General features: G+C 44.2%; 1 protein-coding gene across 4 annotated transcripts; it reads left to right on the forward strand.

Annotated features, from left to right (window-relative positions):
* Positions 1–1,292: 1,292 nt before the first annotated feature.
* GCNT4 (glucosaminyl (N-acetyl) transferase 4) lies at positions 1,293–39,160 on the forward strand. 4 transcript variants are annotated; one of them, XM_075591533.1, is made up of 3 exons: positions 1,293–1,538; positions 8,984–9,139; positions 30,408–39,160. In XM_075591533.1, exons 2-3 carry the CDS (start codon positions 9,099–9,101, stop codon positions 31,732–31,734), a joined length of 1,368 nt encoding a protein of 455 aa, XP_075447648.1. In that variant the 5' UTR covers positions 1,293–1,538; positions 8,984–9,098; the 3' UTR covers positions 31,735–39,160. The 4 variants fall into 4 exon arrangements, with proteins under 4 accessions (XP_075447648.1, XP_075447657.1, XP_075447667.1 ...); XM_075591542.1 differs by having other exon boundaries at positions 9,038–9,139; XM_075591562.1 differs by lacking the exon at positions 1,293–1,538 and adding an exon at positions 14,097–16,356 and having other exon boundaries at positions 8,990–9,139.
* Positions 39,161–72,089: the final 32,929 nt, after the last annotated feature.

Consider the following 72,089-nt stretch of genomic DNA (forward strand, 5'->3'; position numbering starts at 1 on the left):
TGTCCTCGGCTGAAGCGGTTAGAGTGGCACCTCACTACGGACCAGATCCCCGCTAAAGACGGAGCTAATTCCCCCTAATGACGTGAGTGGAAGAAGGGGGAATCTCCAGGCAGAGAGACACATTGACGGAGGGCTAAGTCTGAAGGACACCACTTCTACTTCCGGTGCCCGGTCCTTGAGAGAAGACCCACACCACAGATCGAGCATGTGGGAGATCGTGAGGGTACAAGCGAACGAGGCAGTGTTTGAGTATTGCACTCATAAATGCATCATATTTCCAGTTTATGAGTTGAACTATTGGGGATGTTCAAGCAGTATTTCACTGGGAGATTCTTATTTGGGATTTGTTTTTCCCGACGGAGAAGGCAGCCCGTTTCCTCCTAAGGACTGATTGTGGTTTACATCAATACAGCTTGGACTTTTATGCTATTTAAGTATCTGTTCCTTATATCTTCTAGTCTTAAGGTGTTATTTCACTTAATTATTCTAGGTATTATTCTAGCTTCTAACATCAGATGTGATTTAATAGGATTATTTCGTGTCATTGAGCGCTGTACTTTACATTTTTTATATGTATGTATATATATATATATATATATATATATATATATTTAATAGATATATAGAACGATAGATAGATCAAAAAAGTAGGCACACTAAATGGTACAATAAATATGTCTTTACTAGCTCAACGGTTCGGCTTCCCAATGGGGCCTTTTTCAAGAGCTCCATTGGGAAACTGTAACGAGCCCCAATGTTGGTCTGTTGGTCTGTTCTATGGTATCACAATCTACAATACATCTTCATTTCTTCAGGACCAATATGGCTAATACTTTGAACAGAGGCTGATTTTATTTATATATATACACACATACATACATACACACACACAGTATATATAATATATATATATATATATATATATATATGCATGTCACACATATTTAAGCAATTTGGTTTACGTAAACAAAGAAAGAAGAGAGGCTTTCTAAAATAGATCCCGTTTTCTTTCAAATGGAAGTGAACTACAGGTACTGTATATACAACAAAAAAAGTGTTGGTGCTCTGTGTTTGGAGGTAAATAAGTAGCATTTGATGGCTGCTAGTATCACCACACCTTGACCACTGCTACTAAGAGTCCATTGGCCTATTGGCCGTAGCCCTGTAGCCCCGAAGTGGTTCTGGCACTGAAGGGGTTAACATCACATGCATATCTAAGTTTGTCATAGTTTCGGATTGAGCTGCAGCTTCCTTCTCTGTGCATGAGGAGGAGCCCTTCCTCCTTCCAGCACGTCACACACAGCCCTCTCCCTTTCTAAAAACACCTCTTTCAGTGCAGCCAGACTTCTCCCTGCCCTGTCAGAGACAGCGTGAGAGGCAGAGCAGCGAGGGAGGATCTCAGCAGGCACAACGGGAGAGCCTCAGGACCCAGCTCTGGGACTTGGAATCTTGTCCTGGTGACAGACACAGCAGCACCAAGGGTGTCCCAGCATCTCCCACGCCCCCTGTCCAAAGCCATCTCACTCTGCTGCACTTTCGTAAGTAACTCCTTATTGCTACTTTGTGTGCAATCCTCTTACATGAGCCACTGCTAACTTGGTGCCACTGCCAAGACAAGAGGCACTCAGGAGCTGGGTGGGCATCAGTTACTACCACCCCATTGAGTATGCATGTGCCTTATTGCTAAATGAAAAAGGGTCTTTATTCGGGTAAACTGGATCAACGAAGTAAAATCATGTGTGCTCAAGATTTCAATGAAGAATTACTCCATCAAATCTTCCCGTGATCCCCTGATTAGTAACGTAACCCTGTTGCTGGCAGAGGAACTCGCAGACTTTGCCATGTCTCCGATTTCTAATTTGACACCCCACTGTCTCTGATTCCTATGTGACCCCATTACATGGCAGAGAGTCTGTCTGTGCCACATTACAGTGTCTCTGATTCCTGTTATACCCCTTCCCAGGCAGAGGTTAGCAACGCTTTGCCAAGTCCATGATTCGTCTTGCAAACCCCCTTTGCTAACTTGGGGTTTAAATGGGAAAGCACAAAGGTTCGTGAGATGAATCTTCCCCTTCTCATTGCATCCTCTCATTTCCAAGTTCCCCGTTGTGCTGTCAGTTCTTGCTTACATTGTTTCTCAACTCGCACTGCTACGGGCGACCTGCCACTGGTCAGGAAACTCACCCACAGTATACATTCCCCTCGCACTCCTGTCACCATGTGTGTACCTGTCATTACCACGCTGCTGTTTGTTTAGAGAGCAAAGAGCCCAAACAGTTAGTTGTGCGCTGGCAAGTTTCCACATCCATGTGTCTATGCCACCTCTGATTAATAATAAGAAAGCAGATATACAACTATATAACTTAAGTCTCTCTCATAACTTTTTTTTTTGCTGTCTTTGGCTCTCTGCAACTGCCTGATAGCTGGTAGGAAGCCATATCCTATTATTATAATTGAGCAACCTCTTTTGAACCAGTATCCTGTTTACGTTTTAAATCATGAACTCATCTCATGCTAAGAGGCCCGGAAATTGAAATGCACTGCGGAGCAAAGAAATGCAGGCGCTTCTGGCAGTGAAGGCGTTAACCCATTTCCCAATAAGTTCTTATTGTCATATGAACTTTTTGAATGTCAAGGTTTATTGGATAGACGCTTTAGGATTCCTGAAGCTGTAACGGCCGCAATAACTGTAATTCAAGTCAATGGCAGTTACCGTCGGAGCAGGGTGCGATAACTCGCTTCGCGGCTTAGTGCATCCCAGCCTTAGGCCGTGATTATACCAAAAAACGCGCTGCATCGCCAGAGCGACACCGCGCAGCGCCAAAACAAGTAGTATGCAGACCCACAAAGCGCTTCTACGTCCCGCGACTGTAGTGCCGCGTGCTACTGCAATGCAGGCGACAGCTGAAGCGTTTTCCAAATTTGTTTTCTGGTTCCGACGAGCGCGTCCCGTGACGCAGCCGTCCAATCAAAGAACAGATTTCAGCCTTGTCTCCCCTGCAGTCGCGTGCGCAGAAGAATGTGCTTGTGCACATGTCGCTCTGCGACATCGCAAATGTGATGCCACAGATGCGTGCGCGCGCATTGCAGTGCATCTGTATAATTGGAGCCCTAGAGCAGGGGTGCACAAACTTCTCGAGCTGCGACCCCCTTGCCGGGAGCCTCAGCGTTCGCGCCCCCCTCTCCTAAGACTCGGTGTCAAATGACGCCGCGGGTCATGTGACGTCACGTGACCCCGTCGTGTCCTTTGACACGCATTACCATGGCGACGCGTGACGTCCCACGACACCGCGGCGTCAAATGCCATGGCGATGCGTCGCCTAAGACCGGGCAGAGTTCAGGTAAGAGAGTTACAGAGCCCTCACGCCTCCCCCAGCATATAAATGAAATGCAGTGGGGAAGAGCGCGGGACCTCTGTAACCGCCGCGCCCCCCCTACAAATTTTCCACCCCCCCTGGGGGGCGTGCCCCCCACATTGCACACCGCTGCCTTAGAGCTATATAAGGTTGTGAAAGCTTTTAATAAAGTAGCATGAGAGTTCTTCATACAGTGATAAAAGTACAGTGTACAGTATATAGAGCTGCTTTAATAGTGTACGTGAGAGGAAGGGGACTGTTTTGTAAACTCTATGCACTGCAATCTCATCTACAAAGAACTCCCCTAACAAGTTACTGTATCACTACTACCTGCAACAAATCTGCACCTCTCCAGAATCCATACAGCTACTAGAACTTTGTACAGCTATACAGTACATCTTTGGGCAGACATGCCACTTAACGCATATATAAAGAGCATATGTGGTTCCAAAAACTCTGTGCAGAATTATCTGGATTGTAATTATAATAAAGTGTCTACTTATAATGTAATGAGTACATTTCTAAAGATGATCACAGCTTTGTACGCCTGACACTTTTTTTTTGCTTTGCACCCATAGATCTATATATAGTTTTGCTTTTGATAGTGATATTTTTGTTTGCACCGTTCGACAATAGTGTTTTTATAGATGTTTTTCTGTGATGTTCACCATCATTGAGAAAGGGATTTATCTGCAAATTGATTTAAATAGTGTTCAATAAAATGTGTAGAAAGTACTAATATTCAATCCAAAAAAGGGTTCTCAATAAAAAATATGTATTTTATAATCACATGTTGTTTAAATTGTTTTAAGATTTTCTATGATACATATTGCCTTCAAATATATTTGCACAAAGGGTGGATTTTTGTGATGTTTTTTTCCCCACTGCGCCTGTGTCACTTGACCAGGGTTTTTCAACCAAGGTTCCCCGCAATTTTCAGGTCATTTGAAAATTGTACCAAATACAGAAGAATATGCCCCGGACATACTGGAAAATGAGAGGTAACTCTCAATGTATTACTTCCTGGTAAAACATTGTATAAATAAATAAATACATTTACAATGCATCTGATCTCAGATGCGCTATTAGAGAGGTTTGAGGTTCCTTACAATGCATCTGTAAGAGGGAGGTGCAGACGTACACTCAAGGAAACAGTTTTGGGGAAATTTTTAAAAATGGCTTTATTGTGCCTGTCCCTTTTAAACAATGCAGAGCATACAAAAACAAAATAAACAAACAGCCTATCCCTGTGTAAGGACTAACTCACTTACCAGTCCCTCTCTACAAGACTCGGAGGAAAAGCCCCTAACCAGCCTATCACCCCAAAGTCTCAAACGGTACCTTAAGCAGGTGGCCCTTCACGTCAGTGGTATCTGGGTGTCTTGACCTCAGCACAGCCTTTGTGCTCAGACATTGTCTCTCTCCTGTGTTAGCACCCTTGTGTGCTACAGAAATCTCTCTCTGCAGTTTTCCACAGGAGGCTTTTTTTACCGCTCTGATTAGCCAGATGAAGACTGGTTAATTGAGTGGCTGCAATTAACCAGCTCCCTGCTGGATTCAGAGCTCCGAGGCAGCTTTATTTAAACAGTGATAAGTCCCTGTTACAGCATCTGATCTCAGACGCGCTATTAGAGAGGGTTGGGGTTTCTTACAATGCATATGATCTCAGATGCGCTATTAGAGAGGGTTGGGGTTTCTTACAATGCATATGATCTCAGATGCGCTATTAGAGAGGGTTGGGGGTTCTGCAGGATTTCACAATATAATTATAGGGTTCCTTAACCAAAAAAAGGCTGGAAAACACTGACTTGCCAGGTCCTTGTGATAAGTGATTGTTCATGGGGTTCGTCAAATGTTACATGCCATTATACTGTTCAGAGTTTGGCTTTCAGGACAAAATGTGAAAGCTCATAATTATTTCTTGTGCTTTGAAATATGTTTTGAAAACAGCTAAGAAGGTGATGAATGGGAAGTGTGAGAAGGCATCAAGTGTGGGCTTAATGTGTACCATTAAGTGGTTTGAGAAGACACCTGAAAGGGCACATTTGGCATTTGCTGACTCCTAAAATCACTGGGTTTAAAATTGCAATTGCGCTAAAAAAAATAGTTTTGAAAAATAGTGCAATTCAAATGACTGTGAAAAGCAAGTCAGCAGCATATGTTAATTTTTTTTAAATTGCATTTCTTCTGATTACACACAGTGAATCAAATGCATTCTTTCTTGTGGAAGAAAATAAGGAAATGTTGTTCTGTCCCTAAATATAAGAATTTTTAGCAGGTGTCTCTGAGTTGGCCTATAAGTATTGAGTCTATAGCTTAAGAGGTCCATGCCAGAAGAATACTGCAATGTTAATTTTGTATGGGGGTGCACACTTCTATAAATTGATGATGTATATTGAAGATTAGGCTGAATGTTCTCACCTACAGCTGCCTAAAGATTAGACAAGCATCAGCTTAGATCAATTTTCATTATTTTATAGAACCACTATTAGTATCTTTATACTGGTATTGTGAGCCTACTTTGGATAGGATACCTTATATTTTTTTTAATCTATAACAAGAAGTAAACAGCTGCTGTTTGAGAGTGTGCAAAACTATATCTAGGCTGGAAGAAAATAATTTCAGACCCTGTGATTTGTTGAATAATATTGTATTTACAATGATATAGCACTGACAATATACACCGCACTGTACACAGAATTTTGCAGCCATAAGTCCCTGCCGTAAGGAATTTACAATCTCATTTTGGGAGTGACTTGCCCACAGTCACATGAACTTACACTGGAATTCAAACGGTTTCACCTACGGTACCAATAAACTACTCCCTCAGCCGTTTTGCGCATTACAATCCACATTCATGCACTACATTTTTGCCTTTGTTCTAAGTAGATGATACATTTATAAAAATATATATTATTTAGGAATAGTCAGGGGACTTAGCTCCTGGACACGGTTATCCTATTCCCTGCTTTAAAATGGTCACACAATTGCTGGTTTGGTAATTTTCCATTACAGAAAGCCTCTTTTTAGTTGTTGTTTATTCACGGTCAGTTCATTTGCCTGTGAGAAAGCATGCCTGTGATATCTATGTCTACCCAAGTCTAGAAGATAAAGTGCAAAGTGGGACTGAAACTTACAATGGGCATAAGCTTATAGGGGTCTATGTCAAAATGGACAAGAAGCAAAAAGTGTGACACTGAATGCTCATTTGCATTTCATTACCCAGAATCTCATTGGAAGCGTTGTATGCTAAAAGATAATGGTGGGAAAAATGCAGGGTTGCAGACTTGTCTGTAAATGTGCTCATAAGTGGTATTTTTTATTTTATTAGAACACATTTACAATATTAGAAAAGGAAGATGCTTCCAATTTCACTTAGTGAAATTGCTATAAAATGAGATACGCTGATCTTGAAGGGTCAGCTAGAAAAGAACATCTCAAGGTAGCTGATGTCTCTGTTCTTGTTAAGGGGATGTGGCAATGATGTGTCTACCAGATTGAGGGGAAGGAAGGTGTAGAAAGGGAACGAGGTTCACATAATACTAGTCCCTGTTAGATGAAGTATTTAGGGCACTATTCAATATTTTACAATACAGAATTAGGTGAGCTCAGACCTACCCCATACAACAGAATGCATTAGTAGCATTAGAACTTTCAATACCTTTATGGAGTGTGCTGCGGGGGAAAGAGAATTGGACATTCTACTCATACAGGAGAAGGTGTTGAGTGCCTGTGACGGACAAACAGAGAAGTGTATGTGTGTATATATGTGTATGTGTGCGTGTACCCTGTAGGCACTTTCACATATTTCATGATGATGTTTAATCCACAAGACAATAAGAAATATGCATTAATACAGGTAGCTGCTAAAATGGAGTTTACCTTGGGTTGGCCGTTGTAGCAGGGTACCCTCCCTTGCCTCCTCCCGGGTAGTGGTCCTGTCGCGTGGGAGGGTTTGAGTGAGCTGTCGGCCATGTTGTGGTTGGCGCAGCCACATACATATGGACTGTGTGTAAGGCAGCAGCCGTATTGAGGTTGGCGCAGCAGGAAGAGGAGGTCCTGTTGTTCAGGATTTCCTCCGGGGACTGGAGGCGGCGTGCTCGTCCTGACTGGGCCGGCGATGGGAGAGGTAGTGTCCGGGGAGCTAGTAAAAAAACCCTGTACTAGTCCAGACCGTTCCCCGTAGGCCCCAGCTATTTTCCCCTACACCAAAGTGGAGTACTGTAGGACTGGCCAATAGTAAGGGACTTGCCCTTTAGTGTGCAGAAGATCCAGCGGAGCAGACGGAACCGCAGCGGAGCATTCACCAGGCCTGGTAGAACGTCCACGTGGTATTCCCGGACGTAAGGCGAGAAAGGGATTGTGTCAGAGGCCCTGCATCGTGGGATCCCCCTGGTGTACCCGAGTACCCAGGAAGGTACCCACGTGCACCAGCACCAAACGGAGTGGGCAGCGCTGCCCTCACGTATCTCTGGGTGGGATTGTTTTGTCGGACACCGGGTTCTAGGTGCCCAGGGCATCCTCAGTACTTTGGGGGACAATTGGATTGTTGTTACCTACTGGAGATTGTTTATTGTGTGTATATTGTATTGCGGGGAGTACTATGGGACCATAGTAAAGTGTGTTGCATATACATTGTTTGGATTGTGGTTATTTGAGGTGTACCCTATAACTATACCTGTTCCCATGAGGGGGTATCCCGCCAACGCTGGGATCCTCACGGGTGGAGGCACTGCACCAGTTACCCCAGGCTCCCCAAGCGCGGAGGCTCAGGCCCCTTGTAAGTCTTAACAGGTTAGCACCATGACACCTTTATCAGCCAAATCTCCCTGAGGGCGAGGGAAGGGGTGTTACACCGGCTTGAATAATTTTTTGTTCAAAAGATGCAACAAAATGGCTCTTTTGTTATAAGAGTTAGGATCAAAATGTAGAATTTCACTAATAAATTGCCAGCCAATTTTGGAGGAGCTCAGGCTTTATGTATGTTTCTCTCCTAGTTAGTGAAACATCGACTCGAGTGGGGCATGACATTTTAGGATCTGCACCACTGCAACACAGTTTGGTTAAGTATCAGGAAAGAGACAACTTCTGGTCCTGTCAGCGGGCCTGTTACCCTGACTCATTTCACAGCAGGACTTTGAGGCTGATGCTCTTTATTGCATCTATGCAGTTGGAATGTTTTTATCCTGGATATCACATGATTCCTTTACACAACTACTCCCACTTTAACATTACCCTATGCCTACTGTTTAATAGGACAGTCAGACAGAATCCATGTATTGATTCACCCTGGACTGGTCAATGGTCCTGTACAGTTATCAGAGCATTGATGTTTCATTGTTTTATATTATTGGTGACATTGAGTTAAACCTTGGACCCCGCATCCCTTCTTTCACTGCATCCCTATGGGGGGGATTTTTTCTTTTATCTGCCATTATGCCGTTTGGGGCACTATCATTTAGAAACACCCATTAAAATCAATGGGAGTTACCATGTGATAATTCCAGATCTGCACTACTGCAGTTGAAAGATTAACACCCTAAATCTTTAAGTCACAAATTACTCTAAACTTTTGCTAACCTAAAATATTTTGGATATTAACGTAAACACATTGTTCCTTCAATTAGATGACTTAAGAACATTGACACGCAGTGGTGGACTGACCATTTAACCACCCATAGGCTCGGGGGCGTAGTGACGTCATGACAGCATGTGAGCGTCGTCATGTGATGCTGCGTCACCATGACAAGAGACGCTGTAGGAGTGGGGCCACTCCAGAGAAGGTAAGACCCCCCTCTCAACACACACACATAAATTGTCGCCCCCCCCCCAAAAAAATTGCCGCTATAGCCTATAGTCAGCCTTGTGGGAAATCCGCCACTGATGACACATTATTAGTTGTTATTCTAGCAGAAACTTGGCCAAATTCTAAAATCTTTGACCAAATAATCTCTGTATATTGGATTTTTCAGTCTACTTTTTTCTTTACATTTTATTGTGGGGAAGTATTGGCCCATCACAGACTTTACTTAGATTTTGTTACTCAATTGGGGCCATGTGACGTGACGTCACACACGTCAAATGACGCCACGGTAATGTGGGGGAGGGGGGGGGGGCGCGAGACCGGGACAAGGAAGACAGGGGGGCACAGCAGGAAAAGTTTGTGCTCCCCTGGTCTAAAGTATATGTGATTTTAATATATTATTTACTGGTTTAATGCACTGTTAAATGTAAAGAAATAGTGTAATCACTGTAAACTGGTATTTTGTGGTCTTGTTGAAATGTAATATGTTTTGTTATGGAAAACGTAATAAAAAATTAAAACGATAAACAATTGCTTTGTAATTATTCTGTGTTGCTGCTAATCCCCCCTCCTCCTCACACTCAATCCCCCCCCCCTTCTCCTCACACTCAACCCCCCCCCCCTTCTCCTCTCACTTAATTCCCCCCTCTTTTCTAAGTATTTTACCTTGGGGCGTACAGGGAGGCCTCAGATCCCACGACAGAGAGGATATGGGGCCCCGTGGGCGGATGCGGGAGTTGGGCCCTACTCCTGGGCAGTCCCAACGTCTGGCAACGGCGAATGAGGGGCGGCGGGCTATTCCAAATGCGGGCTCCCGGGTTGGCCACCGCTGGATTAGAGGTTTACTGGCAGAGCAATGCATTGCACGCTCCTCTGGCAGTGAACGAGTTAAAATTCGACATGGCTTTAGTCATATGAACAAAAGAGAAAGTATTTTATTCTAAGAAAAAAAATCCGATTAAGAGCTGATGACTTTGTTGTTATTCAATGTTCAAACCTTTACTAAATGAGTATATTGAAAGAAACTAACGTCTCTCATGTTACAGTATTGTATCTGTTGAATAGCAGAGGCAGGCTCTTTATGTATCCACTTGTCAGCACACAAAGACTAAGGTTTTAGATTTTAGAAGGGCTGACGACCTTTTTTTGAGACTGGAAAATATTTAAGGCATTTTTGGCAGGGTGAAGGTATGTGAGTGGAGTGTTAAGAGCAGTGGGAAAAATGAACATATGCAATGCTTAAAGCAACAGACATCTCTGTCAGGCGAGGGGGGGGGAAAGACGATAGTGTTCTCAAAGTAGGTAACGGGTATTGTACAGTTAGAAAACACAGGACATTCAGGCTCTGAAACTTAGAAGGAAGATAGAGAACTAGGGAATAGATCCTGAGAAGGTCGGTAAATGAGGGCAAATAACATTACTTTACCTAATTAGGTAACAGACATTATTTTTCCTTTATTTAACGGGGATCGTCGTTAGCCAAACTATCATTACGTTACCTGTAGGAACAGGGATAATCGTGGTGCCGAGACTCGTTTTCCAATACACTGCACATTGCTCAAACTTTAAGGCATATTATTAAGGCAGCATTATTAACAGAGATTTTCCTGTGCATTAATTACCAAAAACTAATGCACATCTTGCTATAGTATTGAGGGTCCATGTTAAAATGGATTTGAAGCAAAAGGTGGCACTGTATGCTAATTTGCATGGGATTTCACAGAATCCCTAGCTGCAGTGGAAACATTGTATGCTAAAAGATAATGATGAAAAGCAAGGTTGCAGACCTGTCTGAGACATGTGAATGTGCTCACAAGTGGTATTTATTTGCAATAATATTGTATCATTTTTACACTTATTACATTTTTACTTAATTATATGGTATATAAAGTAAGAATGACTGTATAAAGTATGGATGTACAATAATGTTTATTAATTCATATTTCATTTATATTAATGTACAATTAAAAAAATGAAAAGACATCCATCAATTACTTTAATTGCACATTAATAAACATCTAATATTAATTAATATTATTGAGGTATGTGTGGAGACACATTAATTTACATCCATACTTAATACAGTCATTATTACATTATATACCATATTAATTCAAACAAATATATCACTTTAATCACTAAAAACCATAATATAATGTATGATGTGTTTCAGACATTCATATGATCCATAGTATATAGATTTTTGTGTGACATGTAACTTTTTATAATGAAAGGGTTAAGTGCTATACTCATTACATTGCTGTTTGGCTATTCCAAGAAATAACACACTGATGATCCGGGTCGGGATGTGAGTAAGGGAAGGTTTTGGAAGGTTCTAAATATTGTAGCGTTACTATCATGCACTAACATGAACAGAAGTCTGAGGATCTCCGGTGTTAGGTAAACTGCTCATTACCATAGGATTTGCATGTACGTAAGCCTATATTCCTTTCAAATGTATCGATCCATTGTTTTTAAGGAAAATTCCCGGACATTGTATCGCAAAGCATCTTTGAGGATATGCGTTGCGGATATGGATATGTTAAATTACGTTAATGTCAATGTTAAAAAATGAGTGACCTTCTGAGGATCTTCCCCCAAATCAGGTTTGGAAGAAGGCTAAGCAAGTAGTGAAATGTGCAAAGGCCGAAGCAGAGGAGAAAGTAGTCCAGCCCGTAAAGAAGAGTCCTAATGGAACTTTCAAAACTGAAAGTGGATAAGTCAATGGGGCCAGATAGGATACATCCAAGGATATTAAAAGTGCTTTAGGGGTGGGGGGTGGGCGAGGTGCTGGAAACCCCATTAATAGAACTATTTAACCAGTCACTATTAATATGTGTAATTTCTGATGACTAGAACAGAGTAAGTGTAGTCCTTTTTACCAAAATTGTAAGTAGGGAAAAAGCTGGTAACTACAGGGAGACTGATCTCAATAGTGAGGAAATTAATGGAAACACTGCTGAAGGAAAGAATTGTTGAATATCTAAAACAAATTAGATCCACAACAGCCTTTAATCTGCTGGAAGGAGATCATGTCAACTAAATCTGCGCAATAGATAAGGGTGGAGCAAGAGATGTAGGTTACATAGATATTAGTTAGGCCATTGACACTGTCCCACATACTGTAGAAGATTGTAATCCGATCCCAAGAATGATCAAAGTGGCTGATTGGATCAGACATTTGCTGAAGAATAGGAAGCAGCTAGTTGAGTTAAATGGAATACATTTCAGAGGAAGAAAATGTATTGGTTTTAGGATTAGTCCTGTCTCTATATTCCTTGGGCAGTCCAGGCCTGTGATTCTTTTTATTAGTCTTTTAATTTTTCTCCAGAATATTGCTATCTTTGGGCAGGTCTACCATATATGTTTGAATGTGCCAATTTGGCCACAGTTGCGCCAACATAGAGGGGAGGTGGCTGGAAAGAACGTGTGGAGTCTGGCTGGGGTGTAATGCCACCTATCTTGAGATTGATTTCTCGGACTGCCGAGCTCCTATATGATCTAGCTGATCTCTCATATATTTCCGTCCACTCGTCTCTCTCCAGCGCTCGCCCAATATCATTTTCCCAGGCCAGATTGTTTTTACTTGCTAGCTCAGTTTTCTGTGTAGTCAGTCTGGTATAGTTGTGCTATGGTTCCCTTATGATATACCCTAGCTGAGTATAGTTTCTCGAAACTAGTTAGTGGTCTAAAAAACATCCTGTGCGGGTTGTATTGAAGTGATATGATGTCTTATCTGAAAATATTGGTACAGATGCATGTCTGCTAGGTCAAACTCCTCCTTTATTTCCTGGAACATGAAGGGCCACGCTACCTTATCGAAGGGCTTCTCTGTGTCTAGTCCCAGAATCAGGGTCAGGCTTTGGCTCCTGCTGCTTTTGTGAATTATATTTATGATTCTACGGATATTGTCCGAGGCCTGACGCTCCGTGTGGAACCCCACCTGATCCGGGTGTATCAGTGTGTTCAGCGCTTTATTTAGGCGTGTTGCTAGTAATTATCGTATCGGTGTTGATCAGCAATATGGGCCTATAGCTTGGGCACAGCATAAGGGCTTTACCCTTCTTGAGGATTATAATTATCGCAGCTTCTAACATTTCCTCCAGTAGATTTTCTCCTGTTAGGATTGTGTTGAATAGTCTGGTTAAATATGCGTTCAGTGTGGCTTCAAATTTTTTATAATATAAGTTTGAGAACCTGCTGGGCTTGAGGCTTTAGAGTTTTTTAGGGATTTTATAGCTTCTGTTATCTCTTTGGTTGTTATCTTGGTGCCTAGCTGATTTGTTGTTTGGTTGTCCAGCTTGGGGAGTGCACAGGTATGTAAATATTGGTTGATGCTTCCCTTTTGTCACGGCCTCGTTTGACTTGCTGCGTTTAAATTAAATAGGCTGCTATAATATTTTAAAAATTTACTATTGATTTCAGACGTATTATATAGGTTGTTTTAGCTTGGTCCGTTTTTAGACTATATATATTTAAGATGGTAATTTTGTTCTTTAGTTTTGCTGCAAGATATTTATCAGCTTTATTCCCTTTCCCGAGATAAAGCGTTATGTTTTTAATTTCCCTCCTATCTTTGTCTATTTTTTCCTTGATGTCATTTGTCGGTCTCTGTTAGTATGACAAAAAACGAAAGGGAGTACCATCATTCAATTTCGCAAGTCTCTTGTTTTTTTCCTTTTTTCTGTGTGATGCTATACTAATAATTTTACCCCTAATGGTTGCCTTATTGGCCACCTGTAGGATAGATTTGCTGACCTGTCCATTGTCATTTTATAAATAAGTTTCATAAAGCTCCCCCTATAGCATCCCTGGACTCAGGGATCCCATTAATAGATTGTTTAGTCTCCATTTCCCCTTAGCGCAGCCTTGTTTTATATCTTTTAGTGTTAACATGACTGGGGCATGGTCTGACCCAGTAATATTGTCCATTTCAGCACTAATCATATTATCTGGCTGACGATGGTTGAACGCCTTGACCAAGGCTGGAGCATGAAGATCCACTCCTCTCCTCAGGACCATACTCCTTCAAGTCCACTAGATACTGAATTGATCCCCTGGAGATACGAGAATCGAGTACCTCATATTCGATTTGACCCTGAACGGTTTCCAGATAAGGAGCGGGAGGGTCCTTTGAAAAGTGATTCCTCACCACAGGTTTCAGGACGGACATGTGGAACGTGGTGGGAATTTTTAATGAGGCGGAAAGTTCCAGCTCAAAAGTGATCTCATTGATCTTCCGAATGATGCTGTTGGGACCAGTGAATCGTGGTCCAAGTTTATCCGAAGGTTGGCGTAAGCGGATGTTCCACGTCGAGAGCCATACTTTATCCCCAATGGAATATTGGAATATGGGTGTGATGGCCTCTGATGTTTATCCACAGACTTCTTTTGTCTCTCATTAGAGAGGTCTTGCAGATTCTGTGCCCTGGTATCAGCTGCTGGGACACCTGTTGCTGGAGAATGAAGGGGAAGGGTACGAGGATGGTAACCCCATGCTACAAAAAAATGGAGAACAGCCCGAGAGTCGTGGGATAGACTGTTGCGGATAAATTCAGCCAGTGGAAGGAGTTCTGCCCAGTCATTCTGGTGTTCATTAATAAAGCATCTGAGGTATTGCACCAAGGATTGATTGGTGCGCTTGGTTTTCCCATTGGATTGTGGGTGATAGGCAGATGAAAAGTGAAGATCAATCCCCAATTGCCTGTAAAATGCCTTCCAAAATTTCGAGATGAACTGGGATCCCCGGTCTGAGACAATCTGTAAAGGCAGTCCATGCAGACGAAATACCTCCTTGGTAATGATGTCTGCCAGTTCAAAAGAAGATGAAAGCTTCTTTAGGGGTACAAAATGAGCCTGTTTTGTAAAAGGATCCACAATAACCAAAATCATAGTCATGCCTTGAGAGGGGGGAAGTTCCACAATAAAGTCCATGGAAAGGTGCGTCCAAGGACTGGAGGGTATAGGCAGCTGCTGCAGAAGCCCACAAGGAAGTGTTCAAGGAACCTTAGTTCAGGCACACACACTACAGGCCGAGATGAAGTCCTGTACCTTTATTTATAATTCTGGCTACCAAAAGGTTCTCTCCAGGAGCTCACATGTTTTCCGAACCCCCAGGTGGCCTGCAAGCTTGGATTCATTTCCCCATCGAAGAAAAAGAGAGCAAAAACAGTGCACTGCCAGTGAGCCAGGTGGTAAGAAAATAAAATTCTATTTATTCAGCATCACTCAGTAAACATAACCCCAGGGGGTAAGACAAAAGCTCCTACGCGTTTCGGACCGTAGGGGTCCTTTATCAAGGCATGTCTTCAATGAGGTTTCTTCAGGTTGCTTACCTGCATCCTTGATTGTTTCCTTCAGGAGATTGGTGCTTTGGTCACTCACATATCACACTTTACTGCTATACCCACTCCCTTATACATTTTGTCCTCTAGTCCTGGTACATCATTATGGACTTTGAGCTTTAAGTCCCACCATCTCTGGAGCACCCAATTCTCCATATACCCCATCGAAGAACCTCCTGCCGAGGAGAGGGGGAAAGAAGAGTTTGGATGGGGGAATGGTTATTCGAGCGGGAGCCTTGGTCTGGGCTTTTTGAATACATTGAAGAATCGAAATAGCAGACACAATCTTAGATGAGGGAATGATTGGGCCCTTGTCCGTCGAATCAGTGTCATCCGTGGAGAACTGGCCTGATAGGGCATCATATAGGACATTCTTGGAACCTGGGCGGTAGGAGATCACGTAATTAAAGTGACTAATAAAAAAGAGTGCCCATCTAGCCTGGCGAGTGTTTAACCTGTGTGCACCCTTGAAGTATTCCAAGTTTTTATGGTCCGTAAAAATCGTAACTGGTTCGGCGGTTTCCCTCAAGAAGGTGTCTCCACTCCTCCAGAGCCATTTTGATGGCTAGAAGTTCACGATTGCCCACATCGTAGCTTTGTTCTGCAAGAAGGAACACGGATGTAACCAACCCTGAAACTCACTTCTCTGTTACAGTGCTGCACCTGCTCCAACGTCAGAGGCATCCGCTTCGATGATAAAAGGATGATGAGGATCGGGGTGTTTCAGGATGGGTGCAGAAGGAAAAAAGTTTCTTGAGCTTCAGAAAAAAGATACGGACCCGCAGGGCAGAGGTAGAGAGTAATACACCGATTTTGGCCTGGGATCACAGGCCTGGGATGCAAGGGTAATCAGGTACGTTCCGGTTTCGAGGCAGAGGACGGGCAAAGAGTAGTCAGGTCCGTTCCGAGGTCGAGGCAGGCAAAGTGTAGTCAGGTCCGGTTCCAAGGTCAAGGCAGGCAGCAGACAAGGGGTAGTCAGATTCAGTTCCAAGGTCAAATCAGGCAGCAGGCAAAACAAAGGCAAGGGGGAGCTCAGACAGGACAAGGTAACCAGTACTTTGCACGAGCAAGGTTGGATAGCAACTGCCTGCTACTTAAAGGCCAGAGGCAGCTGCTGGCAATGAGGTCCAAAGTGAGGCTTACTTCCTGTGAGGGCAGGGATTGCCAGGAGACAAGATGGCAGTGGTAGCTTCGGAGAAGGTGATGTCTCTTCCTGCAGTCATCCTGGGTATTCTGACAGATCCCTTATAATGAGGAAACGGCTGAATATAAGCCGCTTTGTTATTTTTGCCAGACAGGGAATTACTTGTTGCCAGTAACAGATGGTAACACAGTATTCGGAAGGAAGCAGAGGTTCAGTAAAATAGATTCTATTTTATCTACTATAATTTACACACAAACTATATAACCCTTTGGCTGCCAGGCAGGTCGCAAAGAGGTTTAGGAATATATACAGTATTGGATCAAATGAAAGCCCTCAGTCACAAGACACAATTCTATATTATTATACGGCACAATAACATCATAGAATGATGATTTATGTTACAGTAAGTGATACCTCAGGCATGCCTAACTGAGGAAAGAATGCAGCAAAATATTCCAAAGTTGCAGTGATCAGTGCTTATTATTAATTAATCAGATTTGAGATAATCATGGTAGTAGGATAATTTAGCAGTGAAGCATTAAATCAGTATCAAAAAGGGAAAATAAAGGCAATATGGAGAAAATGTATATTAAAAAAGCGGAACTGCACATTTAACATAACATCAGTGTGCTTTGAATCAAACCTTAATTCACTTTGCCAAAGATGGTTCCTGCTTTGGAAATCTGCTGTGACTGCCGAATGCTAAAAAGCTTCATTCTGAGCATATAAAGATGGGAACAGAAGTGTATGGGACCTCTAAGGTGCGCTAAGGCCTTGGTATGAACATATGCAAATCATGCCCACTTAGCATGAGCAGAATATGGTTTCATAATGGTTGCATACTTGAAAGATATGTTGTACAGATAAGTGGAAAATAATAAAATCCATTAGCACTAGCCAGACAGACATACGGTAACATGAAATGTGCAATTTAACTATACTAATACAGCCCAACTCCGTTATAGCGCGGTCCTCGGGGGATACCCGATCCAACCGCGCTGTTACCGGGGTCGCGCTAATTAAAATAAAAAAAAATGGCCGCTGCGCGCCCGATCGGGAGGAGGGAGGGAAGAGGTGGCCCTACACGTCCCCCAGAAGCCACCGTAACTTCCCCTACCAGCCCCACTCCAAGCAACCCCCCCCAGCCAGCCCCGCTCCAAGCAACCCCCCCAGCCAGCCCTGCTCCGACCCGCCAGCTCCGCTCCGCCCCCCCGCCATCTCCGCTCTGACCCCCCCCCGCAAGACCCGCTCAGAGCAACCCCCCCAGCCAGCTCCGCTCCGACACCCCCCTCCCGATGCCAGCTCCGCTCCGACACCCCCCCCCCTCCCGGAGCCAGCCCTGCTCCGAACTCAGCAGCCGACACCAAAGGTAGGGGAGGGGGAGTGGGAGGGGTGTGTGTGTGGTGTGAGTGTGGTGTGTGCAGTGTCCTGTGCAGTGTCCTGTGAGAGTGTGCTGTGAGTGTGTGCAGTGTCCTGTGTGTGCAGTGTTCTGTGAGAGTGTGCTGTGAGTGTGTGCAGTGGGCTGTGAGTGTGTGCAGTGTGCTGTGATTGTGTGCAGTGTGCTGTGAGTGTGTGCAGTGTGTGTAGTGTGCTGTGAGTGTGTGCAGTTTGCAGTTTGCAGTGTGCAGTGTGCAGTGTGCAGTGTGCAGTGTGCAGTGTGCAGTGTGCAAAAAAAAAATTCTAAATAAAAATTACATTTTTTTATTTATTTTAAATTCGGGGTCCATGCTCAAACCGCGTTATAAGCGGATCCGCGTTATAACGGGGTTGAGCTGTATGCAAGTCTATTCAAAGAGCATCTCTGTATGAAGAGATTCAAAATATGTATGAAGAAGCTAAAATACAGAGGTAGCAAAGGCTATGTCTCCCACTGGTGATATATTCTGTATTATTCTTCATTATTACTGCCACTGTATTATAAGGAAACTCTGTGATATTCTACGTTATAAAAAATTGTTGTGTTATCGACGCTTGAGCAATTACGTTTCTGTACGTGGCACCACTCAGCTTCATACTTTTGGTATTTTTTTCAGTACTCCCCTAAGTCTCATCCTAAACAATGAACTACAGTTCCACTTTTTTGATAGATTCAAGTTTAATCTCTGAGCAAGTAGTCTGGATTTTATTATCACTGGGGTCAAAGTAACAGCATCACTGACATAAAATGAAAATTAAAAAAAAAAAACAAGATGTCACATAGTAAAACATCACCCCTGTTAGTACACTTTGATCTTATATGGACTGCACCTTTAAAATCTAATTTTGATTGACATAGTTCAATAAATATTTTTATTTAAAAAAATGTCTTCTAGCTTCCTGTTTTCACCTCTACCGTATATTCTACGGTCATATCCAAATGTCTTTCCCTTTGCCACACCCCTATACCTGGCAACACACAGGGCGGCAGAGTAGGTATCATACTGTCACGCTGTGCATCTCTTTTCTCCCCTCTCCCTCCGTGTGGCTGTAATCTATCGTCCCCCTGGGCCAACCTCTTGATAACTTTGCTCTCCTGGCTTCCTCACTTCTTAGAAAATGTCTTACAACTTAGTCCAAACCACTTTGGAACCAATGTTTATGCAGGATCAATACAAATAAATCAAATAAAAGCAAGTTGTTCTGTGCATTCCTTGTCCTTGTTCTCTTTAGGGTTACATTTGATAATGTATACATAGTGTATATATCTTAAACTACCAGAGAACATTTCAGAATGTCAGACAAAGCGTTGTAGGGCTGAGTACATTATTTTTATTTCTTGCAAAACCAACATATGTTTCTAAGGGAATCTGGTATTTTAACCCAATGCTGCCACATTGATCTGCAAAGTGCCTAAATAGTGAAATGCCTGCAACTTTTATTTAGAGTATGATGTGCAGTTCTGAAATACAAGAGCCAGCACAGACACACCCACAACAAGTAATGTGCCAATGTTGGATCTTAAGATCTATTTATCTGAAGCTTGTCTTTACATCCACTTTTTAATAAGGATGGGCACGTTCGGAGGTTTGGAATCCAAAGCCAGCAAACAGGGCGAGTGTACAGAAATCCAGAACCCGGGCGCCGGGTTCAAATAGAAAACTAAACCTAATTTCTGCTAACTGCTTTCATCAGATCTGTTCTCATGGCATTTGCCCCTCTATATAACCATACCCCCCACTTCACCTTCGGCAATGTTGCTTGGGCGGAGGAAGGGTGCGGATGTGCTTGGAACCAGGGTGTAGGCTCTTCACTTTAATTTTTTAATGATAAAGCGAAAGAAGAAATAAAAATCAAGTAAGACAAAGCATGCAGAGAGAATGTGCCGCAAACAAAAAAACAACAGAGAAGTACAGAAAGAAAGTAGAGGAAAGGGTTAGCGATAAACAGAAAGACAAAGTGTGAAAGGGGCAGAGACACACACTTGTCAGATGATACTGCAGAAGGGCAGAGAGGCACAGCAGTTACACAGTCTCGAATCTCTTCTCTAATTTATAAATATAATTATGTGTATATATATTTGTGTGTGTGTGTGTGTGTGTGTGTGTGTGTGTGTGTGTGTGTGTGTGTGTGTGTGTGTGTGTGTGTGTGTGTGTGTGTGTGTGTGTGTGTGTGTGTGTGTGTGTGTGTGTATATATATGTAGAGGTATCAGTACCGTGTTAGCCGAGCTTCAATAATCAAAAAATAAATAGATGATACCGTTCTGTGGCTAACGAAATGCTTTTATATATATATACATATATATATATATATATATATATACATACAGCTCAACCCCCTTATAACGCGGTGCTTGGGGTCCAAACAATCACATCGCGCTATAAGCGGATCACGTTAGAAATAATGTACAATTGTATGTATTGTATAATAAAGTATTTAAGATACCAATAATCGTGTTGTAAAGTATTCATAAATACAAAAATTGGGAGCCACGCTTGCATCGCGTTATAAGCGGATTCGCGTTGTATCGGATCGCGCTATAACGGGGTTGAGCTGTATATATATATATATATATATATATATATATATATATATATATATATACACATATATACACACACACATACAGTATATATTTATTTACATGATGTATATATTAAATAAATATAATATCAATTTACTTATATTTTTATTAATATTATTGGTCACATATACAAAACACCATCTGATCTGACCTCTCTACTTCATTTCTACTTTCTGCTAGTATACCAGCCAATTGGTTTAACATCATTACATCACAGCATCTTTGGGTAAAGTGGTTGGTGTAAACATAGCTGATGGAGAAGGAGCACTCACATTTAATGCAGATGAACCTGCCACAGGTGCAAATGCCTCTGAAAAAAGCCAAACCAGGTCATATGAAGAGAAAAACAGGCAGCACTCTCATGGTCTTTTTGAGTGGGTTTATTTGTGCATCAATGTTTCAGTCCTACACCGGGACCTTTCTCAAGACAAAAGAGGTCCGCCTGGGGTAGAACTGAAACATTGATGCACAAATTAACCCACGTAAAAGGACCATGAGAGTGCTGCATGTTTTCCAGTTCCAATAATTTCCAGGTGTCTTAACACCATTACATTACACTGGTGTAGGGGAAAGTGTTTGGCATACAGAAAGCCCCATCTGTTCTCTGCAAGCATACTAGCCAATCATTTCCAATAGGTTTAATATCATTACACCAGTGTTGGGTATGGGGGTTGGCATACAGATAGCACCATCTGAGCTTTCTGTACTCTCTGAAAATATACTAGTCAATCACTGCCAGTTGGTTTCACTAAAAACACAGTCAGTAACATTACATTTACGTTTGTGGCATTCATGCTTTTTTAAACATTTTTTAATTTTACGACAAAAGTTGTATTGTTATTCTCCAGCAAATTAAAATACCACTTGTGGGTACATTTGCATGTCTCAGACAGGTCTGCAACCCTGTTTTTCCCCACTATTGATTAACATATAATGCTTCCACTTAATGTCGAAAGATACTGTTGTGTATTTGTTGGTAGTCAGGCTTAGGCGGATTCAGACCCTCTTCCTACATCATGTAGCTCCCCTCCAATTACTTCTGACAAGGGCAATACCCCTAACACCAGTGTAATGCAGCAGTTGACCACGACACCACCTGTGGATGTAGTGTAGATGGCAAGAATCACAGTGATAGTGATGATTACATCATTCTTGGAATTGTAACCTCCGAATTAGAGAACGAAGAGCAATGGAATGTACTTGTTTCTGCTGCTGGTTTTCAAAAAGTGGTAGTAGTACTAAACCTGTGGAAAGTCCAGCCATGATAAGAGAAGTTTCCGTCACTGCAAAGTGTGACACTACCTACTCTGCCCCTCCGGAGCTAGAAAGAAACACCAATATTATTGAGGTAAATCAAAGTTATCTGGATAGTAGTGCTAAATTTATTGATTTATAAATGTTTTACCAGGAAGTAAAACATTGAGAGTTACTGCTCATTTTCAAGTATGTCCTGGGCACAGAGCTATGAAATATACGTGGCTACATTAAATGAACAGAGGTTATACAGTCAATTCACAGAAATTTCACGGACAGTTAGAGTTGGAAAATTGGGTACAGGGGAAAAAGGGGCTGGTGAGTTTCAGATTTAAATAGAGCAGCTTTAACATCACCGAATAATCAGCGAAGGCTCACACCCATTGGCTGCCCTTCGGCTGTGCCAAACACTGTCCGCCTTTGGGGCGATGCAGATGTAGACTGAGGGGTTCAGATTGAATGCAGCTGTGGTTTCAAAATCCTTTGTCCTCCTGGGTCATTACCATTCCAGAGGGTGGGGCTGACAAAACACATTAGTAAGCAAACGCAGTTATTAACCCTAAGCACGCTTTTTCTGGTCAGAGGGGAGCAGCTCTTGGGGAACCCCATCAGGCATCTGCCTTTTGAGCAACACAGATGTAGACTGGAGGGGTTCAGATTGAATGCAGCTGTGGTTTCAAAATCCTTAGTCCTCCAGGGTAATTAACATTCCAAAGGATGGGGCTGACAAAACACAGCATTAAGTAAACGCAGATATTAACCCTTAGCATGCTGGTTCTGTGCTGAGGGGAGCAGCTCTTGGGGAACCTCATCAGACGTCTGCCTTTGGGGCAACGCAGATGTAGACTAAAGCATGCTGGACACCACCAGTCAAGCATCAAAATAAGAAAACCTCTTCTGCCCACTGGAAAATATTCTACCCTGACCCAGATAACAAATGTATTTCTACATGCAGCATATGCAAGCACAAAGTAAGCACAGGTAACTAACTCAATCACCTAGAATGCTATGCCACATGCAGAGCTGTCATCCCCTTGATAGCCTGTCAGACCAAAAAAGTGTCAGGAAGGGATAGAGTCGGTGTGATTTCAACATACTTTAGACCATCGTCATACAGTGAATTCTGTACTGGAGCCAGATCCTCAACTTCTTTAGATGATGCTGTACATTTGCAGAATTCCTGTTCCTGTTCTTTGGCATACTGTCCTTCTGATGCAGAAGCATTCACGCATGCGTTTAGTGGTTACTGAAGGGATGTCCACCGACCGCTCCTGCAAACCTGGTGGCAGTGTCATCTAGAACCGTCCAAGCCATATGCGGAGGGTCGCAGCAGGAGACGGCGGGCCCCAGCATCTAGGAGACGCTCTACTGTTACTATGCACTCTTACCTATGGTGTTTGTGAATAGATTGGGAGTGTTTGATACATTGTATTAAATCTCTTTGAAATTGTTACACTATGAAGGTTTCCTTTTGAGTTTTTTTATATATATTTTTTTTAAATATGGTTTTTGAACTAGTGTGATCAACTGATCCTCCAGAACTGAATTAGACTTTCGGAGAGCAACCTACCAACACAAATGGTTCATATAGGACAATAATAAAAAAAAAAAAATAGCCTAACAAAGAGGCCAGGGGCTCAGAAACATTGCTGGTATTACTAGCAGTATGTGTAAACTAATGTAAGCTGTTGAAATAAACAGAATGCTGTTATTTTGAACAAAAGAACAAAGAGGCAAGTGAGTTCTTGGAACAAAGTATGAAAGTAATGCCAATGAGTGGATTTCCACATGCGATACAGGGAACCACCCTGTCTGTGGATAAAATTGAGTTTTTACCCTTATCTCCTGGACAAGTAAAACTACATTAACTATTTAGCCAAATATAGTGCATAGTGTAGTTTTTTTTTTTTGCCTGTAAACAATTTTGTGAATGAGCACTGCTGGTCCTTCTGTCAGCAAAACGGTGAAGCTACTCTGAGCAGGAACCTTGTCACCTCCTGTATCAATATGATGTGCTATAATAATTGCACACCTCTGCGTATTTCATGCAGAAAGAGGTAAGCTGTATTTTAGCATGGACTTGGTCAGACGAGTTCTGAATTTTATTGTGCTGTCCTATTAATCATTCTAAAAACAGATCTATTTATAGAGCTTCTAAGTAACAAATGCAAAACAAATCTAATTTTAGGACTGCAAAATAGGTACAGGTGTCAATGCTGAACAGTCGCTTGTCAAAGTGGATCAGTAGCTTGCAACACCTGGGGATAAAGATCACTCCCACACAGCCAACTACCAGAAGGTGATAACAGAGGCTTCTTGCAAAGTTCTATTGTGACACTGAGGAGGGGCACCTGCTCAATTGTGCCCATAAATGTTGAGGTCATTCACATCAATGGGGATTTGAATGCTATTGAATGACATCGCTCATCATCTATATACCTTACTGTTACACCTTTATACGTTAAACACCTTTCTTATACTTTAGAAAACATTAATGGAACGCTGTAAGAAAACTGAAACTTGGGCAAGCTTGGGAAACATACTTCTCAATTTTATAAACTCCAATATTTCCCACCTGTCTTATAATGTGATTTAGGGGGTTAGTTGAATTATTCTGTGCAGCAACAAAGAAAGTCTACGTCTGCAGCCCATGTTTGAAGTAGCGCAGTTTAAAGTAGCATGCCGTGCTGGAGTTTAAAAGGGAGTTCAAAAGGAGTGAACAAGTGGACAACACAACACCTACTGGCCCTGAATCCTGGATTTTGAACTACGCTGGAAAGGAGAACATTATCTATCCCAGACTGCACACCTCAGCACTTAACTATTGCTTTGATACCACCTTTACTCTTTATATTTGCTGTGACCTCACTTCTTCTCAAATTACGCACTTCTTTCTACCAACCTAATTATGTCTCTAACTCTATTCATATATCTCCATCTCTACTTCCTTCGCCACTTCTCAGTTCACATTAACTCCTTTCTTACCTACGCCCTCTGACACTACACAGCTATACCCCATGCACTAAAAAAACACACCCCTACAAATCATCCTCACACATTCTCTTTATTATTTATTTATTTATAAAATATTTTACCAGGAAGTAATACATTGAGAGTTACCCCTCTTTCTTTCCATGCTTCTCCTCCTTGTGTCTGTGGACATCTGTCCCAATCCTGGTCCCTGTCCTGCCCTGTCCCGTTCTCGCCTCCCACATGCAACTTCCACTCCCTCTGGTGTGAACCCCTCCAACCTCATACCCATCCCCTGCCACCCTCCCTCTTCTCTCCCTTTCTCCTGTGCTCTTTGGAATGCTCGCTCCCTTTCTAACAAGTTCCTCACTGTGCATGACTTCTTTTCTCTCACTCTCTGCTTCTCTTTGCTATAACTGAGACTTGGCTCACTCAGTCTGACTCTGCTCTGGAAGCTGCCCTCTCTTATGGTGGCCTCTCTTTCTCCCACACTATCGTCCTGATGGCAGGGGAGGAGGTGTGGGGCTCCTGCTCTCCTCTATCTGCTGCTACCGAACCCTTCCTATTCCTCCCTCTCTTGTTTTTCCCTCCTTTGAGGCTCACACTGTCCAGATTTTCACCCCTCTCCCTGACCACGTGGTGGTCATCTATCGCCCACCTACCTCTACTCATCCCCCTTTCTCTCTTTCTCTCTCACTTTGAATCCATATTGATGACCCCTGTCTCCCTTGGGCCTCCCACTTTCTCTCTCCAACCTCTTCTTTGGGCCTTCAACAGTGGACTGCAGCCAGCACCCACAAGGATGGCCACTACATAGAACTGGTTTTCACTAAAAACTTTCCTCTATCTGACCATCATCTCATCTCATTTTCTCTCTCTCGCTTCTCCCCTTCTCCACCTCCATCTACCCCTCGCTTCTGCAGAGACCTGCACTCAACTTACCAGCTTTTGTTTCCACTTTACTCTCCTCCTCTCTCAGAACTGCTCCAGACCCTGACAACCTGATCAAGAACTACAACTTTGCCCTATCCTCCTCTCTTGATCTACATGCCCCACTATCTCTCTGCCGTTCTCGCTCTTCTACCCCCAGCCCCTGGCTAAATTCCCACATGCGCATGCTGCGTTCCTGCAACTGTTCCTCTGAACGCCTCTGAAGGAGATCTCACACTCTCGCAAACTTCCTTCACTACAAGTTTATGCTATCCTGTTTCATCTCTGCTCTCCCAAGGCTAAACAAACCTACTTTTCTTCACTAATCAACACGCAAGTCTAACCCACGCTGACTCTTCTCGGCTTTGACTCCCTACTCAGAGCACCCTCAGCTGCCTCTTCTTCCTCTTCCATCTCACCTCAGGACTTTGCTATTTCAAGGAAAAGGTGGAATCCATATGTCAGGACATCCCATCTGTTTCCTCCTCCCATCCTACACCTCTTCCTAACTCTCCTCTTGCCCTCCTTGACTCTTTTTTCGCTGTTACAGAGGAGGATGTGGCACTGCTGCTCTCCTCTTCTCCATTTACCACTTGCCCTCTTGACCCCATTCCCTCTCATCACCTAAAACCTCTTGCTCCTACTATAATCCCTATGCTCACACCCATTTTAACTCCTACCTCTACTCTGGTACCTTTCCCTCCTCCTTCAAACATGCAACAGTCATACCATTACTCAAAAACAGCCAGCTTGACCCTACCTGTCTTTCTAACTATTGGCCTATCTCCCTCCTGTCTTTTGCCTCTAAACTCCTTGAACGTCTTGTATTCTCTCGCTTGCTCCATTTTCTCAACACCTATTCTCTCTTAGACCCTGTACAATCTGGCTTCCGCATTGCTCACTCCACTAAAACAGCCCTCGCTAAAATATCTAATGACCGCCATGCTGCCAAAGACAGAGGCCATTACATTCTGCTCATACTACTCGACCTCTGTCCAGTATTTGATAGTGTGGACCACCCCCATCTCCTTCACATTCTCCATACTCTTGGCATTCATAACAAAGCCCTATCCTGGATCTCCTCTTACCTCTCCCATCGTACTTTCAGCGTCTCTTCTGCCAACACTTTCACCTCCTCTATCAACCTCTCTGTGGGGGTACCCCAGGGCTCTGTCCTAGGACCTTTCCTCTTTTCTCTGTACACACTCTCTCTATAGGTGACCTAATCACATCTCTTGGGTTCAAATATCACCTCTATGCTGACGACATACAAATTTACTTTTCGACCCGTCCTTACACCTGCTGTACCGACCAAAGTTTCTGAATGGCTCTCTGCAATATCATCCTGGATGGCCCTCTGCCAACTTAAACTTAACATGGCAAAAACAGAGCTCTTCATACTTCCTCCCAAACATGGCCCCACTACCTCCTTCCACATTACTGTTGAAAGTTCAGTCATACACCCAGTAGCGCAAGCACGATGTCTAGGGGTCACACTCAACTCCCCTCTCACTTTCTCCTCTCATATACAAAATGTATCTAAAACCTGTCACTTTTACATCCACAATATCACTGTGACGACTCAGGAGATTCCTTCCCCTCCTTGTCCCTCTCTCCCATCTCCTGTTGCCCCTTCTACTCCTTCCCACTCCTCTCCTTTGCCTTCTACCTCTCTCCCTTTGCCGCAGCGCGTTCCCCGCAGGTCTCGCATACCCACGCTGTCCCTGAGTCCCTGCTACGATCCTCCCCACTCCCTTTCTCCCACGGTGCCCGCAATACCTTCCCCAGTGGTGGCGTCCGTCCTGTTGCCTCCTCCCTGCGTGGTGCCCGCGGCGTTCCGCGCACCTGGTGACGCGTCCGGTGCGTGCGCTCCCTCAGCCCACGGAGGGCGAGCGCACACGCTCCTCCGCTGGTCTCCCTGATCCTCCTCCGGGTCGTCTCTGTATTGCAACCTGTGCGCACGCATCCCCAGCTTACAGAGGGCACGTGCACATGCTCTTCTTATCCTGTTCCCCATGTCTCCGCCTCCCAAGCCTTACAGGCCATTCCCCTGACTGCCCCTTCTGTCTCCTCCTCTTCTCTCCCTGTCCTATCCCTGTCGTCTCCCACTTCTCTCTCTACTCCTCCCCTCTCTCCCATTGGTATGCTCTCCTTTATAATCCCTGTCTGTCCACTTCTTCCCCGCTTTGCATAGTTCCTGTTTCCCTGTGTGTACCTGACCTATGCTGTGCTCCCTCTGTGTTTCCTGTTGTTTCCTGCTCCAGCGTTATCTTGGATTTCCCTGGCTTTGACCCCTGCTTGTCCTGGACTACTCTGCTCTCTGGTATCCCTCTGAACCCTGCTACGCATACCACTTCGCTTACCTCTGGCTTCCTAGGACCTGGCTTATACTGTGACGATTCTACTCTCTGGACTCCTGAACATTGGCACACGGACACGACTATTCTTAGGGACATCCCCAAGCGTTGCAAGTATATACTAACACTCTTCCAACAGGCCCAGCAACGCTATACCACACTCCGGGCTTGCTCCCACTGCTGTGGGTGAGTGGTATCATACCGTTCCCACCTCAGTACTGGGTTCTAGCCAGGTCTGCGGGCATACAGGCGTGACAATCACAAAGATACGCCCTTTCCTCTGTTGCCCAACTGCTAAAACTCAGACACAGGCCTTCATTCTCTTCCGTCTGGTTTACTGTAACATCCTGCTGTCCGGCCTTACTGCCTCTCACCTGTCTCCCATACAATCTATCCTAAACGGTGCTGCCAGAATCACTCTACTCTTTCCTAAATCTGTCTCAGCACCTCCCCTGCTGAAATCCCTCTCCTTGCTTCCTGTCAAATCCCATATCACACATTCAGTTCTCCTCCTCACTTTTAAAGCTTTACATTCTTCTGCCCCTCCTTATATCTAAGCCCTAATTTCTCGCTATGCACCATCCCGACTTGTGTTCCGCTCAAGGATGTCTTCTCTCTACCCCCTTTGTATCTAAAGCCCTCTCCCGCTTTAAACCTTTCTCACTGACTGCCCCACACCTCTGGAATGCCCATCCCCTCAATACCTGACTAGCACCCTCTCTGTCCACCTTTAAGACCAACCTTAAAACACACCTGCTTAACAAAGCATATGAGTAGCTCCGTGGCTAACACTATACACCTGATACATAAAGCTTGGCCCCTTGCAGACGCACTTACCAGAATGCCCTCCTACTGTCTCTGTATGTTCCACCCACCAATTAGATTGTAAGCTCTTTGGAGCAGGGTTTCCTTTTCCTAAATGTTACTTTTATGTCTGAAGCACTTATTCCCATGATCTGTTATTTGTATTATTTGTTATTTATATGATTGTCATTTGTCATTACTACTGTGAAGTGCTATGTACATTAATGGCGCTATATAAATAAAGACATACATACATACATTTAATAGTAATAATAATACGATTCCATGTATGATACTTGACTAACATTTTTTTTGCAATCATAAAGATGTCACAGAGTTGAATAGGTTTTTACTGAAAAAGGCTATAGCGTGCGTAATAAAGTCAGCTTGACACTTTTTCATGGTACCTTGAACCCATTTGCCCCATGTGAGTCAGTTTATAATTTGAGCAACATCAAACCTAAGGGTTAAATGCAATACATATTATAACAGGAAGGAAGTAATACATTCTGCATCTGTCCATCATATCCTGCCAACTACATGGAAACTCTGTCATATTCTTGGTTATTCTAGGATATGTTTAATTGGATAAATGTCCCTGTTACATCTGTGATTCTAGGTTAACAATGTCATAATGATTCAAGTCGGTCTTCCTTCAGACCATATTATACTGAAGTTGTCAACAGACTTGCAAGTGGGAGTAGAAAACAAGGACCGAATCACTTTTCTATACCGTAAAACATTCCTTGCAAATGTACTGGGTCAAATATATGTAACCTTCTTAATAGTCTTCTTACATTTTTATGCAGCCTCAAGCAAAAAGTGTTATACAAAACTGAATTGTATTTTAAAAAAGATCCCTTTATTCACTATGCTTTGGAGCCTCATCCTTGTACTGGAGAAGAGTTTGACTGCACTCAAATAAATGGGACTAAAGGTTTCTCCAGTTTAAGAAACCGGCTTCACAGCGTGTTAAATAAGGGCCGTAAACCGAATAGCCTCCATGTACCAGATTGTTATGGAAATGAATACAGGCATACCCCGCATTAACGTACGCAATGGGACCGGAACATGTATGTAAAGCGAAAATGTGCTTAAAGTGAAGCACTACCTTTTTTCCACTTATCGATGCATGTACTGTACTGCAATCATCATATACGTGCATAACTGATGTAAATAATGCATTTATAACAGGCTCTATAGTCTCCCCGCTTGCGCACAGCTTCGGTACAGGTAGGGAGCCAGTATTGCTGTTCAGGACGTGCTGACAGGCGCATGCGCGAGCTGCCATTTGCCTATTGGGCAATATGTCCTTACTCGCAAGTGTACTTAAAGTGAGTTAAACCGGGGTATGTCTGTACAGTAGAATCACCCTAATTGATCTGTATGGAACGTTTGTTTTCTTGTCTCACCAGTGTCAATGTTACTATTTATCTTCCTGCAGAATGAAGAGGCATAAGTGTTTTCCTAATATACCGCGACAGAAGATTGGACTGCTTGTGCTCACAGTGTGGCTGCTCTGTATTTTGAAACTTCTGAAAGTTGAACAAATTTTCCTGAAAACCCACAGTTATTTCTTGCAGCCAAATCTACACATTTTAAGATCTGGTAATGACAAGTACACATTTGTAAATGATCCAGCCAATAATATTAACTGCACATCCATATTTGGGCTGGAACCAACTGCGATTGGAAAAAGTTTAGAACTTCGAAGAAATCGCATATTTGACTTAGAAGATGAAGACGTGGAAGAAATGACTAATGACTGTGAAGTCTATAACAATCTAAGACAATTACACCTGAAGCCTGTATCATTAGAAGAGAAAAACTTTACAATAGCATACTCTTTGGTTGTCCATAAAGATGCTATAAATGTTGAAAGACTTTTGCATACCATTTATAGTCCATTGAATGTCTACTGCATCCATTATGACCAAAAGTCATCTCCCGTTTTCAAACGTGCCATGATAAACATAGCCAAATGCTTTTCAAATGTTTTTATTGCATCTAAGGTTGAGACAGTGACTTACGCCGATATTTCCAGGCTCCAAGCAGACCTGAATTGCTTGTCAGACCTGCTACAGTCCTCTTTTCAGTGGAAGTATGTCATCAATTTGTGTGGACAGGACATGCCCCTAAAGTCAAATTTTGAACTGGTCTCAGAGTTGAAGAGGCTAAATGGGAAAAATATGTTAGAGACTTCACGGCCCAGTGATGTAAAAAAAGAACGATATACTTACCACCATGAAATCAAGGAAGTGCCTTATTCTGATTACATGAAGATGCCTTTAAAGACTACTATTCTTAAAGATCCTCCTCCTTCCAATATTGAGATGTTTGTCGGAAGTGCCTATTTTGTCTTGAGCCGCCCATTCATTAGATATATTTTTGATAGCCCCGTAGTTAGAGATTTTTTATCTTGGTCTAAAGACACCTTTTCTCCAGATGAACATTTTTGGGCAACCCTTGCACGTTTGCCAGGAATACCAGGTGAAATTCCAAGGACAGATGCCGATGTGACGGATCTTCAGAGCAAAGCGCGCCTGGTGAAATGGAGTTATCTTGAAGATCATCTCTATCCTCCTTGTACTGGAACTCACATTCGTAGTGTGTGTATTTATGGAGCTGCTGAATTACGATGGCTTATTAAATATGGACACTGGTTTGCCAATAAGTTTGATCCCAAAGTAGATCCTATTTTAGTAAAATGCTTGATTGAAAAGCTAGAAGAACAACAGAGAGATTGGGTGAACTTGTCCTCCAACGAATAAATAACGTCTTCACATTTACTATGGAAGTACTGTACAAAAGACAATCTCCATGGTATACTTCACTGAAGTGTACAGTACTTCTTCGTCCCTTTGTCAGGTACTCTGTTTGAACGTGTAATTGCCATTGTAATAATGATTATAACTTATGTGTAGCCAGTAGCTTGAAGAGAGATTAATACGGAGAATGTGGAAGTGACTATGTGGGAAGCTGTTCCAGTTTATTTCCTGGCCAAAACCTCAAATTAATTCCCCATAAATCTATTTTAACAGAACACACTTCAATGTAGATGTTTTTTGCCAAGTGTGTGATATAATTAGCAATGGCAACATTGAAGAAATTCCCTTTGACTTTGCCACTGAATGATTCATGCATCAGATGGAGAAGCCATCAGTAAGAACTGTAACAGCACAATTATTCTAGTACAGCCATCATTTCCAATTTCAACCTTCTTTCAATTAACCAAATATGTAAATCATGTCCAATATGGTTGTTACATTTACCATTTCACAACCACAGGGAGTGACAGGGGGGGTTAACATAGCAATCCAACTGTGCAAGGCGTCTTTTAAATAACTTTTTTTTAAATTTCCCTGAGCGGGGCTGAATCTATGAGTATCAATGACGCCTGCGGTTTAGGAGATATTTACTTCTAATGTTGGGTGAGCCAATAAATAAACAGACTGCTGGTATGATGTGAGCAGTCCCCACTAATCGCTGACTATGGTAACCAAATGTACTTTCTCACAGTAAAGGGACACTGGTTGTGAATACAGTACATCCTGAGCAAAGTGGCTCCCTATAGTAAAACAATCATGTTCTGCTGTCTAGTTTAGGTTAAGAAATATACATCATATCATAGGGATTGCTGCTTTTGGGTTGCTTCGTCCAAATAAAAACAATAGGTTGGCTAGGCACCAAAATGTTTTGTTGTGCACAAATCTGAAACGGGGGGGGGGGGGGAAATGGGGGATAAGTTTCAGGAAAATACATTGGAGATTCCTAAAAATGTGACGTGTGTTAGCTAAATATTCAAAATGATTTAAACACGTTACTGCCAGTGGGGCTTGCAATACATTGCTGAGCAGTGAAGAGGTCAATAGTAAGTCAAATATTGATCAAAGTGGATGTGAATAGATACAACTCCAATACGTTTAAACGTAACCCCTTTGCTTCCTGGGAAGTCAGTGCAGCAGCAGTGGCTGGGTCCGATCAGAAATAGTGAGCAATAAGTGGTAACCAACTAAAAGAGAAAAGGCCATTTCAATGGGAAAGTTTACAGTTTTCGGATATTATTTTGTCTCCTGGACCAACGCCAGTGCAAAAGAATTCTAGCAGTTATCAAAGGAAGCAATTCAATTGCTTCCATTGGGAATCCATTAATCATTTAGTAACTTTACCAAATGTATGAATTGTCTGTAATCAAGTATCAAGTGATATTTTTCTGTGCTGCTTTATTTATTTTATTACAACCAAAGATTATTTGTGTGGATGGTCCAAAAACTCCCACATTTGATTAAAACTGACACGGAACGTTATTTGGAACCTATGGCTGGCAGTCATCAAAGCGAGACTCTCAGCTGCAAAATCAGGGCAAACATAGGCTACCAATAATGCACCAGATATATTCATTCATAAAATCCGATACCCAAGAATGGAATTTCATTCCGATGGTAAAACTGGTGACTTTTTTTGCTCCACATTTGCCCTCATTTTGCGGTCAGGCGGGAGTCATATCAAAGTCACCCAATTGCAAATCTGGGGCAATGTATCAAGGAAAAACATTATTAAAATGAATGGGATTTTCTTTTCTGTAATAAATGTGGCGCAGTATTTTTGTATCATTGCTGCCCCCGTTTTGCAGTTACAAGACTTTAATAGATGGCCCAGTTTGATGGATAGATACAAGTCACGGCAAAACTAGCAACTCTGGGGCAAAACACTACAAAATCTGTCAAAGTAAGACATCTTGTTACTTTCAATTGGATTTTATCTTTGATACACCGGGCACAGTTTGTTTGCACTAGAATTGCACCACTTTTGCCTTGTTACACACAGATGTAGCCAGCCTAACAGTCTTCGGTGTCACTGCCACGAGCGTTCATGGCCGTGGCATCGAATGACAAACACAGCGGGTGGTCTCATTCAGAAGCATGGCCCCAGCGCAGCTCCATTACGGCAGTGCTGTTCCCGTCGCCAAGAACACGACGTCTCGCTACATCTGTACAGTAGACCTTTTAATGTCAATAGACTTCTCCATGTATTATGCTGTGTGCACTGTGCGCCAGTTTTGCTTTGCTTCCATCAGTGTCCATATTGAGGATTGTTGATGCCTGTATAACTTTATTTATATAGCGCAATCCTCGTACTGTACATAGGACTTCACAGCAGTAATACACATGACATAATAATATATCACAGTGGGATTAAGTACTTCAGACATGAAAGTAACAATAGGAAAGGGAGTCCCTGCCCCAAAGAGCTTACAATCTAAGTAGCAATTAGGGATAATTTACAGATAGGAGGGTATGACGTGATATGAATAATATAATGATAAAATAATAATATAATATGAAGTAATCGGGGTTGCACACATGACACAAGGAGATATAAACTCTGTTGCCCCTATACAATATCTTGTGAATCTGCTGCCCACTGCTGCAGAAGAGATCAGATGAATAGAGATGTGCAAATTTTGCGCCCAAGTTTGTGAATCAAGGCGAAATCTGCCACAATTTTTCGAGAAAAAAGCAACATTCGGAAAACAAATGGTCAAATATTACAAGTCACTGTGCATCGCAAATTCCAAACACAGAAGCACAGGGCATGAGGTCACAAGGCCCTTCATATTCTGCCATTTACTTAGCTACATTCTAACGAAAGTTGCAACGTTTCGTGTTACCCTGCCAAAGATGTTACATTGAAGTCTAATTTCGAGCATTTCTGAGAAATGTGACGTTTCCGGAAAATGTTTTGTGAAATGTGAAATGTGAAAAAAGCCAAACTAAAAGGGAAAAAAACGTGAAAAATGCTGCAAAGCAAATTTAGAGACATTCGCACATCTCTACTAAAATCTTCCCCATCACATTTAAATGGCTTCACAGGGTATTGAATAAGGACTTGTGTCTTGCCATCAGTTTTCTGTGACAGTAAAATATGTTCATGCATTTAAGACCCCTCTGGCAGCAGAGAGGTTAACTGATCAAATCAATTATTGGTAACGTGATTGGTACTTTTTTTTTTTTACGTTTGACTGATGCTAATGAATAGACGAAGACATTTTTGACAAACTGTACTTTGTCAATTATTCATGCAGAGATCCACAGAATCAGTGTACATGTGTATTTTATGTGATAGAGATATATTTTTATTTTACTGGCACACACACACATTTAATATATTTTATTGGGAACTCAGGTATATAGAAGAACTTTCTTTTAGTTAACAGAATTTATTTTCTTCAATATGAAGCTTTATGTTAAAAACATTTTTTGGGGCTGGATCTCTTGCTGTAAATATTAACATTTTGTAAGAATAATCAATATTAAATTGTAGAAGTTATGCTCCAACTAAATGTAGGTACAAATGTTGTCATTATGTTTCAATCAGTATGTACATGGCATTTTGGGAGAGATGTAGTACTAAGCGGTGGTGTGGAATGCACAGTGTTTTCAACAGTATTTACTAACTTCTGGAAGGTGTCTTGTGAGTGCTGGTAGATACTGTACTGGCTGAGAAGAAGATGCAATCTGGTATTTGACATTAAAATTAGCTCATTTAAGTATAAAGATGGTGCTTACTAAGCAGCGGTAGCCACACCGCTATCTCCTGCCTTAAATTAGTGCTCTGGAAGATCTACTTTGCTACAAAAGTAACATTAACACCACATAATTAATGTAAAACAATAGAAAAATAGGCCAAATAATTAATAATTAAAGCAGCAAAACTTGGAAAATCCTATATGTGTTTTTTTAAATAAATCCGTTATGTAGTATTAGATAATACTGTCTGCATTTTTTTTTTAAAGTCCTAATGCCATTTTAAGGGTTTTCTTAATGTTCTAATCATTCTTTGGTTGCTACAGCAACCATTTAGAAAGTCATATCCACTTCCTGTTTTGAAACAGGCTCTCACACACACCTTTTGGAGCTCTACCCTTTGACAACAAAGTATCACAAGCAGATTTGTTGCTGTGTTCCAAATAACAGACTGTCTATTACTCTTAAAGCTGTAACAATAATGCGATAAACGTAGTAATATAATGTTACACATCAGCTGCAGCAGTTACAAGACTGCTGTATAAAGTTAGAAGGTGGCCATTTTGTTAGGCACACAATCAGGATTTTTACAGATTCATAACAGGAGCACCAAACAATTGCCAGCTTAGGTAACAATATAGAATTATACATTGTCACATGCTTTACATCTAAAAATAAGAATTTAAATGTGTTGATGTAGTATGTATTATTGCTGTTTTAAGTCTGATGATTTAGATAATATTTTAATACGTTAATGATAATTTAAATAAATATAATAATAAAAAAGTATTGTACTTTTAATGTATGTTGTATGTGATACAATAAAACAATATACAATAAAAGTACAATTATTTTTTATTACCATATTTATTTTACTTAACATTAACCCATTAAAATATCATAGAAATCACTATAGATTCATGCATCATATAAATTGTTAGTCCTTAATTTCCAATTGTAACATAAATTCTTAGGTGCTAATGCAGTTAATCTATTTCTTTCAGAGGGTATACACCAGGCAGGCAGTTTGGGAGACACCTAGCTATTTAAGTGCATTTGCACAAGACTGCTTAATAAATACAGTAGTATGGCTTCTTCCAGACTGCACCGAAGTGCCTTACCAGTTCCAGACCACCACTTAGTAAATCTCCCCCTATATACCTACTCTGCAGCTGTATACAAATTATCTTAATGCGCAAGGACATTATTTTGCATGCCTGCTAATGCAGCGGTCAGACCTGCCATCGTTTGAAAAATACTCCCTGTGTGATTACCCAGAACCCCGGAGCGATGGTGCCATTCATGTAATCAGGCCCTGCTCACCTCCGCAAGGACACAGTCCCACCGTGCGACAACCCCGTTTTCACAGTCTCCCCCATGTGCCTTTTATGCTCCACTGGGAGAATGTTGGTAGGGGGTAAAAACCGGGTGTCACACGGTGGAACCATGTAAATTGGCAGGTCTGGGACTATACTATATACTGTATATTTAGTAAACAGTCATGGGTATTTTGATTGCTGCCTATATGAATCTTCCATTATAAAGGAAATTCATTATTGCTTAATGAAGTAGCACGGGCAAATTTAGAGGTAATTTTAGGTAACTGTCCTAAAACCTGATTTTTCTATACCACTTACTGTGATTTTTTTTTAAAATGCTTGTGTTATGGATTTTCATCAAATGTTCTTCTGATTTTATAACGAACTTGACACCACATTGGCTGTTTGCTTCCTGTGCACTTATTCAGCTGCTGCTGCCGCCGCCGCCGCCGCCATATACAGTAGTAAATGAATGAAATACACTAATGAGCAGAACTGATTATTTATTTAACACTGCTATTTTCATTGATTTGTTTTAATGTGATAACCATCATTTTATGATTATAAGTAAATGTAGGCTGGTTGCAAAGTTATTGAAACTGAGTTTAGGGGAGCTATGCTGTTAAATTGGAGCCGCCTGAGGATTTGTAAACCTTGGAGAAATGAGGATCACACACAGTTGTGCCACATCTAGACACCGTGTGCTTTGCAGTAATCCAGGACTGGCCAACTCCAGCTTTCAAACACCGAGCCACTGATTGAGCCACCTGTGCTGAAGCTGGTATATCCTTAAAACCTGATCTGATGGTGGCCCTTGAGGACTGAGTTGGCCACTCCTGCTGTGATGTATCAGCTTTGGTTGAACGCCTTACTATAGCTGCCAGGTACTGTAGTGAAGGCCTCTTTGGCAACTGAGAGTTCTAAACAATGGTGCTAACTAAACCTGTTGCAACATTGCCTTTGTCAGTGACATAAGCCCCCCCCCCCCCCCCCCCAAATGGTGATACTGTGCTTCACGTCTGTATAGTATAATCAAATTTAAATATGTGGCTGTGCTCATTTGTCACAAGTTTTCTTACAGTGTGTTTATATTATAGAGACCATAGAGTTAGGCACCATTTTTTATGAGGTCCCTATTTCTTCACCTATTAAATGATGGGAGCAGCAGCTAGTGCCTGCACCTGAACTGAGATTATTTCAATACTCTGTGTTGTTTTACTTTGCCAAATACTTTTTTCAATATACCTCTAGCAACCCAGGGGTGCAAATTAACATTAAAAGTACAGCAGGGGAATATATTTTCCTTTGGAAAAGAACTGCTACTGTAAAACTGACATTTGCTGGACATTAACTCTAACCCCCAGTTTTGGACAGGCTTGCAAAACAATGCCCAGTGCTGCTGTACACAGAAAAGCAGGATGTCTCAGAGATGTCATTTTTATTTCTCTGCACAAAGATAAGTGCTTGACTGTATCTCTAATAAGAAGAAAACAGCAAATATGTAGACTTTCACATACTGTAACTAGAGGAGATTTATTATTTTAGGTTGGGATGTAATACCTAAATCTGGACCAACACAATGGTTCTTTATCCTGTAGATATAAAGTGTGTGCAGAACTTTCAGGTCTTTTAATTCAGAGAAAATGGACCATACACGATTCCAACAATCACTACTATATCCAGAGTTTACATTAATGAAGTTTATGAAAAAATGGAATGCTGCCTTTTTTTAATGTTTTTTTTTCTATTATGTACTTTGTGGTCTGGAGATCCACAGAGATATCATTAAGCTTTTCGATGATAATGATCCAAACATATATATTCACCGCACTTCTCCGTGTAAGAAGCATGCTGCTGGTGAAAAGATTGGCCATACATATGTGAAAAAACAGAAAGTGAATCCTTGCGCTTCTCCCATCAGGCTAACAATAAATGGGGGAAATAAATATACATAGTGAAAACTAAGTCTGTAAGACAAAGGAGACTTTGATAATTATCCAGCCAATTTTTTCCAAAAAGTGGCTTTTAAATCTCATGTACAGTTCTCAGAATGTGTTTTTACAAGCTTTTATCATTTTGCTTGGCAGTACTGTCAATTTAATGCCAATCAGCATCTCGCGCGTAGGATACCTAAGTCCAACTGTATATAGTAGTTTATTGCTTAATTACCTTTATCTAAATGCATTTAGTAATTCCGGTATTGTGAGAATGGGAGTGCCTGTCTTGAAAAGCACTTTAAATAAGCAGTGACACATACAGCACGTTAATATGTTTGCTAAGTGTTGAGTATGAGCACACTAAAGGGGCTATTTGTCAAAACCTTCTGCCTGCAAAATCGTTACAAACAAAAACAGCACCAAATTTCTATTGCTAGCGAGAAACCTAAAAGACGGCAAATAAACCCTGCACAGCTGAAGATCTAGTGAGAGAGAAAGATACAATCATGCTGATTGTAAGCTAGCTCAGTGAGTCGGCAGTCCAAAGTTTCCCAACCAGCATGACTGGAATACCGGTATCTTTCTCACCAAATCTTCAGCTGTGACGGGTTGTCCCTGTGATCTATGCATGGCGGTTTGCTCTTAGGCTGCGTCCATGCTGCCGAACATCGCGCGGAGGCGTGTGCGAGTGTGACGTCACCCATTTATCAGGAGCGTTTTTTGGCCATGCTAGACGCGATGGGGATGGGCGTGTCTAGGGGCATGGCCGTGACATCATGGAGCTGGTTTGCTTTCATTGGGCGAGCCGCTTACATGACCTTGGCATCGCGCCCCCCCTCCTGCTGTCGCGCGCAAGGTCTATGGGCCCGATCATTGCTTTAAGGCATGGTCTCCGGCAGCATGCTGCGGCTCCGCTACCGCTGACTGCGCTCATGCTTGAGAGCGGTGACGTCACCAGATCTCCAAGCATGATCGCTGGGTGCACTGGCTATTTCGCAAGCGCGTGCGGGGGGGGGGGCTTTGCGGGCAAATTGAGCACGCTTCAAAGTTAATTTTTTTTGTTTACTCATGCACCAAGCTTGAGTGAGCGTGCGTACCTGCGCACGAGTGCATCGCATGAGCAGGGACTTGCACATATACATTTATGTAATTAAAAGCGGCAATCACCGTGCTCTCAGCGCCAGCGGGGACGCAGCCTTAGAGATCGGGGCAGGCTTTTTTTACCTTTATTTCCTGGTGTCTCTTACCATTGAGCAATCTCATTCCTGTAGTTAGGCTTACCAGTTGTGACTGTGCATGCACATGACCTGATGACCCACTTTCAGACACAGGGTTACATTTATTATCACGGTTATGTCTCTGCTATGTGCTGATTGTGCTTGTTGAGGATTCAGAGGTTTATTTATCTGTGTGTATGTGTATTTGCTGCTGACCTGCTTATATATTCTGTGTTTGCACATTCATTGCATACACTATATATCACGAGGGGTTCAATGTGATTTCCCCTCATCAGGAATGGTCTCCACGTTCACTTTAGATATGCACTTTAGATATATGTGTAACGGGTTTTCTGAACCGGCCTGACCCACCCAATCTCATATTGGCCCCTGTGGTCTAACCAGTCCCCATTACAGTGTGATGTCTGGTGGTGCACCTGTTGGCAACAGGACTCCTGAGTCTCCCGCATGATGTTGTGTTGGGGATTGCCAACCCAGACAGGCAGCTGAGGTAGTGTGTGCTTGAGTCCTACCTAGATCCAGTGCAGCGCCTCCACCTCATCAGGATCCCTTCGGTCACTCGGGGATGGTCCTGGTGAGGAACTCCTCTGTGGTGCAGCCCCCTGCGTAATCACTCCACACTTACACACGAGGGTATACTTGAACTAGGTCATCTTTATTGCTTGATGTGGGCTAGCTGCCCCTCGCAGTAGTCTCTTAGCCACACATAATCATTAGTGCTTCCCTTTGAAAGTCCTCCTTTTCTAATGGAGTTGCGTCCACCTCTCCCCTAAGGAAGATTCACCAGCTTCTCTCTGTCTGCTCTAAGCTGCACACAGTCACAGCTCTTGCACCAGCCTCTGCAACATTGTTGCAGACCTCCACATGACTCTCCTGAACAGAGTCAAAACCCCAACAGGACTGAACTAACTTTAGACAGTGCTGTGTCTTATATCACCTAGGAACAGGCACATCTCTGATGTCACTAACCGTGGACACACAGCATGTTGTCACTTCCTATGGGACATATGACACCAGGGTGTGAGGGCAAACCTCCATGATGACTACTGGCAATCCTGCATACTTACCAGGTTTACTGCCAGCATGAGAAAGAGATATGTACACCAATTTTACACATGGCTACATATGATTGTATAACAGCTGACATTTTTTGCATTTAATGTGTAGGGTTTATTCTCTGGTCGTGCCCATGTTCTCTTTTTAATTGTTTTTAATCAGTGCATTTAGTTGTGTATAAATAAATTGATTCTGTGATATTTTGAGCATACAGTTGTGTGCCATATTCATTTGTTGGAGTTTCTTTGCCTAGTCTTAAAGGTTTCTTGCTACATGTATCCATTTTGACAAGTCCCACATGTGCACCCCATTCCACTGTGTATTTTGGCTGTGTATTAGTATATGTATATGGGTGTGTGCTGATTTCCCCCCCCCCCGTTCCCAGATTTCTATAGATATGCATTTTGAATTTTTGATCACTGTTTTGCCCTGGTAGACTTTGGTCAGTAATATCAAGAGCATCAACAGAGCCTATTAACACCACATCACCTCAAAGTAATCAATATTACTACCTTTAGCATTTACGTTAAATGTTTTTTATGTTTGATTGTTTTATTACACTGGCGTATATGTCAGCTCAGAGCTGGTACAACTCAATAAAATGGAGAAATATGATGGCACGACAAGCTAAGAGAAGGAAGAAAATCTATTGCCAATAGACTTAACGTTTCGGCCACACAGGCCTTTCTCAAAAGCAGAAATCATGTCATTTCTGCTTTTGAGAAAGGCCTGTACGGGCGAAACGTTAAGTCTATTAGCAATAAATTCGTTTGTTGAGCAAATCCGTGGAGCCCTGATTTTCTTCCCTTCGTTATACCCTGGATTGACACAGAGAATCCTGAACCAGGAGCACCGGTAGTTGTATCCCCTTTTGATTCTGATTTTAGTAGTGTGCAGCAATTTATTATTTTTTCTATTCAGCACGACAAGATAAGAGTCATAAATGCAAATTGTAAAGTCACTCCTCCTCTAACACTTACTCCAAATAGCTACTCTCCATAACGTTAGCTGATGCAACCGGGGCAAAATTCATGTGAAAACTCCAAGGTTTCATACATATTCAAGATACGCAGGTTGATTCTGCAAAGAGTACAAAAGCCGTCACTCATACACCAAAAATAGCCTTATTTCAAGCACACCATGTTTTTAATGTATGTGCTGATAAAAGGGCGAGCCACTGATTGAGATAAAGACTTGTTTCTGTGATAAGTAGATGCTGAGTACTCAGGAAATATGGTGCACTGTTTTACAGCTGATATCAACTGTGTTAAGTTTTCTGCATTCTATTGCAGGCTGCAAATGGCCTTTTTGCTGTTAAATTGACATGAAGATAAACATTTTGAAACATGTTCATATGAGTGTTCTTATTTTGACCTGTGTGTGTGACTTAGCGTGTGTTGCAAGGTGAAATTAGGGAGTCGTTGAGAGACCCACATAGTATAAAGAAATATATCACGGTCTATGTTTTCGGAAAATATATTATAGTAAGGACCACTTAGTAAATATGGCCCCAAATCTGTTTGAGAAAGTAAATGAACAAACACTAATATCTGAAATGAGTACATATGTAAAGTACATGAAAGTGAGAAAAAAATAAAAGTATAAAATATGACAAGGGAATATATATATATATATATGTAACGGGTATTCCCCCACCCAATCGCATATAGAGTGTATGTGAGGGGGAACCTATATGTTACCAGGTGTGGTGCGTATACCTGCAGGTTCACAGGAGGCCCGAGCCTCCGCTGATGGGAACCTGGGGTGATTCTCTGGAACGTTCTCGTCGGTCAGCGCCTCCACCTATGTAGGATCCTATAGGTATGTAGAATGGCCCTCACATAGGAACCCACCCAGAAACCACATACACCAGGGTTATGGCTAAAAGGTTTACTGGACAAGCAACACAACAATAGTATCATATATAACAGTGCAACATCATCAGCATACACAACCATATATATGTACCAACTATAACCTTGCCCCTAACTGGGCTATAACCTCCTTAGCCCCTAACTGGGCTATACCTTTACACCCCCTTCCCAACCCCGTGGACAAAGAGTCCAAGCCCACCCAAGTGTGTGAACAGGCTTGTCACATGTGAGGAGCAAGTTAAAGTTGGTGCACGTGTTGAAGGTTGTAAATACCTGCCCAGGTGTCTCTACACCTGGGTGTCTCCACAAAGGGTCTACCTGCGCCGCTTGGTCCAGCGCTGATATGTACCTCTGCGTGGCATGGGGTCCCGCCGGACGTCCCACCGTAAGGACAGTTCCTGGATCAGCAACCCAGCTACAGGAACATGCAGCAAACCCCTTTCACTGGGTCCCTGCACTAAAGAACTGCACAATCTCTCCTCTCCATACACTAATGAACTACACAGGCACTGTCACTAGGTCCCTGCCTAGCACACAGCTGAAGGGACACAGGGTCCTTACCTAAGGGCCTGTCCCTATGACCACCCACCCTCACTAGTGGGGAGTCAGGGCCTCAACTCTAGCCTGGGGATTTCTGGCCTAGGGCAGAAGCTCGCAGCTCTCTGCCCCCCTTCTTTCCCCCTCTGTATCCTTAGCCTGACTGACAATCCCTGTCTGCACACAACAATGTATCAAAAATGCAGAATGAGACTGTCAGCCTTATTGGCTTCAATGCAGCAGGTGATAGAGGTGAAAGGGCAGTCCCCAGAGGCTGCTGGGAATCGTAGTCCACTCAGGACCTCTTCTCTATTAGCGCCGCGTGCGCGATCTCTACTGCGCATGTCTGAAGCTGTAATGGCCACCGCTACCCTTGCCAACCTCTGTGCATTGCACTGCACAGGCGCGAACACCCACGCCAACCTCAACATGGCCGCCGCGACGGCTCTGCTTCCGCGCAAGCCTCCGCACATGCGCGAACACATTAAACATGACAGCGTCCTGCCGCTGCTGCCACCGGGAGCCCCCAGGAACGCGTTCGCCCCCGCAGCAGCACACACGCAAGGGGGAAAGAAACCGGCAGACAGGGGGAATGGAGGGACCCCGGCTACAATCTCCCCCTGGTACAAATACCAATATCCCCGCTTGGAGGACAGCGTCACACAGCACAATAAAGTTATATAATGAAAATGCAGTGCATAGTATATACAACTTATCACAGGTGCTTTAACGTCAACAGTGCATAACTTAATCACAACAGTTATGCCAGAGGCCAGCTGAGTGTTAGCTGTTTGCTGAGACATTTTGTGGGGTGCCCCAAACTGATAATGTGGGGGTACCTCACTTTGACTTTTGTGAGCCTCCGCAAACTCATGGTCAGGTGCAACAGTCTCTGGTTCCAAGCTATTTCCTCCCCCTGGTGTAAGGAATAGCATGGTGTCTCTTGGCCAGACCTTTACCCGGCCATCCGCGCCATGGATGCGGTAGGCGAGGAGGTCTTGACCTTTTCCTCGGTCCACCACATGGCGGACAGAGCGCTCCATGTTGCGCTTAGAGGAGGCAAATTTCAATGGGGCATTCACAACACAGTCCTTGTCCCTAAGTACTTGGGAGGCTTCCACTGGGAAGCGAGCGACTAGCAATGTCTCTGTACTCAAAGTCTCTGTTACATCCTACAGGGGGTAAAGGGTTGATACCTTACCACTGCAGTGATTCACGGTGGCCAGCAGGTCATCAGGCACACTGACTGTTACCACCTCGGCTGTCTTGGGACCTGTACACGGCACTTCTGGGGCAGTCCACTCACTTTCTGTAAACTCGGGAGCGTTGGATCCCAGTCCTGGGACCATTTGAGTTGTAGCGCACAGGCTCACACTCAGTTCAGTTATGGTGTCACACGGGCCCACCGTCAGGTCATGAGCAGTCTCACCTCGGGCACACGGATGTCTAGCGACGTTCTGCTGCTCAGCATGAGCTTTAGTTGGGGCCTTTTTCACGACCACCTCCATCGGAGCCTGTGGGGAGTAAGGAGGTTCCTCACCACTCAGCTGGCTTGCGATGGGTTCCTCTTCCTCCGGTCCCGTCTCCGGATGTCCCTCCGACACACTGGGAGTTGCCACGGCCGTGGGACTCTTCCGCGGCTCCGCCCGCACCAGCGCTTGCTGCCGAGGGATGTCGATGTGCAGCGGGCCCAAGTCACAGGTAAGACGCTCTGCCTCTGCCGGTAGGCGCATCACCACTGTAGTGGCCCGCCGGTAGGCGCATCACCACTGATGATTGATCAGTGTCAGTGATAGAAGGGAGAAGAGGCACTTCCACAGGGGAACAGCATCTGGGTACCTGGTATTCGCCATTAGCTATCAGCAGTAAGCAGTCTTGCTCTGGTGCCACTAGCGGAAGGGCACCTAACTTTTCCTGGGCATTTACCTTACCCTTGGCGTGGTTATCAGGTACTGATCCCAAGCCTGGGACCGATGGTACCATTGTAGTAGGCCGGACCGGCCGCAGTAGGGCACACGGGCCCACAGCAGAGTCCGCAGTATATGAGGCAATCAGCCCGTTGTCCTCAGCTTCACTTGAGTGGTCCGCCGGCAGGCGCATCACCACAGCTGATTGGCTACTGTGGTCAGTAGAAGAGAACGGGGGTAGGGACGCCTTACCCTTCGTTGGTTCAAACATCTGTGGTTCCGTCATTGGAACCGACTCTGGAACCGATTCTGGAGTGGAGTCTGGAACCACTGTTAGGGCGCACGGGCCCTCCAAAACCTCCGCTCTTGAGGTAGGTAGCTTAGCAGCATGGACCAGTTCAGTAGAGAGGTTCATCACATCTTTCTCTGTGGGTTCTGTAGGCCGCAGCAGCATGGGCGCCAGGAACTGTGCCCCGCAGAAGGCACACTTGGGTCCCCAGCTCAATTCGCCATCTTGAAAGTCACACTTGGGGCATAGGCCTCTGACGTACCTTTTTCCTTCCAATCTCACTGTCTGAACCCCTCCTGGTAGCTGATAGAGCTCAAAATTCATTCCACCAGAGAGTTTAAGGTCTTTCTGTAAGCACGGGCACAAAAGAAACGTTACACACAGTCCTTCTACTGGCCAAACACCATACAACTGAGGATGTTGTTCACGGCATCCTGTACTTTCCTCAGTGGAGACAGCAGTTACTGGTTGAGGCTCACTGTGCTTGCTCCCCCTGGTGGAATTTAAAGGAAGGGCGGCACACTCTTTCAAGGATTGTTTCTGGCTCTGCACTGAGTCACTCACATTGCGGGGCGGGGCTCTGGTTTTCCCGCCAGTCCCGGACAGATTTTTGCAACACAATTGAGTGCAGGCTGGCAGTCAGCAGCACGTGCTCTCTCCTGCTTTGGCGGGACACACCATTTTACTGGGTCACCGTAGACTAAGGGGTAACCCTCAGACGGGCCCCCTGACATAAACAGTGTGGACGGTGCCTCTGACAGGCATATATCCTCAGTGAAGGTTACCACGAAAAGTATAGTTTTCCACGTGGACGTGGGGTCTTGTTTTAAGTTTACGCATATGAGCCCGGACCTCCGTGACGGGTATAAGTGCGGGAAGGCCTCCTACGGCCACCACACGGTGGGGGTCAAAATTTTGCATCAAGCTCCAGTAAAGGACCTCCCGCCTTGACGGCACAACCATGGTGAAAATTAAATTAGACAATTTGACACAAAAATAGAACAGGGCACGCCAGGTCTGATCTCAGCAGCGCCTCCAAATGTAACGGGTATTCCCCCACCCCCAATCGCAGATATAGTGAATGTGATGGGGAACCTATATGTTACCAGGTGTGGTGCGTATACCTGCAGGTTCACCAGGGGCCTGAGCCTCCGCTTGCTGGGAACCTGGGATGCTCTCTGGAATGTCTCTTGATCAGCGCCTCCACCTGTGCAGGATTTTAGGAGTATAGAATGTACCCTACACAGGACCCGCATATAGTAATCACATACACTGGAGTATAGGTATAACCATTTACTATATGCATCATCAATAACACAACACATTTAACCATATATATTAGCAACTCAGTAACGGTACCAAAGTCTCAAGTGTCAGTCACTCCCGCTAGGAGCGTATACCCCGTGCCCACCACCGTGTACCCCCACACCGTGCCCACCGTATAACCCCCCTTGTCCCGTGGTCAGCGCTGCCACTATGTGTGAGTACTTTGTTGGTGCACTTATAACGATACCTGCCTGGTGCGGCGGCACCTGGCTTTAAAGAATCTTCTCAAAGGATCAGACGAGTTCCTGCACGACATCCAGGATCCACCCACGTGGTGTCCGTCAGGGGCGATCCCACCCTGAAGATAGTCCAGCTCTCATTAATGGCAGGGACTTGAGCCCAAGTCTCTCAACAGGAAACGCAGCGTCCGCTGTGTCCCTAACTAGCAAACTGCTAATGGGGCAGGGTCCCTAACCTAGGGCCTGTCCCTATAGCACCACAAGCTATCAGAGGGGCTCAGGACCTATCTGGGGCCTAGGGGGCTGCTGGCCTAATGCAGCGGGTCACAGACCCCTGCACGCACCTCCTATCCCTTACAAGTCCTGGTCCTGACTGCCCTCGCTTCTCCAGCGCGCGAAATGTATCAATTCCTGGTCCTGCAGGGCAATCCTTCAGCCCTATTGGCTCCCTGGCGTCACATGGGGTGCTGCTGGGGCTCATGGGACTTGTAGTCCCTTCCAAGAGCCTTCCCTGGTAGGCTAGCGTTCGCAAGCTGCAACTGCGCATGCGCCACTATTCAGGGCCGCCGGCACTCACTGCGCATGCGCAAACTTGCGCAACATGGCGGAGCCCTGCACGGGAGCCGCCGGGGACCTCCGGAGCACCGGAGCGCTCCCTGCTCGGCCCCCACGCTCCAGATTGGCCGTTGGGTCTGCCGCTTGGCTCCGGCAGCACCCACCAACGATCCCGGCCACGGAGGTAATCGGGGTCGCAGGGCAACGAGGGGTGACCTGGCTACATATATATATATGTATATATATAATATATACACACACACACGTGTAACAGTGTAACATACACATTACTTAATATCTGATGTCATAGCAGTGAAGATGTGATTGTTTATGTTATTCTGTGACATTATATAATTTACATTTTACTACAACATACTTTCTGCAGAATACTATATATTATGTTTTAAAATATCAATCTGGGTTTTTTTTTGCATTTTGGTTTGAAGGTGTATTGCTTAGTGCGGAAAAATAACCCTCGCCCAGTAACTTCTGAAAATGAATATGCTGCACTGCATATTGGTGATGAGTATCTACACTTCCATTATGTCAAAACAGCAAAACAGAAAGTGGATGTTCTGTATATAGCAAATGTCCCAGAATCGATGTTTTGTATATAGTCTACATAGTGCACTGTTCTGTAATCCCAAATACAAACCAACAGAAGTGCCCTTGGTCAGAGCAGGTATGTAATGTGGAGGTTGTTTATGTGGAGACAGTCACTAATAATATGGGGCCTATTCTAGCAGCTTCGATAGCTTTGCTGCCATCTCGAACAGTTTGGCATGTTCCTACCGAACGGGTTGTCATTTGTGTTATCTCGGTCTTCAGAAAGAATCTGAAAGCATTTACACAAGTCTCAACCCGTGAGTTAGGAAAATGCCAATACCGCTCGGGACAGCAGCGATGGTATCTCGGCCTCTCTCAAAGTTCTCCCCCGTACGATCTGGTCGCAGTCTGGGAGAGCCGCAAAGAGAGAGCCGCATCTCCCTGCACAGCTCTAACAGGCGATCGCAGTGTTTTTATTTACATTTAAATAACCGTGTACTGTAGCAGGGGGTCTCCAGAGCAGAACCGCATTGATTTCAGACCCCCCCCCTTACATTGTAAGCTCAGTTCTTAGCGAGGGGACCCCTGCTTCGCGGGTTTCAGGCCCCGGTATGGGGTGCCGGTATCTCCTGTGTGTTTAAATGTCCCGGTCACATGACGCGAGAGATTTAAATATTTCAGGGGGGATACCTGCATATACAGCGGTAGTAACCGCTACGGTAATGAAGGGATTAATTCCTCCCTTTACCCTCCCGATTGGCATAAACACCCACCATGGGTCAAATACCACCTTCACCTACCCCTGCTAACCCCAATAAACCAAGCACTCGTGTTTAACCCCTTCATTACCTTAGCGGTTAGCCGCTAAGGAAATGAAGCTGCCTGTAAATGTATTTCTATTACATCGGATGGAAGCCGGGGGTCTCCGAAGCTGTATTAATGTGTATCAGCTCCGGAGACTCCCGGCTTCAATCCAGTGCAATAAAAATACATTTTGTTTTCTAAGTCCTACTCGCAAATCCCATCTCGCTACCCATGGGGTGGCGAGATGTGATCTGTGATAAGCTCGCTAGTTCAGAGCCTCGATGAGATTATCAGAGCTACTAGAATAGGGTGATTTTATAAAAAATGTGAGATGGAGCCGTTTTTCAGCTCCCGCTCGGTGTGTTTGGCAGGTCATCAGAGCTTTCTGAATAGCAAACTTGCCAAATCGTACGGGAAGTGCTCAAAATCCTTGATGCGTTTGTTATCGAACTTTATAGAATAGCCCCCTATGTTCTTCAATTCTGGAATAAGCATTCCAGTTTTCACTTGTACGCGATATAGTTTTACATGACTGCAGCATGTTCATTTTTCACACAACCGTATCGTGTAACCTAAACATTTTAGACACTAGGGGGCTTATGCAGAGAGGTACGGTTCAAGAAAGGCTTAAATTCGCCGCAGGATTGGCATTTAATGTTGTGCTATGCAGGGTACTTCGGTAGCGCGGTGTGCTAAAAATTGCTAATTAGGCGAGTTTCACTTGGCGTGAAACTCGCCATTCAGAGGCGCGCGGTATTTGCCCACAATACAGCCAACTTTTGTTGGCGGGCAAAATTTCCCCTAAACGCGCCATTTAGTAGCTCCGATTGGCGCGTACATGCGCATCGGAGCTACTGGAATCGTGCGTGTTTTAGCATTGGCGAAATCACCCTTCTCGCCACACGTCTGGCGAATTTGAATTGGCCCGCCAAGTTCTCGCAACTAACTGCCTAAATGCGGACATTTTTGCCTCTAACCTGGCGAAATTTACCTTAACGTACCTCTCTGCATAAGCCCCTAGGTTAGCTATGGGATAGTGACCTACATTTCACTACAGTTTTACTGTTTTATCAGTGAAAGAATCTTCACTGTTTTACATGTACAATATACTGCTGGAAAATAGGCTTAATTGTGCTTTGTGCTTGAAAATGTATACTGTATGATTCTTCCTTATATGTGTTAAAGGTGATTAAGTCCTTAGCTACCAAAGAGGCTTTACATTGTAAGCTCAGTTCTTAGCGAGGGGACCAATGTTTGACACTGGATTAGAGCTGTGCTGTATTTTTAATAAAGACATTTTAATATAAAGATGACCTAGATGTGTTTTATTTTATTCAATCGAATGTACATTATTGTTTACTGTTGAAGTGTCTGACTACGTAAAGCAGCATGAATGGCATACATCATTGTCAGCTCTATGGAACAGGAGTGACCCAGTGGTTAAGTTATTTAACTGTGAAGTGAGGCAGATTCATTATACAATCCTAGCCCCATCTCGCTGCATGCAAGTCAATCTCCTTGTGCCTCAGTGACCTAGGGTTGCCAGGTGTCCGGTATTGAACTGCACTGTCCTGTATTTGGATACTCTGTACAGTAAAAAATGAGAAGTACTGTAATACTGGACATGTATGTGTCCAGTATTTTCCTCCCTGGACATAGTGACCTGACACACCTTTCACCATTGAGTCCAGTATTTTTGGAGAAGCCACCTGGCAACCCTACAGAGACCAGGTGTCTATATATTAAATATATTTAGAGAATGTTTGGAACACACTTCTCTCAATGTGTCCAGGTACAGTATTTTCCACCAATTCTGCCACATGTACATTAGCTTGGATTTGGGGAATGTCAGAAGGTGTTAAGAAAAGCGTAAATAAAAAAACACAGTCTGATGTTATTTTGAAACAGAATAACACGTGAATTTATTCAAGTCAAGTGCACAACGGAGACAGTTTCAAAACAAAAGCTCTCTTAACAATAAACATGGTATGCCATATATTTATACCCTAAATCCTAAAAAGTGTCCTCCCTCAATAGGTGCTTGCGCGTCACTAATATTACTTCATTTTGTAATACATAACAATATTAAAGTCGATGTCATTTTGGAATACATAATAATATTGTATAACTGCCTGTCAGCTTGAAACCATTCTGGGGTTAAATGGGATGTGCCTATTCTGCCACCTGGTATTTGTGTGAGAACTAGTTTCACTGCAAGAATCTAAGTTTATCTCATGGGTTCTCATAACCTTTAGCCTGTGTTCACTTTCAATTTGAAGCTGATTGGATGAGGAAGGGTCAATTAATTCAGCTAAGAGCGATAACATTCCATTCTCTGCTTCACACATTTGTTTATTCAGAAATGAAACACAGAAATTAAGACTCACAGAGACAAGACAAGATGGCGGATTGAAATATTCACACAAAATGGCTTCATCCTAAATGCTGTTATGTTGTTATGCCAGACCCCCTAATGTCTCAACTTTGTCAGTGTTGAATGAGGTATTTGATGTACAGTAAATAATGCTAGGTCTTTTCTTTTACCGTACACCAGTGATAAAGAACACTTATGAGCACATTGAAATGTCATTACTCAGGATCCCTGGCTGCCGTGGAAGCATTGTATGTGCATGCTGTGTGAATATGGGTTCAAGTAGATTTGTCTTATACGTGAATGTTCTCTTTATCATTGCTGTACCATGCAGAGTTTTTTTTCCACTTTTTTTACTCGCCCTCATTTGTTTGTGCTCCTTTTCTATTGCTAGTACAAAACACACAGCGTTTCCAGCACTCATGAAAAGAGTAATGTCCAGCACACAGGAATACGTCCAAGAGAAATATCTTGCTAAACAAAAAAATCAAATAGGCATACATATACAGAAATAAACACAGTGTATACACAGAATAAGTGGTAATATGTGGATGTAAACAAGCACAGTGGATGAAAGCAGACACAATAATACAAAAAGTAAAAAGTCTGTAACGGGTATTCTGTATGGCCGACCCCCCCAATCTCATATTGGTCCCTGTGGTCTAACCAGCCCCCATTACATGGTCGTGTCTGGTGGTGCACCTGTTGGCAACAGGACTCCTGAGTCTCCCGCATGATGGTGTTTGGGGATTGTCAACCCAGACAGGCAGCTGAGGTAGTGTGTGCGAGTCCTACCTATATCCAGTGCAGCGCCTCCACCTCATCAGGGTCCCTGCGTCCGCATGGGGATGGTTCTGATGAGGAACTCCTCTGTGGTGCCTTCCTCTGCAGAGTAATTCCAGACTCATACATGAGGGTATCTTTTATCAAGGACATCTTTATTGGCATGGTGGTATGGGCCAGCTGCCCCTCACAGCTGGCAGCTCAGCCGCTCATCTCTCTGCTGCACTCCATTAGGAAGGTTCCTTCTCCTCTAATAGAGTTGCTCTCCACCTCTCCTCTCAAAGAGATTCACCAGCTTGTCTCTCTGCTTTGAGCTGCACAGCCTCACAGCTCTTGCATCAGCCTCTGCAACACTGTTGCAGACCTGCACATGACTCTCCTGAACAGAGTCAAAACACCAACAGGACTGAACTCCTAACTTTAGGCAGTGCTGTGTCTTATATCACCTCCAGAAACAGACACCCTCTGTGTCACTTCCTTTGGGACATATGACACCTCACCAGGGTTTGAGGGCAAACCTCCATGATTGTTACTGGCAACCCTGCATACTTACCAGGATTACTGCCAGCATGAAAGAGATATGTACACCAATTTTACACATGGCTACAAGTCCAATACTAAAATCCTAAATAGCAGTAAAATCCAAGAGGGATAAAGGGATGGGACCCAGGAGTGAAAAAAAAACAGGAGAGGGAGGGGAAGGGAAGAGAGAAAAGTAACACAAAGGGTAAATGGGGGCAACGTTTTGGGGGGTGAACCCCTTCTTCTGGCCTATTCCCACAAGATTAAAAGTAATCTGTGGTACTTCCATAGAAGTCCTCTGTATACCTCCCTCTCTAAAATAAAAAAGAAAACTCCCAGAAAAAGAAGCGGTCTCAAACCAATGTTCAATTGCAGAGACAAAACCCCTCAATGGTCTAATGCCACAATATCAAAAACAGACATTACAATGTAACTGCTACAGGCTCCGTGCAGTCCGAGGAGGCTAGGGCAGTAGGCTGAAGACCCCCAAAAAAGAGGGAAGGACACAGGCAAAAGAATCCAGGCACTGTAGCTGAGGTGTCCACAGCTACACAGTACCAGGATTTGTTTTCCTGTGAACTTTTCTCTTTTTTGGGGTCTTCAGTCTCCTCTGACTGCACGGAGCCTGTTGCAGTTACACATAATGTCGGTTTTTAATATTGTGGCATTAGGCCATTGAGGGGTTTTGAATGGAGCAATAAAAATATGTTAACGGCATCTTCCTTAGAATATTGCTAACTCAGGCCAGTGTTACTGGCAGCTAGCGCCAGGGCGGCTTGGCCCAGAGTTAGCAGTCTTCCACCGGGTTAGCCATATTCTAATGAGGGCACTCACCGGCCATTGTTTTTGCATATAATTAGGTTTGTGGATACCCATTAAACTCAGGAAAACTAACGTCTGTTACCTAGTTAGGTAATGTCACGTTATTTGACGGAGCTTTGTGGATCTGCCCCATAGAATTTACTGTATATGAGCCTTTGTAAGACATTGTAGACACCCTTCCCTTGGTTATAAGGGCTTTAGTCAACTTTTGTGGAGGGAGAATATCATATGTCGGCGCCTATTTAATCACGGAGTGCTTACAAAGCATTTAGGTAAAATAAATACCATAATTTTACATATTCAAAGATATTTGCATTATTGTGAGGTAGAGGTTACACTGAATATGCTGCCAAAAAAAAGAAAAAGAAAAGGACAATAAGCAAATCTTCAGTTTCCTTGACTTCGCCCATGGCAACATGCCATATGGAAGACGACAAAGCAGAGTTCCAATACAGAGAGGGCTACCACTCAGTAGATTGAGGATTCTTTCACATACTACTTTTCCAGAGACCAATGTATTCAATATATTGTGAGTGGAGATGGGCAAAACTGTCAAAATCCGTTTCGTGGAATTTCCCGAGCTTTCCATTCAAAATCTGTTCCGCAGTGGAAAATCCATTGGCGAATTGATCCAGTTTCAGTCTGCGGATTAATAGAAAACTGCCATTGGATACAATCCGTTGACGGGCTTGTAGAATCCAATCCATGGATTCAGCAATCCGTCTGATGATTTTTAAGAATCCTCTAACGGATTGTGGAATCCACTGGTTGTATTCCAAAATCCTCCAACAGATTGCAGAATCCGCAGATTGGATAGTCAATGATAACAAAAAATCTGGAAAAGGTGACATCTCATGTATTTACCATGACCCCTTGCAGGCACACTTACCAGAACATCCTCCTACTGCCTCTGTAAATTCTTCCTACTTACCACTTAGATTGTAAGCTTCTAAGAGACATGTGCAGAGGTACCGATGTAGTCCTTGGGTCAATCGCACTCTCCTCACGAAATCCACTGGTGCTCTATTTTTTTTCCATTTGTTCGCGCGTAGTGCAAGTACAGAGACTTAATGGCCCATTGGGATTAACACAGCGGTGGTCCCTCCTTCTGAATGGGACTGGGAAGCACCTGTCTGTAAGAGAAGCACACGAGTGAGACTGAATCAGTCACACTCCCTGCGCGCCTCTAACACGCGATTGCGCGGCTTTTATTTTATTTTGATAACACAGTATTGAAGCAGGGGGTCTCTGTAGCTGAACCGCATTAATTTCAGGTCTGGGGACACCCTGCTTCCTGAGTTACAGGCCCCATTATGGGGTGCCGGTATCCTTGCCATGTTTACATTCTCTTGCATCACAACCCACGTGATTGAGAGATTTAAACAATGCAGGGAGATACCGGCACCCCATACTGGGGCCGGTAACTCGGGAAACAGGGGGTCTCTGGGGCTGAAATTAAAGCAGTTCAGCTCCGGAGACCCACTGCTTCAATATTGTGTTATCAAAATAAAATAAAAGCAGCTTCATTACCTTAGTGGCTAGCCTCTAGGGCAATGAAGGGGTTAAGCCAGAGTAACTGGTTTAATGGGGGTAGACGGGGTGGGTGAAGGGGGTAGTTGCCCCAGGGTGGGTGGTTAGGCCTACCGGGAAGGTTGCGGGAGGTGCTAACCACTTAATTACCTTAGCGGTGGTAACTGCTATGGTAATGAAGGGGTTCACCCTTCCCACTACCCACTCTAGAGGCCTAACCACCCACCCTGGGGCAACTGCCCCTTCACCCACCCCATATAAACATTACAATATAAACACCAATAAAATACATTGAACAACCCCTCCCCCCCTCTCCTCCCACCAAACACATACAGTACAGTAATGGGCAAAATCCCTATTACCCAGATCTGGATAAACGCATAATAAAATAGCAAAAAATAAAACATAACCAAAGATTACCTAGCCAGCATATAGTAAATTAAAGTTGTACTTACCCCTGCCAGGATGAAGGCCATCCTCGTCTTCCTCTACATCCTCCTCTTCTTCAGTAGGTACTGACAGTAAAATACAAAAACTAACTACTGGCCACTAGCCCCTTAATCACCTAAGTGGTTATTAACCACTATGAAAAATTAAGGGGTTGACCCCCCTCCCGCTACCCACCTGTGAGGCCTAACCACCCTCCCCAGGGCAACTACCCCCACACCCGCTACCCATTGATTGTCACAGTGTTAAACCATGCCCATACTATGGGCATAGTTCAACACAATGGCAATGAATGGGCAAGCTACAAATAAAAAAACATTTACCAATAATTCAATTGATTGGCACAGTGGTAAACCATGCCCATAATATGGCATGGATTGCCACAATGGCAATGACTGGGCAAGCTACAAATAAGAGCCCAAAAGATTACTTATTAAAGTTTAGATTTAATATACAAAATATACAGTGCTTGAGTTACAGATAAAGATTATTGCAAGAACATACAGTATAAAAATGCAGTTTCTTAAAATAAATAAACAGCCAGAATTCCCTATACATTACCACATGTATCAGGTTCTTCCCAGATAGGTCACTGGAGTAGGAAAAATGAAAATGCACGTGTCTGATCCTAAAACACACCTCTTCTACTTCATAATTAAAAATGCTGGATTTATATTATAAATTCCCTTAATTAAAAACAACATAAGCCCACTTTTTTGGGTGCGGTCTCAATTTTATGGAAGAAACCCTTTCTTTTGACTTTTAAACTTCGTCTCAATATATAAAAGACTTCATAACTTTGTTTCTACAGTATATTACTTGGACACATGCCACTGCATCTGTGCACTTAATATGCACATCTGAATATGAAATATGACAACATAAATGTGGCTTTTACATGAGAACAGATATCTGTCTTTTGCACCTCATATTCATGATGTTTTTTGGCATAATTTGGGTCATCTCATTGCAACGGTTACAAATATCTATTTGCTATCCTTGTGAATTGCTGTTAGGCTCAGGATTTCATATTTAATAACTTTACCCAAACCTTTGGCTGTCATCTTGGCCACATCCCCCCCCCCTGATATTACACAGATCATCTGAAGAATGCCTTTCTGTAAGACTTCGGGGAACACCTCTCCTAAAGAGGGTTCCTCCCTTGCCGCAACACACCCAGCACTCCCCGGCCCCACAGACTCACCGCCGCGAGCGGGACCCTTCTCCTGCCTCTCTGGTTCCTGCGGCTGCCTCAGGACGCGCGCATGCACGTGCACACACAGGGACTCTTCAGCCTTTTCGCGGGATGAACTCCCGTCCCCTGCTCAGGCTGCACGCACCTCCTTCCACTTCATTCCCCGCGGTGGTTGATGAAAGAGCGCATGCGCGCGCACGAACCAGAACTGTTACGTCCTCCCCCAGGAGGAGTTCCCGCCCCCAGCTTAGGCCACGTGTTCCTCTCCCACGCGGCGCACACGCCTGATGCGCGTGCACCGCCCACAAGCCTCACATCCAGCACAGCTGTGGCAATCTTGTCCCCACCAATCCCTATCTTCACTGGGGCCGCTCCCTCGTCACTCCCCTCTCCCTATTGGTTCTTCCTCCTATTTATACCTTGCTCAGCCATTCATTCTTTGGCTGAGCATAGTTCTGTATGACCAGTGTTAACCACGGTCGTGTTTGCCTTAGCTCTTGTCCCTTTGTCTTTTCTAGTGATCCTTTGTGTACCGAACCGGCTTGGCTGTGGATCCGCTCTGGACTTCAACTTTTTGGCTAGTGTCCTGACCTCCTGAACTCTCTGACCTCTTTCCTCTGCTTACGGATTCTGATCTACCTTCCGGCTATGGACCCCAGGCTCTCGGTACCAACTATCTTCTGGAACCTCCCTTCTCGTCCAGCGAGTATCTTACTTTATCTTATACTCCCGTACGGTTCCAGACGCCTATTTTCCACTTTCCAGGCGTGTCCCCGTAGCTGTGGGTGCAGGTGTTACTCTTCTCACCTCAGTTTCGGGGTCTCTCCTTGTCCGTGGTGAGCACAGTGTTACACTTTCAATTTAAAAGGTTTACGTTTATTCTAGTGTCAGGACAGCCACATTTAAATCCTCCCACTTACAAACCAGATGTCCTTATCCCTAGATACCATCAGTACTAAATAACACAGGCCTGGTCAAGGGTTTAACAGGCCATAAAACAATTCTTGTATTTTTAAGACAATTTGTAACCAACATTAAACTCTTGTGCCAGATGGATTAAAATAATTAATACTTTCTGCCATATTCCTTGATGCAGATACTATCACAGTTTAATGATTCATTTAATGACATAGTTCTGTCATTATAAAGCCATATCCCGAGATTTGTTACAACCAGTAAAGCTAAGCAGGGAGATACAGGGTCAGTTATTAAAAGGGCAATCCCTCCTAGGATAAAAGTGAACTAATTCCAGTGACATGTTTAAGGGATCTCATCTACTGTAGATAACTGATAAAACATTTTTTTTAACAAAATCTGACACCTACAAGTAGACTTGAGAGGGGTTTGATTTCCCCTGGCTACTCCCTTTTGTGTGATGTCACTTCGCGAGTTCTCTTATCTTTAATGCTTTCTGATAAGGATAGTGGGATAAAGGTAAAGGAAACACTTAATTGACAATCACTTACCCTAAGAAATTCAACTGGCCGACTATGTGAGATTACAGCTTTAAGACCACTCAGTACATTTTTACTTTTGGTTCTGACAAAGTATCACATTTGTTTCAAGATCGGGGAGTTTCCCCTCGTTACGAGAGCAAAGGATGACTGGCATTATCACAAATTCTCTATCACGTCTTGGTGCACTCAGAATTCAAGGAATAATAGAATTTGTCCCAATTTATCTCTGCATACATACATCATCTGCAGATATATTCTGATGTATACGTTTTGGCTTGTTAACTATGGCTAAGATTTATGCAGAATTCTTGTGGTGATAGCTGCAAAAATATTGAAAAAATAGATATTCTTATGAGTAATTTCTTGGGCCATTAAGGAGCTGGCATATTATGAGGAAACTCAAGATGCAAGGCTTTTATTACCGTAGTGGTTATCTGTATATTCTGGGAATCAAGACTGCAGTTGGCAGTTACAAAATGCTGTTTTTTGATCTAAATACAGCTCAACCCCCTTATAACGCTATGCTTGGGGTCCAAAGAATCACATCGCGTTATAAGCGGATCGCGTTAGAAATAATGTACAATTGTATGCATTGTACAATAAAGTATGTAAGATACCAATAATCGTGTTGTAAAGTATTCATAAATACGAAAATTGGGAGCCACGCTTGCACCGCGTTATAAGAGGATTCACGTTGTAACGGATCGCGTTATAACGGGGTTGAGCTGTATTTTCACAGGAAGGTAGTCAGACTCTTTAAAAACTACAGCACATGCTTCAGTTGGCACCATATATGTTTTTTTATGCTTATTTTGTCAAGGGATATGCAATATCATGAACATCTAGTTCTGTTTGCGAATTATCTAAGTACTCACAATTAGAGATGGGTGAAATGTTTGGGCGGATTTTGATCCGCCTCGGATCAGCCGTTACTTTGGTCTGCGAATCAATCTCAAAAAGAGAGATAATAGTACAAGTCAACTACCCAAAAGCTTCATTAAAGAGATGTATTTTAAGTTAGGCCTTAACTGTGGAGAGAGCGGGTTCCAGTCGGATATTGAGGGGAAGGACTGAATTTAATGGGAAGTCAGTCAGTTCAACAGGCCAGAAAACTGAGAGATTTAGGCGAGAGTGAAGTGATTCTAGCAGCAGCATTTAGGATAGATTGTAGGGGAGACATGAGAGGCAGGAAGGCCGGACAGTCGAAGGTTGCAATAGTCAAGACGTGAGAGAATGAGGGCCTGCGCATATCTCCCAGTCAGGTATCTCAGGTGTGCTATTTTTTCAGCACAGGCATGTCTCCCTAATTTATTTGGATGGACGTTTGTGGGGATATTTATACAACTGGCGACTGCTATAAAATTAGAAAGGTCTCTCTTTCTCTCTTGGTCATAGGACCCCCACAAATTCAATTTCAAATTATTTCCAAAATAAAAAAAAAGTAGCTTAGTATTTGCTTTTTGCACAGTTCTATATGTTTAAGGAAGGCAATGACATTGTTAAATTCTTTACAAAATTATTAATCAGCCAAGTGTGATTGAATCGTGAAATGCTTACTTTATCATGGAAACCAGATAGATAAGGAGGTAGAGCAAAACGTAGTTTTTCTTAATTACTTCCAAGTAAATTATTCAGCAGTGCTGCTTTCATTTCAGAATGCCTTTTTTGCTTCAATATACATCCAGCTGCATTAATATCATGATGACAGGTGATGTAAAAATAAAGTCCATCAGTGTGTTATTCCTGTATCAATACTTTTGATGCTTGTTAAATGAACCGGTGGTAGATTTCATTACTTGGACAGGATATTGCATTACCTCTACGTCTGTGGCTTCATGCTGATCTTACAAATAATATGCACTTCACTACTGCAGGAACATCATTTATAAAAACAATATTTTATTGCCTGGAAGGAGGAAACTAACAGGAAAGCTCTTCAAAGGGATATCTTTTACCATACATCACCACGAAGAGGAAAACACACACGTCATGTAATGGGATCTTACACTATATGAATATGTTTCAATTCCTAACAGGAGGTATGAAATATAAATGTACATATGGCTTAGTGTAACACACCAGAGCTATGTACTGTATTTAAATTTTTGTAACAAAAAGATTCTGCTCTTTTCGTAAATAGTTTTAAGGGGGATTTCTACATAAAAATTAAATGTTGCTGCACACTTGTCAATTCAATCGATCATTTTTGAAGGTAAAATCTTGAAACGGGAAAAACCTTTTTAACTCTAAACAGGTGAGATGTTAAAGCAGCATTTACTTTTTTTTCAATTTGTTTTCATAAACACAGCTGTTCCTAACATGCAATTATCTAAGCTGCCGATTGATCCATTCTCCCGGAGGTGGAGCGAGCTGGAGAGAGGTGGGCCCAAGGCGCCAACAGGGATGGACAGCTGGGACAGTCCTTACTCGGCCGGGCCCCGGCTCTTCCTCAGCTCCAGGCCTCTTTCTTATTCTGTCCCGTGCCGAGCTTCCAATGCTGGCAAGCGACGGGCCTCTCCGATATCAACGTACCGGAAGTAAGCTTGGCCCAGCTTCCAGCGCGTGCCGGCATGAGATGGAGGCCCGGCGCGCGCTGACGTCGGAAGCTCGGTGTGGGACAGAGTAAGGAAGAGGCCTGCAGATGAGGGAGAGCCAGGGCTGGCCGCGAGAGGACCGGTAGCCGGGCCTGGCAGAGGTCGGGCACAACTTGCAGTGCCAGCTGGCTAAATCCCCCCGCAGCCACCGGGCCCGTCCTGACCATCCTCAAGGTAAGTCTGTTTTTTATATGTACAGTATTGGGGGTTTGGGGGTATTTTTTTTAATGTATTCAGGGGGGTGGGTGTATTTTTAATATATATTGGAGGTGTATTTTTAATATGTTTTGAGCGGTGGGTGATGTATTTTTAATATGTATTGGGGGTTTGGGTGTATTTTCATTATGTATTGGGGGTGGGGTGTATTTTTATTATGTATTGGGGGTGGGGTTATATGTATTTAGGGAGGTAGGGGTTTTTGGTATGTATTTTGTTGGGGGGGATTAAGTGAGAGTGGGGTATTTGACAGAAGGTGGGGGCGAGTGAGAGGAGAGAGGGGGGAGGGAGTGAGTGAGGAAAAGAGGGAGTAAGAGTGAGACGCAGGGGAGAGAAATACATGCGAGGTGGGAGGACGGGAGAGTGAGAGCGGGTGAGTGAGGAAGAGCGAGTAAGACAGAGGGGAGAGAAATACATGGGAAGAGGTTGAGAAATAGAGGGGGATCGTGAATTGTGAAATGGGGGGGCTTCCAATACCGCCGAGGGGGGGGCAGACGTAACTCTAGTCCTGGGCCCCGGGAAATCTGTCTGTGGCCCCGGGTGGGCCCACACCGGAGCTGGGACATTTGAGAAAGTTAGGCCTGACAACCTGCCTAGGCCAGCCGGCCCCCCCAGAGCAGCCAGGCGAAGGACACATGTTCTGGCTCCCCCTCCCCCCCCCCCCCATCAGTGGCCCTGCTCATTTATATCTTTAACTCATTGTTCAGCTACTTTTCCATCGCTTTTAAAGCAAGCTATTGTTTGACCTATTCTTAAGAATAGCACCTACCTTGTCCTGTCTCCATCTTGCCTTTTACTTCTAAACTTTTTTTGGGGGGGCAGGGAATGTTTCTATATGTATGCATAATTTATTCAAATCCCATAACCTACTTGGCCCTCTCCACTCAGGCTTTCCACACAGCATTCTCAACAGAAACCGCACTCACTGAGTTAACTAATCACCTTCATCTTGACAAATCTCAAGAAAACTAATCCATTCTGATTCTTCTTGACCTCTCCTCACCTTTCGATACTGTTGACCAACCTCTTCCCTTATACATTCTTCACTGTCTTGGCATCTGTGGCACTGCCCTGGCTTGGTTCTCCTCTTACCTCTCTCACCGTTCATTCAATATCTCATGTCAACTCCTCTTATGGTGTACCTCAAGGGTTTTAGTCCCCTTATTCTTCTCTCTATATAGCCTCTTGGTGGGTGACCTCATTGACTCCTTTGGATTCACCTATGATCTCTATGCTGATGACACAACTATATTTATTTACACCTGACCTTTCACTTGCAGTCCAATAAAAAAATTACAGAGTGCCTATCGGTAATCTCGTTTTGGATGGCCCTTCATCGCCTCAAACATAACATGGCTAAGACAGAGTTCCTTGTAGTCTCTTCCAAAGCATGCCCTATTGTTCCCTTCTCCATTACAGTCAATAACACTACTATCCACCCAGTCTCGCAAACACGCCTCCTTGGGGTTACATTTGACTGCTCCCTTTCCGTCTCCAAATACATAAAGGCTGTTACTAAATCTTGCTGTTCCTTCCTTTGCCACATTGCTAAGTACGCTCCTTCCGATGTTCCACTAAAACTCTGATGCATGGTCTTGTTCTCTCCCGTATTAATTATGGCAATATCCTTTCATCTGGCCTTCCTACCTCAGACCGCTCTCCTTTACAATCCAATTAGAATGCTACTGATTAAATCATCTTTTGCTTTTCTAGCTGTGTATCTGCTTCTGACCGCCTGAACTCTCTTTGCTGGCTTACTATTAATTTCTATATAAACTACAAAATGATTCTTTCTTTTAAGGGTCTACCCTCGTTTACACCTCCATATATCTCTTCTCTGATCTTTCACTACACCCCTAGGCATCTCTTGTGCTCAACCCAAGGTTGTCTGATCTTTGCACCTTTTATCTCTACAGCCCTCCCCGTCTTAAACCTTTTTCACTAATCTCTCCCTACCTATGGAACGCTCTGCCCCTCAATATTTGTCAAGCACCTTCACTTTCCTAGGGGCTAGGGGAAGGAGGTGAGGGTGCAGGAGTCAGTGACTCCCTGCACTAGGCCAGCAGCCCCTTAGGCCCCAGTTAGCCCTGAGCCACCCAGTAGCTTGTGTTGTTTCAGGGACAGGCCCCAGGTTAGGGACCCTGCCCCTTACTATTAAGAGCTAGTTAGGGGCACAGCGGACGCTGCGCTTCCCATTCAGAGGCTTGGGACCAAGCCTGCTCCGCAGAGAGAGCGGAACTGTACCAAGGGTGGACCGCCCTGACCGATCATCTCCCCGGAGGAACCGGACATCGCCAGAAAGCACGTCTGATCCTTTGCGAAGACCCTTTAACGCCCAGGTGCCGTCACACTGGGCAGGTAACGTTACGCATGTGCACACACGAGTACTCACACATAGTGGCAGCGCTGACCACGGGACAAGGGGGGTTATACTGTGGACACGGTGTGGGGGTACACGGTGGTGGGTGTGGGGATTACGTTATATCCTAATGCAGTGCTAACATTGAATGTGATTGGTATAAGTTATGCACATATATGCCCTGTCCTGTTTTACAACCGTGTGATTACCGTGATTGTTTCCTGTGAGGGCCTCCTCCCACTCCATTGGGATCCCTCCCAGGTGGAGGCGTTGCACCACGAGATCATTATATGTATGTACCCCAGGCTCCTCGAGCGGAAGCTTAGGCTCCTGAGAGCCACACAGGGATACACAGCAGTAGTAGCGTCTGCATTCACAGGGAATACCCGTTACAGTTACATAAAGCTGGTCAAGTTTAGGAAATATAGAAACAAATAGCAAGGTCCAGTATGTAAGGTTAAATGAAGTTCAGGGTTTGTTCTTAGCACAGGTGTAGAAAGTTGTATGAATCACACTGGTATCAGCTGTTCCTGTCCTCGTCGCTTGCAAATTCCATTAATTGAAAAGCGGCTATTTGGTCAATTATTAGCCCTTTCTCTGTTTATGAATTGAATAGGTTTGCTGCACCCCTCTTCCTCCACCTCATTATTTTCTATGGGGCTAATGCATTAACCTCTGATAGTACCGATCGGAGCACAATCGCACAGAAACTCCCATTGACCGTGATCAGCACAACTTCCCCCTATCACTCTTCTGATTTTCAGGGTTGGCTTTTTTACAAATGGTATTTATTGAGGCCTGATTTACTGAGTTTACCTTACGTTTGGAAACAAATAATATAAAGTTGTTTGACTAGTAAACATTTTTATCATATCTTGTTGTGCTTTTTCTACCTATGCATACACAATAAAACTGTGTAAACACTATTTGCAGATTACAAACCCCAGGTGAATGCCAAAATGGTGTTCAGTAATCCAGTTTCTCAACACAAAGGGCCCTACTCAATATAATCTGAAAAGAATGGTGAAAAAATGCAGAAGCCTTCTTCTCCTAATTCAATATTCAAAATACAATGGTATAATAGATACCTGATAAGTAGATTTCCGGCCAAAATGGCAAATTTCTATTGAAAGGGGATGTCTTTACTAAATTATCTATTCTGTCAGTATTCATTTAACCCTTAAAGAGAGTTTATTGGGTAAATTATTATATATTTTTTTATTTCGGCAAGAACAGGGGGCTAAAACAGCGCAATTTATATGGCCTTCCCCATATAGAAAATAGAATTATAAACCCTGGACTAGTTAAAACAAGAAAAATATTAACATATTTAATCTCGATATTATTAACGTCTTAGCGGTCATGGTCAACCATAGTGGTCATGAAGACATGCATAAAGCTTTCCTTCATATCTGATATGGTACTGTAGCATAGCCTCACGGACGCTACTTATTCTCCTGGGCCCTACCAGTGTAAGTCCTGTTAGGTGCAGGCAGTGGATGGGTTAATTCCTTCAGAAAGGCCTTGTGTGCTTTTGCAGCCTTAGATGCATTTGCTGGATCTAAGGGCGGGCCTAGCAGCAGCCAGAAAGTGTCAGCCTGAGGGGTGGATACTGGTTGGGTCACATGCTGGATGTGATGACATGTCAGTATCCAGACCTGCCCTGTTATGGGGCGGGGTTACAAGCATCATCTCAGGATATAAATACTGGCACTTTCCTAAAAGTGGGTGTGTCTCTTTCCTCCCCCTGTGGAGTGAGTACCAGCTACCCTGGGTCTCACTAGGAGGCCTCAGGAGGAGCACCATGCAGAGGGAAAGCTATGCAATGCTGTAAGATCAGAATCTACAAGAAACACTATTGAACCATCACCAGTGTGATTCACTGTCTAAGGACAAAGAAAGGTGTTAGTATGGACAATCCTTCCATCCAAAGGACCCATGCTGACTGGAGGTGCTGCAACCACGAATAAGGTACCCTGTACACCCTGTCCTGTTCTCCCCCCAACACCGCGGAGCACTCAGCCTCTTGTTACCTCACAGGTACGCACCACACAGTTATATGGAGTAGCAGACCAAATCTCACTTATGGTGGGGGTCCAAGGGCTACAGTACCTAACAGGTTAATACACCTAACTAGTTACCTAACTATCCATTATATGCCATAAAGGCTATTAAAGCGTTGATGTACAATGTCTTACCACTTGCTATAGGCTTCAAAAGGTTCAGACCCACCAACAGCTTTCACAGGGTCCAGGACTAGCGTTCCACCAGGGCCCCCCAATAGGTGGCCCTGCAAAAAAAAACCTCTCTCTTACACACCTCCTCGCTCTCTCACCACCCCTATTCCCCTCGTTTTAATCTCTTACTCCCACTCCACTCTCTCACTCACTCTCCTCACTCTTCCTCTCACTCCTCCATCTCCACTCTCCTCTCTCTCTCCCTCCTTCCTCCTCCACCGCCTCTCTATCTCTCACTTCCTCCTCCCTCCCACCCTCTTTCTCTCCCTCATTCACTGCCCCCTTCTCTCTCTCACTCCCTCCCTTCTCTACATCCCTCCTTCACCTCCTCTTTCTCACTGTCCCCACCCCACTGGCCACATACACAACATTCCACCACACACACAATTACACACACACTTCCACACCACAATACCACTCCCTCCCCACCACACCACACCACACTGCAATACCCACAGAATACCTCCTTGCACCACAATACATAAACAATACATACACCCTTAACAATACTTATATAAATTTACTTTGGGGCTGGAAGGCCTCTGTTAGCACGCCAGTCCTGTGCATGGATGCGGAAAGTTGGGCCCGACTTCCGGGCGAGTCCAACTTCTGACACGGTGCGATAGGGCAGCAGCAATCAGTGGCCTGGCAGTTGGATGCAGAAGTTGAGCCGACTGTAACTTCCAGCGCCAGCCAGCTGGGCCCACTGCAGCCAACAAGCCCGAGACAGTTGTCCCAGCTCTCCCCTTCTTTCGCCGGCCCTGCTAGTGGGTAGTAGCAGTGGCCTACGCCATAGCAGGTAGTATGCAAATGCCTTACTAGCCTAATGGTGGTTAGCTAGGTAGGAGTTATTAACCCTAAAGCTATCATATCAGATATACAGGCATGTATAATGCATGCTTTCATGACCACTATGAATACAGTACTAAAGGGTAATACAAAATTAAACTATCAATTATGCCAGGTATACATTGCGAATCGATATATACCTGGCATCTTTGGTATTGAAGATAGAAAATAGGACAAACTAATACAAATGCAAGCACTTGGGAAATTTTCTTTGGTGTCTCTCCGAAAAATAGCAGAGTATTGTTTTTTATTGTACCGGGCCCAAATTTCTTTTGTATCTTCTGCTTTGGAATTTATTGAGTGGGCCCATAAGCCTTAAAACAGTCTTGGAAAAAAAACACACTTTCCTGGGAATTAGGACAAGCACAGATGGAAAGAGAAACTGGGACTTTTTATCAAGAAACACAAATTAAAAAATGAATGCATCATGCAGTTTGGTTTAATATAGTGGCTGCTTGCCTCTGCAAATTATGTTTGGCGTGTTAACAGGAACATATATCGAGAGGAGTTAACACAAATAATATCATTACATGCAACAGGTCGCAGACACAATCCGCCCATTAGGTGCTTGAGATTTAAGTAACTCAACAATTTTCTCTGTTGCATTTATTTCCTAAAACGACATGAGAGGTGTTGCTACTGTTTTACTCACTACCATGACACATTTGGCTGCCAGACACTTTGGCTGCCTGACACTTGGGTGGGTGGGTGGGTTGACTGCCTGACACTTGGGTTTGACTGCCTGACACTTGGGTAGGTTGACTGCCTGACACTTGGGTTTGGGTTGACTGTCTGACACTTGGGTGGGTAGGTGGGTTGACAGCCTGACACATGGGTGGGTAGGTGGATTGACTGACTGACACTTTTTGACTGCCTGACACTTTTGACTACCTGACACTTTTGACTGCCAGACACTTTGACTGCGTGACACACACATTGACTGCCTGACACTTCTTGACTGCCTGACACCTGGGTGGGTGGGTTGACTGCCTGACACTTTGACTGCCTGACACTTGAGTGGGTGGGTTGACTGCCTGACACTTGGGTGGGTGGGTGGGTTGACTGCCTGACACATGGGTGGGTGGGTGTGTTGACTGCCTGACACTTGGGTGAGTGGGTGGGTGGGTTGGCTGCCTGACACTTTGACTGCCTGACACTTGGGTGGGTGGGTTGACTGCCTGACATTTTGACTGCCTGACACTTTTTGACTGCCTGACACTTGGGTGGGTGGGTTGACTGCCTGACACTTGAGTGGGTTGGTGCGTTGACTGCCTGACACTTGGGTGAGTGGGTGGGTGGGTTGACTGCCTGACACTTTGACTGCCTGACACTTGGGTGGGTGGGTTGACTGCCTGACACTTTGACTGCCTGACACTTGGGTTTTGACTGCCTGACACTTGGGTTGGTGGGTGGGTGGGTTGACTGCCTGACACTTTTGGGTGGGTTGACTGCCTGACACTTGGGTGGGATGGGTTGACTGCCTGACACTTGGGTGGGTGGGTTGACTGCCTGACACGTGGGTGGGTGACTGCCTGACACGTGGTTGGGTGACTGACTGACACGTGGGTGGGTGACTGACTGACACGTGGGTGGGTGACTGACTGGCATGTGGGTGAGTGACTGACACGTGGGTGGGTGGGTGGGTGACTGACTGACTGACACGTGAGTGGGTGGGAGACTGACTGACACGTTGACTGTGACACGTGGGTGGGTGACTGACATGTTTGACTGACACGTGGGTGACTGGGTTGGTGTCTGTATACACTCTGTCACTGATACACACAGACTGGGAGGGAGGCAGTCACACACACACACACAAACACAGAATGGGAGGGGGGGCAGACACACACACAGAATGGGAGGGAGGCAGTCACACACACACACAGAATGGGAGGGGGCAGACACACACACAGAATGGGAGGGGGCAGTCACACACACACACACACACACACACACACACACACACACACACACACACACACACACACACACACACACACACACACACACACACACACACACACACTCAGACTGGGAGGGGGCAGTGACACATACACACAGACTGGGAGGGGGGCAGTCACACACACTGGGAAGGGGGGCAGTCACACACACTGGGAGGGGGGGCAGTCACACACACACTGGGAGCGGGGGCAGTCACACACACACTGGGAGGGGGGCAGTCACACACACACTGGGAGGGGGGCAGTCACACACACAGACTGGGAGGGGGCAGTCACACACAGACTGGGAGGGGGGCAGTCACACACACACTGGGATGGGGGCAGTCACACACACACACTGGGATGGGGGCAGTCACACACACACAGGGAAGGGGGACAGTCACACTCACACACACTGGGAAGGGGGGCAGTCACACACATACACACACACACACACACACACACACACACACACTGGGAGGGGGCAGTCACACACACACTGGGAGGGGGGCCAGTCACACACACAATGGGAGGGGGGGCAATCACACACACACACTGGGAGGGGGGGCAGTCACACACACACTGGGAGGGGGCAGTCACACACACACTCACACACTGAGAGGGGGGCAGTTACACACCCACTGGAGGGGGGGCAGTCACACACACACAGACTGGGAGGGGGGCAGACACACACAGGCATCATGGGGCTTACCGGTGAGTGTAGTGCCACTGTAGGGAGCCAGAAGTAGTGAGGCTTTTTTCCAGTCTGCCGGCAATTTTAGTTGCCAGCTGTGAGCCTTCCTTCTGGTGAACGAACACACACACACACACACACACACACACACACACACACACACACACACACACACACTTCAACTCACTAAATCCGCCCCCAATACTAAGCCCCGCCCCCGGCATACCCTGACCTCCAACCAATCCCCTGCTTCTACTCTAAAGCCCCGCCCCCCCCCCCCCGGCATCCTGCTATTGGGGGAAAAAAAAATACTCACGGCCGCCGCATCCTCCTCATGCCGCCGACTCGCGCACGGGACCAGTCACCAGGGGCAAAACCCGGGACATTTCTGGGACGGATCGTCACCCGGGACAGCCCAGAAAAAAACGGGACTGTCCCAGCGAAACCGGGATGAATGGTCACCCTAGCTTTACAGAGACATTTTGCAGGCACAGGTCCCTGCCCCGTAGAGCTTACAAGCTATGTTTTTGTTGCCTGAGGCACAGGGAGATAAATTGACTTTCCCAAGGTCTTAAGGAGCTGACACCGGGAATTGAACCAACTTCACAAACTCAGTGCTAGTCATTGTCTTTACTCACTTAGCCTCTCCTTCTCCCACCCTTTCTGGATTCTCCTCTGTCTAACAGGTGTAATCTCTACTAGACCCTATTTAGTTTCAACTTGTCCTTAGAACACCTATTATCTGCATTAGGTAAATCGGCATCAAGCCAAATATTTCCAGTAGACAAAATGGCAGTAATTTTATCCTCAATAACCTAAAAACAACACGCCGGTATCTCTGGAGAAATACATCATAAGAAAAGCTTTAGCAAATTCAGGATTATAAATTTAGCAAACAAATTAAACCCCGAACAGCCTGGATTTGTTCATGTGATGTAGAATCAGTCAGCAAATCTGTTATCTGTTATCTCTCATCATGATCTGCATCAAATAATGCTGCTAAATTACATCTTTATATCATACAGCATGGTGATTGTGTTTTGCATCTATTTTAATTGGTCTAATTGGGATGAGCAGTGGAAGGGAAATCACATATGATTTAATGCATATTTTCTGATGTCCCTTGATGCTTTAAACTGGAGTATTTAGAAGTAGAGTGTCAGGGATTTTTAGACAAAAAAAAAATAGTCTTTATTTCATGCAAAATATGTATGGCAACTGTAGAGGGAGAGGGGGATTGGCCCGGTATTAAAGGAGTTGCACACCGTATGGCCACCCCCTGACCTCACCAGGGAGGCAAGGGGTTAACTGGACTGCGGTCCAGGAATGTGGTTTTCACCTTGCTATGACATGAAGATGTATGTTTCCCTGTTGTAATGTAGTTCCATCATGTCTGTGCCACACACACACACTGGGATCCATCCGGGAGGACAAGGGTTAATGGGTAGAGAGTGATTATAGCCCTTTGTTTAATTTTCCCACCTTTTCAGGCACCATTTGCAGAGTCCCATAGGCCGCCATTGGAGCTCCATTCATTTCAATAGCGGATCTAGCTGTTTTGGACCTGTTTCCCTCGAAGACCAGCAGGTGGCATCCGAGAGGAGGAGCGGCGGTTTCCCATTGCAAGTCAATGGGCCCATTGACTTCAATGGAGATTCCTCGACGACGATCTCCAGGAATAGGTTGGCAGCCGTCCAAACCGCAAAACCGCAAAGCGGATACTTTGTCTGAAAAATAGCTTTCATCACGATTAGTTCAAGTTCAACGACAAGTGGCATGGAAATCTTAGGTTCTAGGGCACCCAGGAATAAAATTCTTTTTGCCCCAGCTCCTAGGCCTCCCCTCACTTGACCACCACCGGGTCCAAGAATCCAGGACCCCCTGAAAAGGGTCATGCTGGCTGAGCGGGTCGCGCCATAGGTTTCAATGGCGGCGGAAGAAGCAGCACGAGAAAACGGCTAAGTCCGAAACCCTGAAAACCATAAGCCCATATCTCCGGTTCTGGAGGGTCCAGAGGGCCGAGGTTTGGGGTGCCTGCAGTCACTGTTCCGGCATGACTGCAGAGCCATTCCCGACCCTCTCCGACCAACCCGACGGAGTATGGACCACCATAAAGGTTCGTGAGTTTTCCCCATAGACTTCAATGGCGGGCGTTTCCCATTGACCGGCTATGGCGGAGAAGCCCCATAGGCTTCAACGGCGGCGGTGCCCCGTTGTAAGTCTATGGCGGAAGACTCCCATAGACGCCAGTGACGGAGGTTCACCATTGAAAGTCTATGGCGGCGGAGCCCGTTGTTTTCAATGGGGAATAAGTGAAAAACTGAGATTTATTCTACAGCGGAGAAATTTGTATTAAAAGAATAAGCAGTTTATTTTGTATTTGTGTATCTCCGGTTCTGTAGGTTGCAGCAGGCTGAAATTTGGCCACTATAGTGAGTCAGTTCCAGCATTAAGAACTGGGCCATTTCGACCCTCTGGACCCAACCGAACCGGATATTTGAATATGGTTGTATATTAAGATCCATACTGTATTGCAAAGCGGGGACAAAAGCCAGCGAAGATTCCTGCACACTAAGGAATGCAAATGGTCAGGGGTGTGACCCAATGTCTAAGAACCAGGCCCTGATCAAAAGACTCAGCCACTCTAACTGTTTACATGAGGGCGGAGAAGCTTGAAGCTAGAGTGGTTTGTAGGTGCTATAACTCACACCTACAAACAAAGAATATCCTGCCAGATACCCCATCTGGCAGACTGCCCGGCGCCCCTGATTTGGGTGTGGGGCTACAGAAATGAGACCATCAGGGTCCCAGTACGCATGTGCCATCTAGCTGGGGGGCATGGGTTAATAATGTTCCCACGTTTGAGATGGGTGCAGATAATTGTTCTCCAATAGTCTGCACTCAATAATAAGAATAGGGTTGCAAAGATATATAAACTGTTGTCAACCCTACAGTCTTGGTCTTCTTGATACATCTTGATTGTTACCTGATTGCTGGAGAATTGCTATTTGATACT

Source organism: Ascaphus truei, chromosome 1, assembly GCF_040206685.1.
Source record: "Ascaphus truei isolate aAscTru1 chromosome 1, aAscTru1.hap1, whole genome shotgun sequence".
Lineage (NCBI taxonomy): Eukaryota > Metazoa > Chordata > Amphibia > Anura > Ascaphidae > Ascaphus > Ascaphus truei.

What these genes read in the sequence shown, in the direction of transcription:
- GCNT4 (XM_075591533.1), top strand. Translation starts at nt 9,099, where the DNA reads ATGACAAGAGACGCTGTAGGAGTGGGGCCACTCCAGAGAAG. An exon ending in GTGGGGCCACTCCAGAGAAG is followed by an intron (nt 9,140 to 30,407) that starts GTAAGACCCCCC and finishes ATCTTCCTGCAG; the next exon opens with AATGAAGAGGCATAAGTGTT.